Below are 72089 nucleotides of genomic sequence, written 5' to 3' on the forward strand. Positions count from 1 at the left end.
GGTTCTCCGACGTTTCCTTCCAGAGTTATTACAAAAAAACCACAAACATCCCAGAATCCTCTCGATTTGGGGTCAAAATGTTGTAGCTCATTAAATCCCATTAAAGAAACGTCGCATCGAATAAATGTGATTTAATTCTTCCCGTCTTGACGAGCGGGATTGAATGGTGCAACTGATTTTGCTGTGCTGTGTTAAATAAGATATTTGCATGACTGCTTTTGTTTTATTTTGTGAATAGCAAAAAGCATTCAACCCCATAATACATGTTGTTTTATTGGTCGCTCGTCCATTTCATATCCCATAGCTTAACCACTCATATCTTTGGATTCCTCTCGATGAGGCGAGCAGTACGAGTACCACCTTGATGGGTCTGCAACGTTTACTTCCAGAGTTATTACAAAAAAACCACAAACATCCCAGAATCCTCTCGGTTTGGGGTCAAAATGTTGTCGCTCATTAAATCCCATAAGAAACGTCGCATCGAATAAATGTGATTGAATTCTCCCCGTCTGGACGAGGGGGATTGAATGGTGTAACTGATTTTGATGTGCTGTGTTAAAACAGATATTTGCATGACTGCTTTTGTTTTATTTTGTGAATAGCAAAAAGCATTCAACCCCATAATACATGTTGTTTTATTGGTCGCTCGTCCATTTCATATCCCATAGCTTAACCACTCATATCTTTGCATTCCACTCGATGAGGCGAGCAGTACGAGTACCACCTTGATGGGTCTGCTACGTTTGCTTCCAGAATTGTTACCAAAAAACTGCAAACATCCCAGAAGCCTCTCGATTTGGGGTCAAAATGTTGTCGCTCATTAAATCCCATAAGAAACGTCGCATCGAATAAATATGATTGAATTCTCCCCGTCTGGACGAGGGGGATTGAATGGTATAACTGATTTTGCTGTGCTGTGTTAAATAAGATATTTGCATGACTGCTTTTGTTTTATTTTGTGAATAGCAAAAAGCATTCAACCCCATAATACATGTGGTTTTATTGGTCACTCGTCCATTTCATATCCCATAGCTTAACCACTCATATCTTTGGATTCCACTCGATGAGGCGAGCAGTACGAGTACCACCTTGATGGGTCTGCGACGTTTCCTTCCAGAGTTGTTACCAAAAAACCACAAACATCCCAGAATCCTCTCGGTTTGGGGTCAAAATGTTGTCGCTCATTAAATCCCATTAAATAAACGTCGCATCGAATAAATGTGATTGAATTCTCCCCGTCTGGACGAGCGGGATTGAATGGTGCAACTGATTTTGCTGTGCTGTGTTAAATAAGATATTTGCTTTACTGCTTTTGTTTTATTTTGTGAATAGCAAAAAGCATTCAACCCCATAATACATGTTGTTTTATTGGTCGTTCGTCCATTTCATGTCCCATAGCTTAACCACTCATATCTTTGGATTCCACTCGATGAGGCGAGCAGTACGAGTACCACCTTGATGGGTCTGCTACGTTTGCTTCCAGAATTGTTACCAAAAAACCGCAAACATCCCAGAATCCTCTCGGTTTGGGGTCAAAATGTTGTCGCTCATTAAATCCCATTAAAGAAACGTCGCATCGAATAAATGTGATTGAATTCTCCCCGTCTGGACGAGCGGGATTGAATTGTGCAACTGATTTTGCTGTGCTGTGTTAAATAAGATATTTGCTTTACTGCTTTTGTTTTATTTTGTGAATAGCAAAAAGCATTCAACCCCATAATACATGTTGTTTTATTGGTCGCTCGTCCATTTCATGTCCCATAGCTTAACCACTCATATCTTTGGATTCGTCTCGATGAGGCGAGCAGTACGAGTACCAGCTTGATGGGTCTGCGACGTTTCCTTCCAGAGTTATTGCAAAAAAACCACAAACATCCCAGAAGCCTCTCGATTTGGGGTCAAAATGTTGTCGCTCATTAAATCCCATAAGAAACGTCGCATCGAATAAATGTGATTGAATTCTCCCCGTCTGGACGAGCGGGATTGAATGGTGCAACTGATTTTGCTGTGCTGTGTTAAATAAGATATTTGCATGACTGCTTTTGTTTTATTTTGTGAATAGCAAAAAGCATTCAACCCCATAATACATGTTGTTTTATTGGTCGCTCGTCCATTTCATATCCCATATCTTAACCACTCATATCTTTGGATTCCACTCGATGAGGCGAGCAGTACGAGTACCACCTTGATGGGTCTGCGACGTTGCCTTCCAGAGTTATTACAAAAAAAACACAAACATCCCAGAATCCTCTCGGTTTGGGGTCAAAATGTTGTCGCTCATTAAATCCCATAAGATACGTCGCATCGAATAAATATGATTGAATTCTCCCCGTCTGGACGAGGGGGATTGAATGGTATAACTGATTTTGCTGTGCAGTGTTAAAACAGATATTTGCATGACTGCTTTTGTTTTATTTTGTGAATAGCAAAAAGCATTCAACCCCATAATACATGTGGTTTTATTGGTCACTCGTCCATTTCATATCCCATAGCTTAACCACTCATATCTTTGGATTCCACTCGATGAGGCGAGCAGTACGAGTACCACCTTGATGGGTCTGCGACGTTTCCTTCCAGAGTTGTTACCAAAAAACCACAAACATCCCAGAATCCTCTCGGTTTGGGGTCAAAATGTTGTCGCTCATTAAATCCCATTAAATAAACGTCGCATCGAATAAATGTGATTGAATTCTCCCCGTCTGGACGAGCGGGATTGAATGGTGCAACTGATTTTGCTGTGCTGTGTTAAATAAGATATTTGCTTTACTGCTTTTGTTTTATTTTGTGAATAGCAAAAAGCATTCAACCCCATAATACATGTTGTTTTATTGGTCGTTCGTCCATTTCATGTCCCATAGCTTAACCACTCATATCTTTGGATTCGTCTCGATGAGGCGAGCAGTACGAGTACCAGCTTGATGGGTCTGCGACGTTTCCTTCCAGAGTTATTGCAAAAAAACCACAAACATCCCAGAAGCCTCTCGATTTGGGGTCAAAATGTTGTCGCTCATTAAATCCCATAAGAAACGTCGCATCGAATAAATGTGATTGAATTCTCCCCGTCTGGACGAGCGGGATTGAATGGTGCAACTGATTTTGCTGTGCTGTGTTAAATAAGATATTTGCATGACTGCTTTTGTTTTATTTTGTGAATAGCAAAAAGCATTCAACCCCATAATACATGTTGTTTTATTGGTCGCTCGTCCATTTCATATCCCATAGCTTAAACACTCATATCTTTGGATTCCTCTCGATGAGGCGAGCAGTAGGAGTAACACCTTGATGGGTCTGCGACGTTTCCTTCCAGAGTTATTACAAAAAAAAAAACCACAAACATCCCAGAATCCTCTCGGTTTGGGGTCAAAATGTTGTCGCTCATTAAATCCCATAAGAAACGTCGCATCGAATACATGTCATTGAATTCTCCCCGTCTGCACGAGCGGGATTGAATGGTGCAACTGATTTTGCTGTGGTGTGTTAAATAAGATATTTGCATGACTGCTTTTGTTTTATTTTGTGAATAGCAAAAAGCATTCAACCCCATAATACATGTTGTTTAATTGGTTGCCCGTCCATTTCATATCCCATAGCTTAACCACTCATATCTATGGATTCCTCTCGATGAGGCGAGCAGTAAGAGTACCACCTTGATGGTTCTCCGACGTTTCCTTCCAGAGTTATTACAAAAAAACCACAAACATCCCAGAATCCTCTCGATTTGAGGTCAAAATGTTGTAGCTCATTAAATCCCATTAAAGAAACGTCGCATCGAATAAATGTGATTTAATTCTTCCCGTCTTGACGAGCGGGATTGAATGGTGCAACTGATTTTGCTGTGCTGTGTTAAATAAGATATTTGCATGACTGCTTTTGTTTTATTTTGTGAATAGCAAAAAGCATTCAACCCCATAATACATGTTGTTTTATTGGTCGCTCGTCCATTTCATATCCCATAGCTTAACCACTCATATTTTTGGATTCCTCTCGATGAGGCGAGCAGTACGAGTACCACCTTGATGGGTCTGCGACGTTTACTTCCAGAGTTATTACAAAAAAACCACAAACATCCCAGAATCCTCTCGGTTTGGGGTCAAAATGTTGTCGCTCATTAAATCCCATAAGAAACGTCGCATCGAATAAATGTGATTGAATTCTCCCCGTCTGGACGAGGGGGATTGAATGGTGTAACTGATTTTGATGTGCTGTGTTAAAACAGATATTTGCATGACTGCTTTTGTTTTATTTTGTGAATAGAAAAAAGCATTCAACCCCATAATACATGTTGTTTTATTGGTCACTCGTCCATTTCATATCCCATAGCTTAACCACTCATATCTTTGGATTCCACTCGATGAGGCGAGCAGTACGAGTACCACCTTGATGGGTCTGCGACGTTTCCTTCCAGAGTTGTTACCAAAAAACCACAAACATCCCAGAATCCTCTCGGTTTGGGGTCAAAATGTTGTCGCTCATTAAATCCCATTAAAGAAACGTCGCATCGAATAAATGTGATTGAATTCTCCCCGTTTGGACGAGCGGGATTGAATGGTGCAACTGATTTTGCTGTGCTGTGTTAAATAAGATATTTGCTTTACTGCTTTTGTTTTATTTTGTGAATAGCAAAAAGCATTCAACCCCATAATACATGTTGTTTTATTGGTCGCTCGTCCATTTCATATCCCATAGCTTAAACACTCATATCTTTGGATTCCTCTCGATGAGGCGAGCAGTAGGAGTAACATCTTGATGGGTCTGCGACGTTTCCTTCCAGAGTTATTACAAAAAAAAACCACAAACATCCCAGAATCCTCTCGGTTTGGGGTCAAAATGTTGTCGCTCATTAAATCCCATAAGAAACGTCGCATCGAATAAATGTCATTGAATTTTCCCCGTCTGGACGAGCGGGATTGAATGGTGCAACTGATTTTGCTGTGCTGTGTTAAATAAGATATTTGCATGACTGCATTTGTTTTATTTTGTGAATAGCAAAAAAGCATTCAACCCCATAATACATGTTGTTTAATTGGTTGCCCGTCCATTTCATATCCCATAGCTTAACCACTCATATCTATGGATTCCTCTCGATGAGGCGAGCAGTACGAGTACCACCTTGATGGTTCTGCGACGTTTCCTTCCAGAGTTATTACAAAAAAACCACAAACATCCCAGAATCCTCTCGATTTGGGGTCAAAATGTTGTAGCTCATTAAATCCCATTAAAGAAACGTCGCATCGAATAAATGTGATTGAATTATCCCCGTCTTGACGAGCGGGATTGAATGGTGCAACTGATTTTGCTGTGCTGTGTTAAATAAGATATTTGCATGACTGCTTTTGTTTTATTTCGTGAATAGCAAAAAGCATTCAACCCCATAATACATGTTGTTTTATTGGTCGCTCGTCCATTTCATATCCCATAGCTTAACCACTCATATCTTTGGATTCCACTCGATGAGGCGAGCAGTACGAGTACCACCTTGATGGGTCTGCGACGTTTCCTTCCAGAGTTATTACAAAAAAAACACAAACATCCCAGAATCCTCTCGGTTTGGGGTCAAAATGTTGTCGCTCATTAAATCCCATAAGATACGTCGCATCGAATAAATATGATTGAATTCTCCCCGTCTGGACGAGGGGGATTGAATGGTATAACTGATTTTGCTGTGCTGTGTTAAAACAGATATTTGCATGACTGCTTTTGTTTTATTTTGTGAATAGCAAAAAGCATTCAACCCCATAATACATGTTGTTTTATTGGTCACTCGTCCATTTCATATCCTAAAGCTTAACCACTCATATCTTTGGATTCCACTCGATGAGGCGAGCAGTACGAGTACCACCTTGATGGGTCTGCGACGTTTCCTTCCAGAGTTGTTACCAAAAAACCACAAACATCCCAGAATCCTCTCGGTTTGGAGTCAAAATGTTGTCGCTCATTAAATCCCATTAAAGAAACGTCGCATCGAATGAATGTGATTGAATTCTCCCCGTCTGGACGAGCGGGATTGAATGGTGCAACTGATTTTGCTGTGCTGTGTTAAATAAGATATTTGCTTTACTGCTTTTGTTTTATTTTGTGAATAGCAAAAAGCATTCAACCCCATAATACATGTTGTTTTATTGGTCGCTCGTCCATTTCATGTCCCATAGCTTAACCACTCATATCTTTGGATTCGTCTCGATGAGGCGAGCAGTACGAGTACCAGCTTGATGGGTCTGCGACGTTTCCTTCCAGAGTTATTACAAAAAAACAACAAACATCCCAGAAGCCTCTCGATTTGGGATCAAAATGTTGTCGCTCATTAAATCCCATAAGAAACGTCGCATCGAATAAATGTGATTGAATTCTCCCCGTCTGGACGAGCGGGATTGAATGGTGCAACTGATTTTGCTGTGCTGTGTTAAATAAGATATTTGCATGACTGCTTTTGTTTTATTTTGTGAATAGCAAAAAGCATTCAACCCCATAATACATGTTGTTTTATTGGTCGCTCGTCCATTTCATATCCCATAGCTTAAACACTCATATCTTTGGATTCCTCTCGATGAGGCGAGCAGTAGGAGTAACATCTTGATGGGTCTGCGACGTTTCCTTCCAGAGTTATTACAAAAAAAAAACCACAAACATCCCAGAATCCTCTCGATTTGGGGTCAAAATGTTGTAGCTCATTAAATCCCATTAAAGAAACGTCGCATCGAATAAATGTGATTGAATTCTCCCCGTCTTGACGAGCGGGATTGAATGGTGCAACTGATTTTGCTGTGCTGTGTTAAATAAGATATTTGCATGACTGCTTTTGTTTTATTTTGTGAATAGCAAAAAGCATTCAACCCCATAATACATGTTGTTTTATTGGTCGCTCGTCCATTTCATATCCCATAGCTTAACCACTCATATCTTTGGATTCCACTCGATGAGGCGAGCAGTACGAGTACCACCTTGATGGGTCTGCTACGTTTCCTTCCAGAATTGTTACCAAAAAACCGCAAACATCCCAGAATCCTCTCGGTTTGGGGTCAAAATGTTGTCGCTCATTAAATCCCATTAAAGAAACGTCGCATCGAATAAATGTGATTGAATTCTCCCCGTCTGGACGAGCGGGATTGAATGGTGCAACTGATTTTGCTGTGCTGTGTTAAATAAGATATTTGCATGACTGCTTTTGTTTTATTTTGTGAATAGCAAAAAGCATTCAACCCCATAATACATGTTCTTTTATTGGTCGCTCGTCCATTTCACATTCCATAGCTTAACCACTCATATCTTTGGATTTCTATCGATGAGGCGAGCAGTACGAGTACCACCTTGATGGGTCTGCGACGTTTACTTCCAGAGTTATTACAAAAAAACCACAAACATCCCAGAATCCTCTCGGTTTGGGGTCAAAATGTTGTCGCTCATTAAATCCCATAAGAAACGTCGCATCGAATAAATGTCATTGAATTCTCCCCGTCTGGACGAGCGGGATTGAATGGTGCAACTGTTTTTGCTGTGCTGTGTTAAATAAGATATTTGCATGACTGCTTTTGTTTTATTTTGTGAATAGCAAAAAAGCATTCAACCCCATAATACATGTTGTTTAATTGGTTGCCCGTCCATTTCATATCCCATACCTTAACCACTCATATCTTTGGATTCCTCTCGATGAGGCGAGCAGTACGAGTACCAGCTTGATGGGTCTGCGACGTTTCCTTCCAGAGTTATTACAAAAAAACCACAAACATCCCAGAAGCCTCTCGATTTGGGGTCAAAATGTTGTCGCTCATTAAATCCCATAAGAAACGTTGCATCGAATAAATGTGATTGAATTCTCCCCGGCTGGACGAGCGGGATTGAATGGTGCAACTGATTTTGCTGTGCTGTGTTAAATAAGATATTTGCATGACTGCTTTTGTTTTATTTTGTGAATAGCAAAAAGCATTCAACCCCATAATACATGTTGTTTTATTGGTCGCTCGTCCATTTCATATCCCATAGCTTAAACACTCATATCTTTGGATTCCTCTCGATGAGTCGAGCAGTAGGAGTAACATCTTGATGGGTCTGCGACGTTTCCTTCCAGAGTTATTACAAAAAAACCACAAACATCCCAGAAGCCTCTCGATTTGGGGTCAAAATGTTGTCGCTCATTAAATCCCATAAGAAACGTCGCATCGAATAAATGTGATTGAATTCTCCCCGTCTGGACGAGCGGGATTGAATGGTGCAACTGATTTTGCTGTGCTGTGTTAAATAAGATATTTGCATGACTGCTTTTGTTTTATTTTGTGAATAGCAAAAAGCATTCAACCCCATAATACATGTTGTTTTATTGGTCGCTCGTCCATTTCATATCCCATAGGTTAAACACTCATATCTTTGGATTCCTCTCGATGAGGCGAGCAGTAGGAGTAACATCTTGATGGGTCTGCGACGTTTCCTTCCAGAGTTATTACAAAAAAAAAACCCACAAACATCCCAGAATCCTCTCGGTTTGGGGCCAAAATGTTGTAGCTCATTAAATCCCATTAAAGAAACGTCGCATCGAATAAATGTGATTGAATTCTCCCCGTCTTGACGAGCGGGATTGAATGGTGCAACTGATTTTGCTGTGCTGTGTTAAATAAGATATTTGCATGACTGCTTTTGTTTTATTTTGTGAATAGCAAAAAGCATTCAACCCCATAATACATGTTGTTTTATTGGTCGCTCGTCCATTTCACATCCCATAGCTTAACCACTCATATCTTTGGATTTCTCTCGATGAGGCGAGCAGTACGAGTACCACCTTGATGGGTCTGCGACGTTTACTTCCAGAGTTATTACAAAAAAACCACAAACATCCCAGAATCCTCTCGGTTTGGGGTCAAAATGTTGTCGCTCATTAAATCCCATAAGAAACGTCGCATCGAATAGATGTCATTGAATTCTCCCCGTCTGGACGAGCGGGATTGAATGGTGCAACTGATTTTGCTGTGCTGTGTTAAATAAGATATTTGCATGACTGCTTTTTTTTATTTTGTGAATAGCAAAAACGCATTCAACCCCATAATACATGTTGTTTAATTGGTTGCCCGTCCATTTCATATCCCATACCTTAACCACTCATATCTATGGATTCCTCTCGATGAGGCGAGCAGTACGAGTACCAGCTTGATGGGTCTGCGACGTTTCCTTCCAGAGTTATTACAAAAAAACCACAAACATCCCAGAAGCCTCTCGATTTGGGGTCAAAATGTTGTCGCTCATTAAATCCCATAAGAAACGTCGCATCGAATAAATGTGATTGAATTCTCCCCGTCTGGACGAGCGGGATTGAATGGTGCAACTGATTTTGCTGTGCTGTGTTAAATAAGATATTTGCATGACTGCTTTTGTTTTATTTTGTGAATAGCAAAAAGCATTCAACCCCATAATACATGTTGTTTTATTGGTCGCTCGTCCATTTCATATCCCATAGCTTAAACACTCATATCTTTGGATTCCTCTCGATGAGGCGAGCAGTAGGAGTAACATCTTGATGGGTCTGCGACGTTTCCTTCCAGAGTTATTAAAAAAAAAAAACCACAAACATCCCAGAATCCTCTCGGTTTGGGGTCAAAATGTTGTCGCTCATTAAATCCCATAAGAAACGTCGCATCGAATAAATGTCATTGAATTCTCCCCGTCTGGACGAGCGGGATTGAATGGTGCAACTGATTTTGCTGTGCTGTGTTAAATAAGATATTTGCATGACTGCATTTGTTTTATTTTGTGAATAGCAAAAAAGCATTCAACCCCATAATACATGTTGTTTAATTGGTTGCCCGTCCATTTCATATCCCATAGCTTAACCACTCATATCTATGGATTCCTCTCGATGAGGCGAGCAGTACGAGTACCATCTTGATGGTTCTGCGACGTTTCCTTCCAGAGTTATTACAAAAAAACCACAAACATCCCAGAATCCTCTCGATTTGGGGTCAAAATGTTGTAGCTCATTAAATCCCATTAAAGAACCGTCGCATCGAATAAATGTGATTGAATTCTCCCCGTCTGGACGAGCGGGATTGAATGGTGCAACTGATTTTGCTGTGCTGTGTTAAATAAGATATTTGCATGACTGCTTTTGTTTTATTTTGTGAATAGCAAAAAGCATTCAACCCCATAATACATGTTGTTTTATTGGTCGCTCGTCCATTTCATATCCCATAGCTTAAACACTCATATCTTTGGATTCCTCTCGATGAGTCGAGCAGTAGGAGTAACATCTTGATGGGTCTGCGACGTTTCCTTCCAGAGTTATTACAAAAAAACCACAAACATCCCAGAAGCCTCTCGATTTGGGGTCAAAATGTTGTCGCTCATTAAATCCCATAAGAAACGTCGCATAGAATAAATGTGATTGAATTCTCCCCGTCTGGACGAGCGGGATTGAATGGTGCAACTGATTTTGCTGTGCTGTGTTAAATAAGATATTTGCATGACTGCTTTTGTTTTATTTTGTGAATAGCAAAAAGCATTCAACCCCATAATACATGTTGTTTTATTGGTCGCTCGTCCATTTCATATCCCATAGCTTAAACACTCATATCTTTGGATTCCTCTCGATGAGGCGAGCAGTAGGAGTAACATCTTGATGGGTCTGCGACGTTTCCTTCCAGAGTTATTACAAAAAAAAAAACCACAAACATCCCAGAATCCTCTCGGTTTGGGGTCAAAATGTTGTCGCTCATTAAATCCCATAAGAAACGTCGCATCGAATAAATGTCATTGAATTCTCCCCGTCTGGACGAGCGGGATTGAATGGTGCAACTGATTTTGCTGTGCTGTGTTAAATAAGATATTTGCATGACTGCATTTGTTTTATTTTGTGAATAGCAAAAAAGCATTCAACCCCATAATACATGTTGTTTAATTGGTTGCCCGTCCATTTCATATCCCATAGCTTAACCACTCATATCTATGGATTCCTCTCGATGAGGCGAGCAGTACGAGTACCATCTTGATGGTTCTGCGACGTTTCCTTCCAGAGTTATTACAAAAAAACCACAAACATCCCAGAATCCTCTCGATTTGGGGTCAAAATGTTGTAGCTCATTAAATCCCATTAAAGAAACGTCGCATCGAATAAATGTGATTGAATTCTCCCCGTCTTGACGAGCGGGATTGAATGGTGCAACTGATTTTGCTGTGCTGTGTTAAATAAGATATTTGCATGACTGCTTTTGTTTTATTTTGTGAATAGCAAAAAGCATTCAACCCCATAATACATGTTGTTTTATTGGTCGCTCGTCCATTTCATATCCCATAGCTTAACCACTCATATCTTTGGCTTCCACTCGATGAGGCGAGCAGTACGAGTACCACCTTGATGGGTCTGCGACGTTTCCTTCCAGAGTTATTACAAAAAAAACACAAACATCCCAGAATCCTCTCGGTTTGGGGTCAAAATGTTGTCGCTCATTAAATCCCATAAGATACGTCGCATCAAATAAATATGATTGAATTCTCCCCGTCTGGACGAGGGGGATTGAATGGTATAACTGATTTTGCTGTGCTGTGTTAAAACAGATATTTGCATGACTGCTTTTGTTTTATTTTGTGAATAGCAAAAAGCATTCAACCCCATAATACATGTTGTTTTATTGGTCACTCGTCCATTTCATATCCCATAGCTTAACCACTCATATCTTTGGATTCCACTCGATGAGGCGAGCAGTACGAGTACCACCTTGATGGGTCTGCGACGTTTCCTTCCAGAGTTGTTACCAAAAAACCACAAACATCCCAGAATCCTCTCGGTTTGGGGTCAAAATGTTGTCGCTCATTAAATCCCATTAAAGAAACGTCGCATCGAATAAATGTGATTGAATTCTCCCCGTCTGGACGAGCGGGATTGAATGGTGCAACTGATTTTGCTGTGCTGTGTTAAATAAGATATTTGCTTTACTGCTTTTGTTTTATTTTGTGAATAGCAAAAAGCATTCAACCCCATAATACATGTTGTTTTATTGGTCGCTCGTCCATTTCATGTCCCATAGCTTAACCACTCATATCTTTGGATTCGTCTCGATGAGGCGAGCAGTACGAGTACCAGCTTGATGGGTCTGCGACGTTTCCTTCCAGAGTTATTACAAAAAAACCACAAACATCCCAGAAGCCTCTCGATTTGGGGTCAAAATGTTGTCGCTCATTAAATCCCATAAGAAACGTCGCATCGAATAAATGTGATTGAATTCTCCCCGTCTGGACGAGCGGGATTGAATGGTGCAACTGATTTTGCTGTGCTGTGTTAAATAAGATATTTGCATGACTGCTTTTGATTTATTTTGTGAATAGCAAAAAGCATTCAACCCCATAATACATGTTGTTTTATTGGTCGCTCGTCCATTTCATATCCCATAGCTTAAACACTCATATCTTTGGATTCCTCTCGATGAGGCGAGCAGTAGGAGTAACATCTTGATGGGTCTGCGACGTTTCCTTCCAGAGTTATTACAAAAAAAAAACCACAAACATCCCAGAATCCTCTCGGTTTGGGGTCAAAATGTTGTCGCTCATTAAATCCCATAAGAAACGTCGCATCGAATAAATGTCATTGAATTCTCCCCGTCTGGACGAGCGGGATTGAATGGTGCAACTGATTTTGCTGTGCTGTGTTAAATAAGATATTTGCATGACTGCTTTTGTTTTATTTTGTGAATAGCAAAAGCATTCAACCCCATAATACATGTTGCTTTATTGGTCGCTCGTCCATTTAATATCCCATAGCTTAACCACTCATATCTCTGGATTCCACTCGATGAGGCGAGCAGTACGAGTACCACCTTGATGGGTCTGCTACGTTTCCTTCCAGAATTGTTACCAAAAAACCGCAAACATCCCAGAATCCTCTCGGTTTGGGGTCAAAATGTTGTCGCTCATTAAATCCCATTAAAGAAACGTCGCATCGAATAAATGTGATTGAATTCTCCCCGTCTTGACGAGCGGGATTGAATGGTGCAACTGATTTTGCTGTGCTATGTTAAATAAGATATTTGCATGACTGCTTTTGTTTTATTTTGTGAATAGCAAAAAGCATTCAACCCCATAATACATGTTCTTTTATTGGTCGCTCGTCCATTTCATATCCCCTAGCTTAACCACTCATATCTTTGGATTCCTCTCGATGAGGCGAGCAGTACGAGTACCACCTTGATGGGTCTGCGACGTTTACTTCCAGAGTTATTACAAAAAAACCACAAACATCCCAGTATCCTCTCGGTTTGGGGTCAAAATGTTGTCGCTCATTAAATCCCATAAGAAACGTCGCATCGAATAAATGTGATTGAATTCTCCCCGTCTGGACGAGGGGGATTGAATGGTGCAACTTATTTTGCTGTGCTGTGTTAAATAAGATATTTGCATGACTGCTTTTGTTTTATTTTGTGAATAGCAAAAAGCATTCAACCCCATAATACATGTTGTTTTATTGGTCGCTCGTCCATTTAATATCCCATAGCTTAACCACTCATATCTTTGGATTCCACTCGATGAGGCGAGCAGTACGAGTACCACCTTGATGGGTCTGCTACGTTTCCTTCCAGAATTGTTACCAAAAAACCGCAAACATCCCAGAATCCTCTCGGTTTGGGGTCAAAATGTTGTCGCTCATTAAATCCCATTAAAGAAACGTCGCATCGAATAAATGTGATTGAATTCTCCCCGTCTGGACGAGCGGGATTGAATGGTGCAACTGATTTTGCTGTGCTGTGTTAAATAAGATATTTGCATGACTGCTTTTGTTTTATTTTGTGAATAGCAAAAAGCATTCAACCCCATAATACATGTTGTTTTATTGGTCGCTCGTCCATTTCATATCCCATAGCTTAACCACTCACATCTTTGGATTCCTCTCGATGAGGCGAGCAGTACGAGTACCACCTTGATGGGTCTGCGACGTTTCCTTCCAGAGTTATTACCAAAAAAAAAACACAAACATCCCAGAATCCTCTCGATTTGGGGTCAAAATGTTGTCGCTCATTAAATCCCATAAGAAACGTCGCATCGAATAAATGTGATTGAATTCTCCCCGTCTTGACGAGCGGGATTGAATGGTGCAACTGATTTTGCTGTGCTATGTTAAATAAGATATTTGCATGACTGCTTTTGTTTTATTTTGTGAATAGCAAAAAGCATTCAACCCCATAATACATGTTGTTTTATTGGTCGCTCGTCCATTTCATATCCCATAGCTTAACCACTCATATCTTTGGATTCCTCTCGATGAGGCGAGCAGTACGAGTACCACCTTGATGGGTCTGCGACGTTTACTTCCAGAGTTATTACAAAAAAACCACAAACATCCCAGAATCCTCTCGGTTTGGGGTCAAAATGTTGTCGCTCATTAAATCCCATAAGAAACGTCGCATCGAATAAATGTGATTGAATTCTCCCCGTCTGGACGAGGGGGATTGAATGGTGTAACTGATTTTGATGTGCTGTGTTAAAACAGATATTTGCATGACTGCTTTTGTTTTATTTTGTGAATAGCAAAAAGCATTCAACCCCATAATACATGTTGTTTTATTGGTCGCTCGTCCATTTCATATCCCATAGCTTAACCACTCATATCTTTGCATTCCACTCGATGAGGCGAGCAGTACGAGTACCACCTTGATGGGTCTGCTACGTTTGCTTCCAGGATTGTTACCAAAAAACTGCAAACATCCCAGAAGCCTCTCGATTTGGGGTCAAAATGTTGTCGCTCATTAAATCCCATAAGAAACGTCGCATCGAATAAATATGATTGAATTCTCCCCGTCTGGACGAGGGGGATTGAATGGTATAACTGATTTTGCTGTGCTGTGTTAAATAAGATATTTGCATGACTGCTTTTGTTTTATTTTGTGAATAGCAAAAAGCATTCAACCCCATAATACATGTGGTTTTATTGGTCACTCGTCCATTTCATATCCCATAGCTTAACCACTCATATCTTTGGATTCCACTCGATGAGGCGAGCAGTACGAGTACCACCTTGATGGGTCTGCGACGTTTCCTTCCAGAGTTATTACAAAAAAACCACAAACATCCCAGAAGCCTCTCGATTTGGGGTCAAAATGTTGTCGCTCATTAAATCCCATATGAAACGTCGCATCGAATAAATGTGATTGAATTCTCCCCGTCTGGACGAGCGGGATTGAATGGTGCAACTGATTTTGCTGTGCTGTGTTAAATAAGATATTTGCATGACTGCTTTTGTTTTATTTTGTGAATAGCAAAAAGCATTCAACCCCATAATACATGTTGTTTTATTGGTCGCTCGTCCATTTCATATCCCATAGCTTAACCACTCATATCTTTGGATTCCACTCGATGAGGCGAGCAGTACGAGTACCACCTTGATGGGTCTGCGAGGTTTCCTTCCAGAGTTATTACAAAAAAACCACAAACATCCCAGAATCCTCTCGGTTTGGGGTCAAAATGTTGTCGCTCATTAAATCCCATAAGAAACGTCGCATCGAATAGATGTCATTGAATTCTCCCCGTCTGGACGAGCGGGATTGAATGGTGCAACTGATTTTGCTGTGCTGTGTTAAATAAGATATTTGCATGACTGCTTTTTTTTATTTTGTGAATAGCAAAAACGCATTCAACCCCATAATACATGTTGTTTAATTGGTTGCCCGTCCATTTCATATCCCATACCTTAACCACTCATATCTATGGATTCCTCTCGATGAGGCGAGCAGTACGAGTACCAGCTTGATGGGTCTGCGACGTTTCCTTCCAGAGTTATTACAAAAAAACCACAAACATCCCAGAAGCCTCTCGATTTGGGGTCAAAATGTTGTCGCTCATTAAATCCCATAAGAAACGTCGCATCGAATAAATGTGATTGAATTCTCCCCGTCTGGACGAGCGGGATTGAATGGTGCAACTGATTTTGCTGTGCTGTGTTAAATAAGATATTTGCATGACTGCTTTTGTTTTATTTTGTGAATAGCAAAAAGCATTCAACCCCATAATACATGTTGTTTTATTGGTCGCTCGTCCATTTCATATCCCATAGCTTAAACACTCATATCTTTGGATTCCTCTCGATGAGTCGAGCAGTAGGAGTACCAGCTTGATGGGTCTGCGACGTTTCCTTCCAGAGTTATTACAAAAAAACCACAAACATCCCAGAAGTCTCTCGATTTGGGGTCAAAATGTTGTCGCTCATTAAATCCCATAAGAAACGTCGCATCGAATAAATGTGATTGAATTCTCCCCGTCTGGACGAGCGGGATTGAATGGTGCAACTGATTTTGCTGTGCTGTGTTAAATAAGATATTTGCATGACTGCTTTTGTTTTATTTTGTGAATAGCAAAAAGCATTCAACCCCATAATACATGTTGTTTTATTGGTCGCTCGTCCATTTCATATCCCATAGCTTAAACACTCATATCTTTGGATTCCTCTCGATGAGTCGAGCAGTAGGAGTAACATCTTGATGGGTCTGCGACGTTTCCTTCCAGAGTTATTACAAAAAAACCACAAACATCCCAGAAGCCTCTCGATTTGGGGTCAAAATGTTGTCGCTCATTAAATCCCATAAGAAACGTCGCATCGAATAAATGTGATTGAATTCTCCCCGTCTGGACGAGCGGGATTGAATGGTGCAACTGATTTTGCTGTGCTGTGTTAAATAAGATATTTGCATGACTGCTTTTGTTTTATTTTGTGAATAGCAAAAAGCATTCAACCCCATAATACATGTTGTTTTATTGGTCGCTCGTCCATTTCATATCCCATAGCTTAACCACTCATATCTTTGGATTCCACTCGATGAGGCGAGCAGTACGAGTACCACCTTGATGGGTCTGCGAGGTTTCCTTCCAGAGTTATTACAAAAAAACCACAAACATCCCAGAATCCTCTCGGTTTGGGGTCAAAATGTTGTCGCTCATTAAATCCCATAAGAAACGTCGCATCGAATAGATGTCATTGAATTCTCCCCGTCTGGACGAGCGGGATTGAATGGTGCAACTGATTTTGCTGTGCTGTGTTAAATAAGATATTTGCATGACTGCTTTTTTTTATTTTGTGAATAGCAAAAACGCATTCAACCCCATAATACATGTTGTTTAATTGGTTGCCCGTCCATTTCATATCCCATACCTTAACCACTCATATCTATGGATTCCTCTCGATGAGGCGAGCAGTACGAGTACCAGCTTGATGGGTCTGCGACGTTTCCTTCCAGAGTTATTACAAAAAAACCACAAACATCCCAGAAGCCTCTCGATTTGGGGTCAAAATGTTGTCGCTCATTAAATCCCATAAGAAACGTCGCATCGAATAAATGTGATTGAATTCTCCCCGTCTGGACGAGCGGGATTGAATGGTGCAACTGATTTTGCTGTGCTGTGTTAAATAAGATATTTGCATGACTGCTTTTGTTTTATTTTGTGAATAGCAAAAAGCATTCAACCCCATAATACATGTTGTTTTATTGGTCGCTCGTCCATTTCATATCCCATAGCTTAAACACTCATATCTTTGGATTCCTCTCGATGAGTCGAGCAGTAGGAGTAACATCTTGATGGGTCTGCGACGTTTCCTTCCAGAGTTATTACAAAAAAACCACAAACATCCCAGAAGCCTCTCGATTTGGGGTCAAAATGTTGTCGCTCATTAAATCCCATAAGAAACGTCGCATCGAATAAATGTGATTGAATTCTCCCCGTCTGGACGAGCGGGATTGAATGGTGCAACTGATTTTGCTGTGCTGTGTTAAATAAGATATTTGCATGACTGCTTTTGTTTTATTTTGTGAATAGCAAAAAGCATTCAACCCCATAATACATGTTGTTTTATTGGTCGCTCGTCCATTTCATATCCCATAGCTTAAACACTCATATCTTTGGATTCCTCTCGATGAGGCGAGCAGTAGGAGTAACATCTTGATGGGTCTGCGACGTTTCCTTCCAGAGTTATTACAAAAAAAAAACCACAAACATCCCAGAATCCTCTCGGTTTGGGGTCAAAATGTTGTCGCTCATTAAATCCCATAAGAAACGTCGCATCGAATAAATGTCATTGAATTCTCCCCGTCTGGACGAGCGGGATTGAATGGTGCAACTGATTTTGCTGTGCTGTGTTAAATAAGATATTTGCATGACTGCATTTGTTTTATTTTGTGAATAGCAAAAAAGCATTCAACCCCATAATACATGTTGTTTAATTGGTTGCCCGTCCATTTCATATCCCATAGCTTAACCACTCATATCTATGGATTCCTCTCGATGAGGCGAGCAGTACGAGTACCATCTTGATGGTTCTGCGACGTTTCCTTCCAGAGTTATTACAAAAAAACCACAAACATCCCAGAATCCTCTCGATTTGGGGTCAAAATGTTGTAGCTCATTAAATCCCATTAAAGAAACGTCGCATCGAATGAATGTGATTGAATTCTCCCCGTTTTGACGAGCGGGATTGAATGGTGCAACTGATTTTGCTGTGCTGTGTTAAATAAGATATTTGCATGACTGCTTTTGATTTATTTTGTGAATAGCAAAAAGCATTCAACCCCATAATACATGTTGTTTTATTGGTCGCTCGTCCATTTCATATCCCATAGCTTAAACACTCATATCTTTGGATTCCTCTCGATGAGGCGAGCAGTAGGAGTAACATCTTGATGGGTCTGCGACGTTTCCTTCCAGAGTTATTACAAAAAAAAAACCACAAACATCCCAGAATCCTCTCGGTTTGGGGTCAAAATGTTGTCGCTCATTAAATCCCATAAGAAACGTCGCATCGAATAAATGTCATTGAATTCTCCCCGTCTGGACGAGCGGGATTGAATGGTGCAACTGATTTTGCTGTGCTGTGTTAAATAAGATATTTGCATGACTGCTTTTGTTTTATTTTGTGAATAGCAAAAATGCATTCAACCCCATAATACATGTTGTTTAATTGGTTGCCCGTCCATTTCATATCCCATAGCTTAACCACTCATATCTATGGATTCCTCTCGATGAGGCGAGCAGTACGAGTACCACCATGATGGGTCTGCGACGTTTTCTTCCAGAGTTATTACAAAAAAACCACAAACATCCCAGAATCCTCTCGATTTGGGGTCAAAATGTTGTAGCTCATTAAATCCCATTAAAGAAACGTCGCATCGAATAAATGTGATTGAATTCTCCCCGTCTTGACGAGCGGGATTGAATGGTGCAACTGATTTTGCTGTGCTGTGTTAAATAAGATATTTGCATGACTGATTTTGTTTTATTTTGTGAATAGCAAAAAGCATTCAACCCCATAATACATGTTGTTTTATTGGTCGCTCGTCCATTTCATATCCCATAGCTTAACCACTCATATCTTTGGATTCCACTCGATGAGGCGAGCAGTACGAGTACCACCTTGATGGGTCTGCGACGTTTACTTCCAGAGTTATTACAAAAAAAAACCACAAACATCCCAGAATCCTCTTGGTTTGGGGTCAAAATGTTGTCGCTCATTAAATCCCATAAGAAACGTCGCATCGAATAAATGTGATTGAATTCTCCCCGTCTGGACGAGGGGGATTGAATGGTGTAACTGATTTTGATGTGCTGTGTTAAAACAGATATTTGCATGACTGCTTTTGTTTTATTTTGTGAATAGCAAAAAGCATTCAACCCCATAATACATGTTGCTTTATTGGTCGCTCGTCCATTTAATATCCCATAGCTTAACCACTCATATCTCTGGATTCCACTCGATGAGGCGAGCAGTACGAGTACCACCTTGATGGGTCTGCTACGTTTCCTTCCAGAATTGTTACCAAAAAACCGCAAACATCCCAGAATCCTCTCGGTTTGGGGTCAAAATGTTGTCGCTCATTAAATCCCATTAAAGAAACGTCGCATCGAATAAATGTGATTGAATTCTCCCCGTCTTGACGAGCGGGATTGAATGGTGCAACTGATTTTGCTGTGCTATGTTAAATAAGATATTTGCATGACTGCTTTTGTTTTATTTTGTGAATAGCAAAAAGCATTCAACCCCATAATACATGTTCTTTTATTGGTCGCTCGTCCATTTCATATCCCCTAGCTTAACCACTCATATCTTTGGATTCCTCTCGATGAGGCGAGCAGTACGAGTACCACCTTGATGGGTCTGCGACGTTTACTTCCAGAGTTATTACAAAAAAACCACAAACATCCCAGAATCCTCTCGGTTTGGGGTCAAAATGTTGTCGCTCATTAAATCCCATAAGAAACGTCGCATCGAATAAATGTGATTGAATTCTCCCCGTCTGGACGAGGGGGATTGAATGGTGCAACTGATTTTGCTGTGCTGTGTTAAATAAGATATTTGCATGACTGCTTTTGTTTTATTTTGTGAATAGCAAAAAGCATTCAACCCCATAATACATGTTGTTTTATTGGTCGCTCGTCCATTTAATATCCCATAGCTTAACCACTCATATCTTTGGATTCCACTCGATGAGGCGAGCAGTACGAGTACCACCTTGATGGGTCTGCTACGTTTCCTTCCAGAATTGTTACCAAAAAACCGCAAACATCCCAGAATCCTCTCGGTTTGGGGTCAAAATGTTGTCGCTCATTAAATCCCATTAAAGAAACGTCGCATCGAATAAATGTGATTGAATTCTCCCCGTCTGGACGAGCGGGATTGAATGGTGCAACTGATTTTGCTGTGCTGTGTTAAATAAGATATTTGCATGACTGCTTTTGTTTTATTTTGTGAATAGCAAAAAGCATTCAACCCCATAATACATGTTGTTTTATTGGTCGCTCGTCCATTTCATATCCCATAGCTTAACCACTCACATCTTTGGATTCCTCTCGATGAGGCGAGCAGTACGAGTACCACCTTGATGGGTCTGCGACGTTTCCTTCCAGAGTTATTACCAAAAAAAAACCACAAACATCCCAGAATCCTCTCGATTTGGGGTCAAAATGTTGTAGCTCATTAAATCCCATTAAAGAAACGTCGCATCGAATAAATGTGATTGAATTCTCCCCGTCTTGACGAGCGGGATTGAATGGTGCAACTGATTTTGCTGTGCTGTGTTAAATAAGATATTTGCATGACTGCTTTTGTTTTATTTTGTGAATAGCAAAAAGCATTCAACCCCATAATACATGTTGTTTTATTGGTCGCTCGTCCATTTCATATCCCATAGCTTAACCACTCATATCTTTGGATTCCTCTCGATGAGGCGAGCAGTACGAGTACCACCTTGATGGGTCTGCGACGTTTACTTCCAGAGTTATTACAAAAAAACCACAAACATCCCAGAATCCTCTCGGTTTGGGGTCAAAATGTTGTCGCTCATTAAATCCCATAAGAAACGTCGCATCGAATAAATGTGATTGAATTCTCCCCGTCTGGACGAGGGGGATTGAATGGTGCAACTGATTTTGCTGTGCTGTGTTAAATAAGATATTTGCATGAATGCTTTTGTTTTATTTTGTGAATAGCAAAAAGCATTCAACCCCATAATACATGTTGTTTTATTGGTCGCTCGTCCATTTCATATCCCATAGCTTAACCACTCATATCTTTGGATTCCACTCGATGAGGCGAGCAGTACGAGTACCACCTTGATGGGTCTGCGACGTTTCCTTCCAGAGTTATTACAAAAAAACCACAAACATCCCAGAATCCTCTCGATTTGGGGTCAAAATGTTGTCGCTCATTAAATCCCATAAGAAACGTCGCATCGAATAAATGTCATTGAATTCTCCCCGTCTGGACGAGCGGGATTGAATGGTGCAACTGATTTTGCTGTGCTGTGTTAAATAAGATATTTGCATGACTGCTTTTGTTTTATTTTGTGAATAGCAAAAATGCATTCAACCCCATAATACATGTTGTTTAATTGGTTGCCCGTCCATTTCATATCCCATAGCTTAACCACTCATATCTATGGATTCCTCTCGATGAGGCGAGCAGTACGAGTACCACCATGATGGGTCTGCGACGTTTTCTTCCAGAGTTATTACAAAAAAACCACAAACATCCCAGAATCCTCTCGATTTGGGGTCAAAATGTTGTAGCTCATTAAATCCCATTAAAGAAACGTCGCATCGAATAAATGTGATTGAATTCTCCCCGTCTTGACGAGCGGGATTGAATGGTGCAACTGATTTTGCTGTGCTGTGTTAAATAAGATATTTGCATGACTGATTTTGTTTTATTTTGTGAATAGCAAAAAGCATTCAACCCCATAATACATGTTGTTTTATTGGTCGCTCGTCCATTTCATATCCCATAGCTTAACCACTCATATCTTTGGATTCCACTCGATGAGGCGAGCAGTACGAGTACCACCTTGATGGGTCTGCGACGTTTACTTCCAGAGTTATTACAAAAAAAAACCACAAACATCCCAGAATCCTCTTGGTTTGGGGTCAAAATGTTGTCGCTCATTAAATCCCATAAGAAACGTCGCATCGAATAAATGTGATTGAATTCTCCCCGTCTGGACGAGGGGGATTGAATGGTGTAACTGATTTTGATGTGCTGTGTTAAAACAGATATTTGCATGACTGCTTTTGTTTTATTTTGTGAATAGCAAAAAGCATTCAACCCCATAATACATGTTGCTTTATTGGTCGCTCGTCCATTTAATATCCCATAGCTTAACCACTCATATCTCTGGATTCCACTCGATGAGGCGAGCAGTACGAGTACCACCATGATGGGTCTGCGACGTTTTCTTCCAGAGTTATTACAAAAAAACCACAAACATCCCAGAATCCTCTCGATTTGGGGTCAAAATGTTGTAGCTCATTAAATCCCATTAAAGAAACGTCGCATCGAATAAATGTGATTGAATTCTCCCCGTCTTGACGAGCTGGATTGAATGGTGCAACTGATTTTGCTGTGCTGTGTTAAATAAGATATTTGCATGACTGATTTTGTTTTATTTTGTGAATAGCAAAAAGCATTCAACCCCATAATACATGTTGTTTTATTGGTCGCTCGTCCATTTCATATCCCATAGCTTAACCACTCATATCTTTGGATTCCACTCGATGAGGCGAGCAGTACGAGTACCACCTTGATGGGCCTGCGATGTTTACTTCCAGAGTTATTACAAAAAAAAACCACAAACATCCCAGAATCCTCTTGGTTTGGGGTCAAAATGTTGTCGCTCATTAAATCCCATAAGAAACGTCGCATCGAATAAATGTGATTGAATTCTCCCCGTCTGGACGAGGGGGATTGAATGGTGTAACTGATTTTGATGTGCTGTGTTAAAACAGATATTTGCATGACTGCTTTTGTTTTATTTTGTGAATAGCAAAAAGCATTCAACCCCATAATACATGTTGCTTTATTGGTCGCTCGTCCATTTAATATCCCATAGCTTAACCACTCATATCTCTGGATTCCACTCGATGAGGCGAGCAGTACGAGTACCACCTTGATGGGTCTGCTACGTTTCCTTCCAGAATTGTTACCAAAAAACCGCAAACATCCCAGAATCCTCTCGGTTTGGGGTCAAAATGTTGTCGCTCATTAAATCCCATTAAAGAAACGTCGCATCGAATAAATGTGATTGAATTCTCCCCGTCTTGACGAGCGGGATTGAATGGTGCAACTGATTTTGCTGTGCTATGTTAAATAAGATATTTGCATGACTGCTTTTGTTTTATTTTGTGAATAGCAAAAAGCATTCAACCCCATAATACATGTTCTTTTATTGGTCGCTCGTCCATTTCATATCCCCTAGCTTAACCACTCATATCTTTGGATTCCTCTCGATGAGGCGAGCAGTACGAGTACCACCTTGATGGGTCTGCGACGTTTACTTCCAGAGTTATTACAAAAAAACCACAAACATCCCAGAATCCTCTCGGTTTGGGGTCAAAATGTTGTCGCTCATTAAATCCCATAAGAAACGTCGCATCGAATAAATGTGATTGAATTCTCCCCGTCTGGACGAGGGGGATTGAATGGTGCAACTGATTTTGCTGTGCTGTGTTAAATAAGATATTTGCATGACTGCTTTTGTTTTATTTTGTGAATAGCAAAAAGCATTCAACCCCATAATACATGTTGTTTTATTGGTCGCTCGTCCATTTAATATCCCATAGCTTAACCACTCATATCTTTGGATTCCACTCGATGAGGCGAGCAGTACGAGTACCACCTTGATGGGTCTGCTACGTTTCCTTCCAGAATTGTTACCAAAAAACCGCAAACATCCCAGAATCCTCTCGGTTTGGGGTCAAAATGTTGTCGCTCATTAAATCCCATTAAAGAAACGTCGCATCGAATAAATGTGATTGAATTCTCCCCGTCTGGACGAGCGGGATTGAATGGTGCAACTGATTTTGCTGTGCTGTGTTAAATAAGATATTTGCATGACTGCATTTGTTTTATTTTGTGAATAGCAAAAAGCATTCAACCCCATAATACATGTTGTTTTATTGGTCGCTCGTCCATTTCATATCCCATAGCTTAACCACTCACATCTTTGGATTCCTCTCGATGAGGCGAGCAGTACGAGTACCACCTTGATGGGTCTGCGACGTTTCCTTCCAGAGTTATTACCAAAAAAAAACCACAAACATCCCAGAATCCTCTCGATTTGGGGTCAAAATGTTGTAGCTCATTAAATCCCATTAAAGAAACGTCGCATCGAATAAATGTGATTGAATTCTCCCCGTCTTGACGAGCGGGATTGAATGGTGCAACTGATTTTGCTGTGCTGTGTTAAATAAGATATTTGCATGACTGCTTTTGTTTTATTTTGTGAATAGCAAAAAGCATTCAACCCCATAATACATGTTGTTTTATTGGTCGCTCGTCCATTTCATATCCCATAGCTTAACCACTCATATCTTTGGATTCCTCTCGATGAGGCGAGCAGTACGAGTACCACCTTGATGGGTCTGCGACGTTTACTTCCAGAGTTATTACAAAAAAACCACAAACATCCCAGAATCCTCTCGGTTTGGGGTCAAAATGTTGTCGCTCATTAAATCCCATAAGAAACGTCGCATCGAATAAATGTGATTGAATTCTCCCCGTCTGGACGAGGGGGATTGAATGGTGCAACTGATTTTGCTGTGCTGTGTTAAATAAGATATTTGCATGAATGCTTTTGTTTTATTTTGTGAATAGCAAAAAGCATTCAACCCCATAATACATGTTGTTTTATTGGTCGCTCGTCCATTTCATATCCCATAGCTTAACCACTCATATCTTTGGATTCCACTCGATGAGGCGAGCAGTACGAGTACCACCTTGATGGGTCTGCGACGTTTCCTTCCAGAGTTATTACAAAAAAACCACAAACATCCCAGAATCCTCTCGATTTGGGGTCAAAATGTTGTCGCTCATTAAATCCCATAAGAAACGTCGCATCGAATAAATGTGATTGAATTCTCCCCGTCTGGACGAGGGGGATTGAATGGTGTAACTGATTTTGATGTGCTGTGTTAAAACAGATATTTGCATGACTGCTTTTGTTTTATTTTGTGAATAGCAAAAAGCATTCAACCCCATAATACATGTTGTTTTATTGGTCGCTCGTCCATTTCATATCCCATAGCTTAACCACTCATATCTTTGGATTCCACTCGATGAGGCGAGCAGTACGAGTACCACCTTGATGGGTCTGCGAGGTTTCCTTCCAGAGTTATTACAAAAAAAACACAAACATCCCAGAATCCTCTCGGTTTGGGGTCAAAATGTTGTCGGTCATTAAATCCCATAAGAAACGTCGCATCGAATAAATTTGATTGAATTCTCCCCGTCTGGACGAGGGGGATTGAATGGTGTAACTGATTTTGATGTGCTGTGTTAAAACAGATATTTGCATGACTGCTTTTGTTTTATTTTGTGAATAGCAAAAAGCATTCAACCCCATAATACATGTTGTTTTATTGGTCGCTCGTCCATTTCATATCCCATAGCTTAACCACTCATATCTTTGGATTCCACTCGATGAGGCGAGCAGTACGAGTACCACCTTGATGGGTCTGCTACGTTTCCTTCCAGAATTGTTACCAAAAAACCGCAAACATCCCAGAATCCTCTCGGTTTGGGGTCAAAATGTTGTCGCTCATTAAATCCCATTAAAGAAACGTCGCATCGAATAAATGTGATTGAATTCTCCCCGTCTGGACGAGCGGGATTGAATGGTGCAACTGATTTTGCTGTGCTGTGTTAAATAAGATATTTGCATGACTGATTTTGTTTTATTTTGTGAATAGCAAAAAGCATTCAACCCCATAATACATGTTCTTTTATTGGTCGCTCGTCCATTTCATATCCCATAGCTTAACCACTCATATCTTTGGATGCCACTCGATGAGGCGAGCAGTACGAGTACCACCTTGATGGGTCTGCGAGGTTTCCTTCCAGAGTTATTACAAAAAAACCACAAACATCCCAGAATCCTCTCGGTTTGGGGTCAAAATGTTGTCGGTCATTAAATCCCATAAGAAACGTCGCATCGAATAAATTTGATTGAATTCTCCCCGTCTGGACGAGGGGGATTGAATGGTGTAACTGATTTTGATGTGCTGTGTTAAAACAGATATTTGCATGACTGCTTTTGTTTTATTTTGTGAATAGCAAAATGCATTCAACCCCATAATACATGTTGTTTTATTGGTCGCTCGTCCATTTCATATCCCATAGCTTAACCACTCATATATTTGAATTCCACTCGATGAGGCGAGCAGTACGAGTACCACCTTGATGGGTCTGCTACGTTTCCTTCCAGAATTGTTACCAAAAAACCGCAAACATCCCAGAATCCTCTCGGTTTGGGGTCAAAATGTTGTAGCTCATTAAATCCCATTAAAGAAACGTCGCATCGAATAAATGTGATTGAATTCTCCCCGTCTGGACGAGCGGGATTGAATGGTGCAACTGATTTTGCTGTGCTGTGTTAAATAAGATATTTGCATGACTGCTTTTGTTTTATTTTGTGAATAGCAAAAAGCATTCAACCCCATAATACATGTTCTTTTATTGGTCGCTCGTCCATTTCATATCCCATAGCTTAACCACTCATATCTTTGGATTTCTCTCGATGTGGCGAGCAGTACGAGTACCACCTTGATGGGTCTGCGACGTTTCCTTACAGAGTTATTACAAAAAAAAACCACAAACATCCCAGAATCCTCTCGATTTGGGGTCAAAATGTTGTCGCTCAATAAATCCCATAAGAAACGTCGCATCGAATAAATGTGATTGAATTCTCCCCGTCTGGACGAGCGGGATTGAATGGTGCAACTGATTTTGCTGTGCTGTGTTAAATAAGATATTTGCATGACTGCTTTTGTTTTATTTTGTGAATAGCAAAAAGCATTCAACCCCATAATACATGTTGTTTTATTGGTCGCTCGTCCATTTCATATCCCATAGCTTAACCACTCATATCTTTGGATTCCTCTCGATGAGGCGAGCAGTACGAGTACCACCTTGATGGGTCTGCGACGTTTACTTCCAGAGTTATTACAAAAAAAACACAAACATCCCAGAATCCTCTCGGTTTGGGGTCAAAATGTCGTCGCTCATTAAATCCCATAAGAAACGTCGCATCGAATAAATGTGATTGAATTCTCCCCGTCTGGACGAGGGGGATTGAATGGTGTAACTGATTTTGATGTGCTGTGTTAAAACAGATATTTGCATGACTGCTTTTGTTTTATTTTGTGAATAGCAAAAAGCATTCAACCCCATAATACATGTTGTTTTATTGGTCGCTCGTCCATTTCATATCCCATAGCTTAACCACTCATATCTTTGGATTCCACTCGATGAGGCGAGCAGTACGAGTACCACCTTGATGGGTCTGCGAGGTTTCCTTCCAGAGTTATTACAAAAAAAACACAAACATCCCAGAATCCTCTCGGTTTGGGGTCAAAATGTTGTCGGTCATTAAATCCCATAAGAAACGTCGCATCGAATAAATTTGATTGAATTCTCCCCGTCTGGACGAGGGGGATTGAATGGTGTAACTGATTTTGATGTGCTGTGTTAAATAAGATATTTGCTTTACTGCTTTTGTTTTATTTTGTGAATAGCAAAAAGCATTCAACCCCATAATACATGTTCTTTTATTGGTCGCTCGTCCATTTCATATCCCATAGCTTAACCACTCATATCTTTGGATTCCTCTCGATGAGGCGAGCAGTACGAGTACCACCTTGATGGGTCTGCGACGTTTCCTTCCAGAGTTATTACAAAAAAAAACCACAAACATCCCAGAATCCTCTCGATTTGGGGTCAAAATGTTGTAGCTCATTAAATCCCATTAAAGAAACGTCGCATCGAATAAATGTGATTGAATTCTCCCCGTCTTGACGAGCGGGATTGAATGGTGCAACTGATTTTGCTGTGCTGTGTTAAATAAGATATTTGCATGACTGCTTTTGTTTTATTTTGTGAATAGCAAAAAGCATTCAACCCCATAATACATGTTGTTTTATTGGTCGCTCGTCCATTTCATATCCCATAGCTTAACCACTCATATCTTTGGATTCCTCTCGATGAGGCGAGCAGTACGAGTACCACCTTGATGGGTGTGCGACGTTTACTTCCAGAGTTATTACAAAAAAACCACAAACATCCCAGAATCCTCTCAGTTTGGGGTCAAAATGTTGTCGCTCATTAAATCCCATAAGAAACGTCGCATCGAATAAATGTGATTGAATTCTCCCCGTCTGGACGAGGGGGATTGAATGGTGTAACTGATTTTGATGTGCTGTGTTAAAACAGATATTTGCATGACTGCTTTTGTTTTATTTTGTGAATAGCAAAAAGCATTCAACCCCATAATACATGTTGTTTTATTGGTCGCTCGTCCATTTCATATCCCATAGCTTAACCACTCATATATTTGGATTCCACTCGATGAGGCGAGCAGTACGAGTACCACCTTGATGGGTCTGCTACGTTTCCTTCCAGAATTGTTACCAAAAAACCGCAAACATCCCAGAATCCTCTCGGTTTGGGGTCAAAATGTTGTCGCTCATAAAATCCCATTAAAGAAACGTCGCATCGAATAAATGTAATTGAATTCTCCCCGTCTGGACGAGCGGGATTGAATGGTGCAACTGATTTTGCTGTGCTGTGCTAAATAAGATATTTGCTTTACTGCTTTTGTTTTATTTTGTGAATAGCAAAAAGCATTCAACCCCATAATACATGTTGTTTTATTGTTCGCTCGTCCATTTCATATCCCATAGCTTAACCACTCATATCTTTGGATTCCTCTCGATGAGGCGAGCAGTACGAGTACCACCTTGATGGGTCTGCGACGTTTACTTCCAGAGTTATTACAAAAAAAACCACAAACATCCCAGAATCCTCTCGATTTGGGGTCAAAATGTTGTCGCTCAATAAATCCCATAAGAAACGTCGCATCGAATAAATGTGATTGAATTCTCCCCATCTGGACGAGCGGGATTGAATGGTGCAACTGATTTTGCTGTGCTGTGTTAAATAAGATATTTGCATGACTGCTTTTGTTTTATTTTTTGAATAGCAAAAAGCATTCAACCCCATAATACATGTTGTTTTATTGGTCGCTCGTCCATTTCATATCCCATAGCTTAACCACTCATATCTTTGGATTCCTCTCGATGAGGCGAGCAGTACGAGTACCACCTTGATGGTTCATCGACGTTTCCTTCCAGAGTTATTACAAAAAAACCACAAACATCCCAGAATCCTCTCGATTTGGGGTCAAAATGTTGTCGCTCAATAAATCCCATAAGAAACGTCGCATCGAATAAATGTGATTGAATTCTCCCCGTCTGGACGAGCGGGATTGAATGGTGCAACTGATTTTGCTGTGCTGTGTTAAATAAGATATTTGCATGACTGCTTTTGTTTTATTTTGTGAATAGCAAAAAGCATTCAACCCCATAATACATGTTGTTTTATTGGTCGCTCGTCCATTTCATATCCCATAGCTTAACCACTCATATCTTTGGATGCCACTCGATGAGGCGAGCAGTACGAGTACCACCTTGATGGGTCTGCGAGGTTTCCTTCCAGAGTTATTACAAAAAAACCACAAACATCCCAGAATCCTCTCGGTTTGGGGTCAAAATGTTGTCGGTCATTAAATCCCATAAGAAACGTCGCATCGAATAAATTTGATTGAATTCTCCCCGTCTGGACGAGGGGGATTGAATGGTGTAACTGATTTTGATGTGCTGTGTTAAAACAGATATTTGCATGACTGCTTTTGTTTTATTTTGTGAATAGCAAAAAGCATTCAACCCCATAATACATGTTGTTTTATTGGTCGCTCGTCCATTTCATATCCCATAGCTTAACCACTCATATCTTTGGATTCCACTCGATGAGGCGAGCTGTAGGAGTACCACGTTGATGGGTCTGCTACGTTTCCTTCCAGAATTGTTACCAAAAAAACGCAAACATCCCAGAATCCTCTCGGTTTGGGGTCAAAATGTTGTCGCTCATAAAATCCCATTAAAGAAACGTCGCATCGAATAAATGTAATTGAATTCTCCCCGTCTGGACGAGTGGGATTGAATGGTGCAACTGATTTTGCTGTGCTGTGCTAAATAAGATATTTGCTTTACTGCTTTTGTTTTATTTTGTGAATAGCAAAAAGCATTCAACCCCATAATACATGTTGTTTTATTGGTCGCTCGTCCATTTCATATCCCATAGCTTAACCACTCATATCTTTGGATTCCTCTCGATGAGGCGAGCAGTACGAGTACCACCTTGATGGGTCTGCGACGTTTACTTCCAGAGTTATTACAAAAAAACCACAAACATCCCAGAATCCTCTCGATTTGGGGTCAAAATGTTGTCGCTCAATAAATCCCATAAGAAACGTCGCATCGAATAAATGTGATTGAATTCTCCCCATCTGGACGAGCGGGATTGAATGGTGCAACTGATTTTGCTGTGCTGTGTTAAATAAGATATTTGCATGACTGCTTTTGTTTTATTTTTTGAATAGCAAAAAGCATTCAACCCCATAATACATGTTGTTTTATTGGTCGCTCGTCCATTTCATATCCCATAGCTTAACCACTCATATCTTTGGATTCCTCTCGATGAGGCGAGCAGTACGAGTACCACCTTGATGGTTCAGCGACGTTTCCTTCCAGAGTTATTACAAAAAAACCACAAACATCCCAGAATCCTCTCGATTTGGGGTCAAAATGTTGTCGCTCAATAAATCCCATAAGAAACGTCGCATCGAATAAATGTGATTGAATTCTCCCCGTCTGGACGAGCGGGATTGAATGGTGCAACTGATTTTGCTGTGCTGTGTTAAATAAGATATTTGCATGGCTGCTTTTGTTTTATTTTGTGAATAGCAAAAAGCATTCAACCCCATAATACATGTTGTTTTATTGGTCGCTCGTCCATTTCATATCCCATAGCTTAACCACTCATATCTTTGGATGCCACTCGATGAGGCGAGCAGTACGAGTACCACCTTGATGGGTGTGCGACGTTTACTTCCAGAGTTATTACAAAAAAACCACAAACATCCCAGAATCCTCTCGGTTTGGGGTCAAAATGTTGTCGCTCATTAAATCCCATAAGAAACGTCGCATCGAATAAATGTGATTGAATTCTCCCCGTCTGGACGAGGGGGATTGAATGGTGTAACTGATTTTGATGTGCTGTGTTAAAACAGATATTTGCATGACTGCTTTTGTTTTATTTTGTGAATAGCAAAAAGCATTCAACCCCATAATACATGTTGTTTTATTGGTCGCTCGTCCATTTCATATCCCATAGCTTAACCACTCATATATTTGGATTCCACTCGATGAGGCGAGCAGTACGAGTACCACCTTGATGGGTCTGCTACGTTTCCTTCCAGAATTGTTACCAAAAAACCGCAAACATCCCAGAATCCTCTCGGTTTGGGGTCAAAATGTTGTCGCTCATAAAATCCCATTAAAGAAACGTCGCATCGAATAAATGTAATTGAATTCTCCACGTCTGGACGAGCGGGATTGAATGGTGCAACTGATTTTGCTGTGCTGTGCTAAATAAGATATTTGCTTTACTGCTTTTGTTTTATTTTGTGAATAGCAAAAAGCATTCAACCCCATAATACATGTTGTTTTATTGTTCGCTCGTCCATTTCATATCCCATAGCTTAACCACTCATATCTTTGGATTCCTCTCGATGAGGCGAGCAGTACGAGTACCACCTTGATGGTTCATCGACGTTTCCTTCCAGAGTTATTACAAAAAAACCACAAACATCCCAGAATCCTCTCGATTTGGGGTCAAAATGTTGTCGCTCAATAAATCCCATAAGAAACGTCGCATCGAATAAATGTGATTGAATTCTCCCCGTCTGGACGAGCGGGATTGAATGGTGCAACTGATTTTGCTGTGCTGTGTTAAATAAGATATTTGCATGACTGCTTTTGTTTTATTTTGTGAATAGCAAAAAGCATTCAACCCCATAATACATGTTGTTTTATTGGTCGCTCGTCCATTTCATATCCCATAGCTTAACCACTCATATCTTTGGATGCCACTCGATGAGGCGAGCAGTACGAGTACCACCTTGATGGGTCTGCGAGGTTTCCTTCCAGAGTTATTACAAAAAAACCACAAACATCCCAGAATCCTCTCGGTTTGGGGTCAAAATGTTGTCGGTCATTAAATCCCATAAGAAACGTCGCATCGAATAAATTTGATTGAATTCTCCCCGTCTGGACGAGGGGGATTGAATGGTGTAACTGATTTTGATGTGCTGTGTTAAAACAGATATTTGCATGACTGCTTTTGTTTTATTTTGTGAAAAGCAAAAAGCATTCAACCCCATAATACATGTTGTTTTATTGGTCGCTCGTCCATTTCATATCCCATAGCTTAACCACTCATATCTTTGGATTCCACTCGATGAGGCGAGCAGTAGGAGTACCACGTTGATGGGTCTGCTACGTTTCCTTCCAGAATTGTTACCAAAAAAACGCAAACATCCCAGAATCCTCTCGGTTTGGGGTCAAAATGTTGTCGCTCATAAAATCCCATTAAAGAAACGTCGCATCGAATAAATGTAATTGAATTCTCCCCGTCTGGACGAGTGGGATTGAATGGTGCAACTGATTTTGCTGTGCTGTGCTAAATAAGATATTTGCTTTACTGCTTTTGTTTTATTTTGTGAATAGCAAAAAGCATTCAACCCCATAATACATGTTGTTTTATTGGTCGCTCGTCCATTTCATATCCCATAGCTTAACCACTCATATATTTGGATTCCTCTCGATGAGGCGAGCAGTACGAGTACCACCTTGATGGGTCTGCGACGTTTACTTCCAGAGTTATTACAAAAAAACCACAAACATCCCAGAATCCTCTCGATTTGGGGTCAAAATGTTGTCGCTCAATAAATCCCATAAGAAACGTCGCATCGAATAAATGTGATTGAATTCTCCCCATCTGGACGAGCGGGATTGAATGGTGCAACTGATTTTGCTGTGCTGTGTTAAATAAGATATTTGCATGACTGCTTTTGTTTTATTTTTTGAATAGCAAAAAGCATTCAACCCCATAATACATGTTGTTTTATTGGTCGCTCGTCCATTTCATATCCCATAGCTTAACCACTCATATCTTTGGATTCCTCTCGATGAGGCGAGCAGTACGAGTACCACCTTGATGGTTCAGCGACGTTTCCTTCCAGAGTTATTACAAAAAAACCACAAACATCCCAGAATCCTCTCGATTTGGGGTCAAAATGTTGTCGCTCAATAAATCCCATAAGAAACGTCGCATCGAATAAATGTGATTGAATTCTCCCCGTCTGGACGAGCGGGATTGAATGGTGCAACTGATTTTGCTGTGCTGTGTTAAATAAGATATTTGCATGGCTGCTTTTGTTTTATTTTGTGAATAGCAAAAAGCATTCAACCCCATAATACATGTTGTTTTATTGGTCGCTCGTCCATTTCATATCCCATAGCTTAACCACTCATATCTTTGGATGCCACTCGATGAGGCGAGCAGTACGAGTACCACCTTGATGGGTGTGCGACGTTTACTTCCAGAGTTATTACAAAAAAACCACAAACATCCCAGAATCCTCTCGGTTTGGGGTCAAAATGTTGTCGCTCATTAAATCCCATAAGAAACGTCGCATCGAATAAATGTGATTGAATTCTCCCCGTCTGGACGAGGGGGATTGAATGGTGTAACTGATTTTGATGTGCTGTGTTAAAACAGATATTTGCATGACTGCTTTTGTTTTATTTTGTGAATAGCAAAAAGCATTCAACCCCATAATACATGTTGTTTTATTGGTCGCTCGTCCATTTCATATCCCATAGCTTAACCACTCATATATTTGGATTCCACTCGATGAGGCGAGCAGTACGAGTACCACCTTGATGGGTCTGCTACGTTTCCTTCCAGAATTGTTACCAAAAAACCGCAAACATCCCAGAATCCTCTCGGTTTGGGGTCAAAATGTTGTCGCTCATAAAATCCCATTAAAGAAACGTCGCATCGAATAAATGTAATTGAATTCTCCCCGTCTGGACGAGCGGGATTGAATGGTGCAACTGATTTTGCTGTGCTGTGCTAAATAAGATATTTGCTTTACTGCTTTTGTTTTATTTTGTGAATAGCAAAAAGCATTCAACCCCATAATACATGTTGTTTTATTGTTCGCTCGTCCATTTCATATCCCATAGCTTAACCACTCATATCTTTGGATTCCTCTCGATGAGGCGAGCAGTACGAGTACCACCTTGATGGGTCTGCGACGTTTACTTCCAGAGTTATTACAAAAAAAAACACAAACATCCCAGAATCCTCTCGATTTGGGGTCAAAATGTTGTCGCTCAATAAATCCCATAAGAAACGTCGCATCGAATAAATGTGATTGAATTCTCCCCATCTGGACGAGCGGGATTGAATGGTGCAACTGATTTTGCTGTGCTGTGTTAAATAAGATATTTGCATGACTGCTTTTGTTTTATTTTGTGAATAGCAAAAAGCATTCAACCCCATAATACATGTTGTTTTATTGGTCGCTCGTCCATTTCATATCCCATAGCTTAACCACTCATATCTTTGGATTCCTCTCGATGAGGCGAGCAGTACGAGTACCACCTTGATGGGTGTGCGACGTTTACTTCCAGAGTTATTACAAAAAAACCACAAACATCCCAGAATCCTCTCGATTTGGGGTCAAAATGTTGTCGCTCATTAAATCCCATAAGAAACGTCGCATCGAATAAATGTGATTGAATTCTCCCCGTCTGGACGAGGGGGATTGAATGGTGTAACTGATTTTGATGTGCTGTGTTAAAACAGATATTTGCATGACTGCTTTTGTTTTATTTTGTGAATAGCAAAAAGCATTCAACCCCATAATACATGTTCTTTTATTGGTCGCTCGTCCATTTCATATCCCATAGCTTAACCACTCATATCTTTGGATGCCACTCGATGAGGCGAGCAGTACGAGTACCACCTTGATGGGTCTGCGACGTTTACTTCCAGAGTTATTACAAAAAAACCACAAACATCCCAGAATCCTCTCGGTTTGGGGTCAAAATGTCGTCGCTCATTAAATCCCATAAGAAACGTCGCATCGAATAAATGTGATTGAATTCTCCCCGTCTGGACGAGGGGGATTGAATGGTGTAACTGATTTTGATGTGCTGTGTTAAAACAGATATTTGCATGACTGCTTTTGTTTTATTTTGTGAATAGCAAAAAGCATTCAACCCCATAATACATGTTGTTTTATTGGTCGCTCGTCCATTTCATATCCCATAGCTTAACCACTCATATCTTTGGATTCCACTCGATGAGGCGAGCAGTAGGAGTACCACGTTGATGGGTCTGCTACGTTTCCTTCCAGAATTGTTACCAAAAAAACGCAAACATCCCAGAATCCTCTCGGTTTGGGGTCAAAATGTTGTCGCTCATAAAATCCCATTAAAGAAACGTCGCATCGAATAAATGTAATTGAATTCTCCCCGTCTGGACGAGTGGGATTGAATGGTGCAACTGATTTTGCTGTGCTGTGCTAAATAAGATATTTGCTTTACTGCTTTTGTTTTATTTTGTGAATAGCAAAAAGCATTCAACCCCATAATACATGTTGTTTTATTGGTCGCTCGTCCATTTCATATCCCATAGCTTAACCACTCATATATTTGGATTCCTCTCGATGAGGCGAGCAGTACGAGTACCACCTTGATGGGTCTGCGACGTTTACTTCCAGAGTTATTACAAAAAAACCACAAACATCCCAGAATCCTCTCGATTTGGGGTCAAAATGTTGTCGCTCAATAAATCCCATAAGAAACGTCGCATCGAATAAATGTGATTGAATTCTCCCCATCTGGACGAGCGGGATTGAATGGTGCAACTGATTTTGCTGTGCTGTGTTAAATAAGATATTTGCATGACTGCTTTTGTTTTATTTTTTGAATAGCAAAAAGCATTCAACCCCATAATACATGTTGTTTTATTGGTCGCTCGTCCATTTCATATCCCATAGCTTAACCACTCATATCTTTGGATTCCTCTCGATGAGGCGAGCAGTACGAGTACCACCTTGATGGTTCATCGACGTTTCCTTCCAGAGTTATTACAAAAAAACCACAAACATCCCAGAATCCTCTCGATTTGGGGTCAAAATGTTGTCGCTCAATAAATCCCATAATAAACGTCGCATCGAATAAATGTGATTGAATTCTCCCCGTCTGGACGACCGGGATTGAATGGTGCAACTGATTTTGCTGTGCTGTGTTAAATAAGATATTTGCATGACTGCTTTTGTTTTATTTTGTGAATAGCAAAAAGCATTCAACCCCATAATACATGTTGTTTTATTGGTCGCTCGTCCATTTCATATCCCATAGCTTAACCACTCATATCTTTGGATGCCACTCGATGAGGCGAGCAGTACGAGTACCAACTTGATGGGTCTGCGAGGTTTCCTTCCAGAGTTATTACAAAAAAACCACAAACATCCCAGAATCCTCTCGGTTTGGGGTCAAAATGTTGTCGGTCATTAAATCCCATAAGAAACGTCGCATCGAATAAATTTGATTGAATTCTCCCCGTCTGGACGAGGGGGATTGAATGGTGTAACTGATTTTGATGTGCTGTGTTAAAACAGATATTTGCATGACTGCTTTTGTTTTATTTTGTGAATAGCAAAAAGCATTCAACCCCATAATACATGTTGTTTTATTGGTCGCTCGTCCATTTCATATCCCATAGCTTAACCACTCATATCTTTGGATTCCACTCGATGAGGCGAGCAGTAGGAGTACCACGTTGATGGGTCTGCTACGTTTCCTTCCAGAATTGTTACCAAAAAAACGCAAACATCCCAGAATCCTCTCGGTTTGGGGTCAAAATGTTGTCGCTCATAAAATCCCATTAAAGAAACGTCGCATCGAATAAATGTAATTGAATTCTCCCCGTCTGGACGAGTGGGATTGAATGGTGCAACTGATTTTGCTGTGCTGTGCTAAATAAGATATTTGCTTTACTGCTTTTGTTTTATTTTGTGAATAGCAAAAAGCATTCAACCCCATAATACATGTTGTTTTATTGGTCGCTCGTCCATTTCATATCCCATAGCTTAACCACTCATATCTTTGGATTCCTCTCGATGAGGCGAGCAGTACGAGTACCACCTTGATGGGTCTGCGACGTTTACTTCCAGAGTTATTACAAAAAAACCACAAACATCCCAGAATCCTCTCGATTTGGGGTCAAAATGTTGTCGCTCAATAAATCCCATAAGAAACGTCGCATCGAATAAATGTGATTGAATTCTCCCCATCTGGACGAGCGGGATTGAATGGTGCAACTGATTTTGCTGTGCTGTGTTAAATAAGATATTTGCATGACTGCTTTTGTTTTATTTTTTGAATAGCAAAAAGCATTCAACCCCATAATACATGTTGTTTTATTGGTCGCTCGTCCATTTCATATCCCATAGCTTAACCACTCATATCTTTGGATTCCTCTCGATGAGGCGAGCAGTACGAGTACCACCTTGATGGTTCAGCGACGTTTCCTTCCAGAGTTATTACAAAAAAACCACAAACATCCCAGAATCCTCTCGATTTGGGGTCAAAATGTTGTCGCTCAATAAATCCCATAAGAAACGTCGCATCGAATAAATGTGATTGAATTCTCCCCGTCTGGACGAGCGGGATTGAATGGTGCAACTGATTTTGCTGTGCTGTGTTAAATAAGATATTTGCATGGCTGCTTTTGTTTTATTTTGTGAATAGCAAAAAGCATTCAACCCCATAATACATGTTGTTTTATTGGTCGCTCGTCCATTTCATATCCCATAGCTTAACCACTCATATCTTTGGATTCCTCTCGATGAGGCGAGCAGTACGAGTACCACCTTGATGGTTCAGCGACGTTTCCTTCCAGAGTTATTACAAAAAAACCACAAACATCCCAGAATCCTCTCGATTTGGGGTCAAAATGTTGTCGCTCAATAAATCCCATAAGAAACGTCGCATCGAATAAATGTGATTGAATTCTCCCCGTCTGGACGAGCGGGATTGAATGGTGCAACTGATTTTGCTGTGCTGTGTTAAATAAGATATTTGCATGGCTGCTTTTGTTTTATTTTGTGAATAGCAAAAAGCATTCAACCCCATAATACATGTTGTTTTCTTGGTCGCTCGTCCATTTCATATCCCATAGCTTAACCACTCATATCTTTGGATGCCACTCGATGAGGCGAGCAGTACGAGTACCACCTTGATGGGTGTGCGACGTTTACTTCCAGAGTTATTACAAAAAAACCACAAACATCCCAGAATCCTCTCGGTTTGGGGTCAAAATGTTGTCGCTCATTAAATCCCATAAGAAACGTCGCATCGAATAAATGTGATTGAATTCTCCCCGTCTGGACGAGGGGGATTGAATGGTGTAACTGATTTTGATGTGCTGTGTTAAAACAGATATTTGCATGACTGCTTTTGTTTTATTTTGTGAATAGCAAAAAGCATTCAACCCCATAATACATGTTGTTTTATTGTTCGCTCGTCCATGTCATATCCCATAGCTTAACCACTCATATCTTTGGATTCCTCTCGATGAGGCGAGCAGTACGAGTACCACCTTGATGTTTCATCGACGTTTCCTTCCAGAGTTATTACAAAAAAACCACAAACATCCCAGAATCCTCTCGATTTGGGGTCAAAATGTTGTCGCTCAATAAATCCCATAAGAAACGTCGCATCGAATAAATGTGATTGAATTCTCCCCGTCTGGACGAGCGGGATTGAATGGTGCAACTGATTTTGCTGTGCTGTGTTAAATAAGATATTTGCATGACTGCTTTTGTTTTATTTTGTGAATAGCAAAAAGCATTCAACCCCATAATACATGTTGTTTTATTGGTCGCTCGTCCATTTCATATCCCATAGCTTAACCACTCATATCTTTGGATGCCACTCGATGAGGCGAGCAGTACGAGTACCACCTTGATGGGTCTGCGAGGTTTCCTTCCAGAGTTATTACAAAAAAACCACAAACATCCCAGAATCCTCTCGGTTTGGGGTCAAAATGTTGTCGGTCATTAAATCCCATAAGAAACGTCGCATCGAATAAATTTGATTGAATTCTCCCCGTCTGGACGAGGGGGATTGAATGGTGTAACTGATTTTGATGTGCTGTGTTAAAACAGATATTTGCATGACTGCTTTTGTTTTATTTTGTGAATAGCAAAAAGCATTCAACCCCATAATACATGTTGTTTTATTGGTCGCTCGTCCATTTCATATCCCATAGCTTAACCACTCATATCTTTGGATTCCACTCGATGAGGCGAGCAGTAGGAGTACCACGTTGATGGGTCTGCTACGTTTCCTTCCAGAATTGTTACCAAAAAAACGCAAACATCCCAGAATCCTCTCGGTTTGGGGTCAAAATGTTGTCGCTCATAAAATCCCATTAAAGAAACGTCGCATCGAATAAATGTAATTGAATTCTCCCCGTCTGGACGAGTGGGATTGAATGGTGCAACTGATTTTGCTGTGCTGTGCTAAATAAGATATTTGCTTTACTGCTTTTGTTTTATTTTGTGAATAGCAAAAAGCATTCAACCCCATAATACATGTTGTTTTATTGGTCGCTCGTCCATTTCATATCCCATAGCTTAACCACTCATATCTTTGGATTCCTCTCGATGAGGCGAGCAGTACGAGTACCACCTTGATGGGTCTGCGACGTTTACTTCCAGAGTTATTACAAAAAAACCACAAACATCCCAGAATCCTCTCGATTTGGGGTCAAAATGTTGTCGCTCAATAAATCCCATAAGAAACGTCGCATCGAATAAATGTGATTGAATTCTCCCCATCTGGACGAGCGGGATTGAATGGTGCAACTGATTTTGCTGTGCTGTGTTAAATAAGATATTTGCATGACTGCTTTTGTTTTATTTTTTGAATAGCAAAAAGCATTCAACCCCATAATACATGTTGTTTTATTGGTCGCTCGTCCATTTCATATCCCATAGCTTAACCACTCATATCTTTGGATTCCTCTCGATGAGGCGAGCAGTACGAGTACCACCTTGATGGTTCAGCGACGTTTCCTTCCAGAGTTATTACAAAAAAACCACAAACATCCCAGAATTCTCTCGATTTGGGGTCAAAATGTTGTCGCTCAATAAATCCCATAAGAAACGTCGCATCGAATAAATGTGATTGAATTCTCCCCGTCTGGACGAGCGGGATTGAATGGTGCAACTGATTTTGCTGTGCTGTGTTAAATAAGATATTTGCATGGCTGCTTTTGTTTTATTTTGTGAATAGCAAAAAGCATTCAACCCCATAATACATGTTGTTTTATTGGTCGCTCGTCCATTTCATATCCCATAGCTTAACCACTCATATCTTTGGATGCCACTCGATGAGGCGAGCAGTACGAGTACCACCTTGATGGGTGTGCGACGTTTACTTCCAGAGTTATTACAAAAAAACCACAAACATCCCAGAATCCTCTCGGTTTGGGGTCAAAATGTTGTCGCTCATTAAATCCCATAAGAAACGTCGCATCGAATAAATGTGATTGAATTCTCCCCGTCTGGACGAGGGGGATTGAATGGTGTAACTGATTTTGATGTGCTGTGTTAAAACAGATATTTGCATGACTGCTTTTGTTTTATTTTGTGAATAGCAAAAAGCATTCAACCCCATAATACATGTTGTTTTATTGGTCGCTCGTCCATTTCATATCCCATAGCTTAACCACTCATATATTTGGATTCCACTCGATGAGGCGAGCAGTACGAGTACCACCTTGATGGGTCTGCTACGTTTCCTTCCAGAATTGTTACCAAAAAACCGCAAACATCCCAGAATCCTCTCGGTTTGGGGTCAAAATGTTGTCGCTCATAAAATCCCATTAAAGAAACGTCGCATCGAATAAATGTAATTGAATTCTCCCCGTCTGGACGAGCGGGATTGAATGGTGCAACTGATTTTGCTGTGCTGTGCTAAATAAGATATTTGCTTTACTGCTTTTGTTTTATTTTGTGAATAGCAAAAAGCATTCAACCCCATAATACATGTTGTTTTATTGTTCGCTCGTCCATTTCATATCCCATAGCTTAACCACTCATATCTTTGGATTCCTCTCGATGAGGCGAGCAGTACGAGTACCACCTTGATGGTTCAGCGACGTTTCCTTCCAGAGTTATTACAAAAAAACCACAAACATCCCAGAATCCTCTCGATTTGGGGTCAAAATGTTGTCGCTCAATAAATCCCATAAGAAACGTCGCATCGAATAAATGTGATTGAATTCTCCCCGTCTGGACGAGCGGGAATGAATGGTGCAACTGATTTTGCTGTGCTGTGTTAAATAAGATATTTGCATGACTGCTTTTGTTTTATTTTGTGAATAGCAAAAAGCATTCAACCCCATAATACATGTTGTTTTATTGGTCGCTCGTCCATTTCATATCCCATAGCTTAACCACTCATATCTTTGGATGCCACTCGATGAGGCGAGCAGTACGAGTACCACCTTGATGGGTCTGCGAGGTTTCCTTCCAGAGTTATTACAAAAAAACCACAAACATCCCAGAATCCTCTCGGTTTGGGGTCAAAATGTTGTCGGTCATTAAATCCCATAAGAAACGTCGCATCGAATAAATTTGATTGAATTCTCCCCGTCTGGACGAGGGGGATTGAATGGTGTAACTGATTTTGATGTGCTGTGTTAAAACAGATATTTGCATGACTGCTTTTGTTTTATTTTGTGAATAGCAAAAAGCATTCAACCCCATAATACATGTTGTTTTATTGGTCGCTCGTCCATTTCATATCCCATAGCTTAACCACTCATATCTTTGGATTCCACTCGATGAGGCGAGCAGTAGGAGTACCACGTTGATGGGTCTGCTACGTTTCCTTCCAGAATTGTTACCAAAAAAACGCAAACATCCCAGAATCCTCTCGGTTTGGGGTCAAAATGTTGTCGCTCATAAAATCCCATTAAAGAAACGTCGCATCGAATAAATGTAATTGAATTCTCCCCGTCTGGACGAGTGGGATTGAATGGTGCAACTGATTTTGCTGTGCTGTGCTAAATAAGATATTTGCTTTACTGCTTTTGTTTTATTTTGTGAATAGCAAAAAGCATTCAACCCCATAATACATGTTGTTTTATTGGTCGCTCGTCCATTTCATATCCCATAGCTTAAACACTCATATCTTTGGATTCCTCTCGATGAGGCGAGCAGTACGAGTACCACCTTGATGGGTCTGCGACGTTTACTTCCAGAGTTATTACAAAAAAACCACAAACATCCCAGAATCCTCTCGATTTGGGGTCAAAATGTTGTCGCTCAATAAATCCCATAAGAAACGTCGCATCGAATAAATGTGATTGAATTCTCCCCATCTGGACGAGCGGGATTGAATGGTGCAACTGATTTTGCTGTGCTGTGTTAAATAAGATATTTGCATGACTGCTTTTGTTTTATTTTTTGAATAGCAAAAAGCATTCAACCCCATAATACATGTTGTTTTATTGGTCGCTCGTCCATTTCATATCCCATAGCTTAACCACTCATATCTTTGGATTCCTCTCGATGAGGCGAGCAGTACGAGTACCACCTTGATGGTTCAGCGACGTTTCCTTCCAGAGTTATTACAAAAAAACCACAAACATCCCAGAATCCTCTCGATTTGGGGTCAAAATGTTGTCGCTCAATAAATCCCATAAGAAACGTCGCATCGAATAAATGTGATTGAATTCTCCCCGTCTGGACGAGCGGGATTGAATGGTGCAACTGATTTTGCTGTGCTGTGTTAAATAAGATATTTGCATGGCTGCTTTTGTTTTATTTTGTGAATAGCAAAAAGCATTCAACCCCATAATACATGTTGTTTTATTGGTCGCTCGTCCATTTCATATCCCATAGCTTAACCACTCATATCTTTGGATGCCACTCGATGAGGCGAGCAGTACGAGTACCACCTTGATGGGTGTGCGACGTTTACTTCCAGAGTTATTACAAAAAAACCACAAACATCCCAGAATCCTCTCGGTTTGGGGTCAAAATGTTGTCGCTCATTAAATCCCATAAGAAACGTCGCATCGAATAAATGTGATTGAATTCTCCCCGTCTGGACGAGGGGGATTGAATGGTGTAACTGATTTTGATGTGCTGTGTTAAAACAGATATTTGCATGACTGCTTTTGTTTTATTTTGTGAATAGCAAAAAGCATTCAACCCCATAATACATGTTGTTTTATTGGTCGCTCGTCCATTTCATATCCCATAGCTTAACCACTCATATATTTGGATTCCACTCGATGAGGCGAGCAGTACGAGTACCACCTTGATGGGTCTGCTACGTTTCCTTCCAGAATTGTTACCAAAAAACCGCAAACATCCCAGAATCCTCTCGGTTTGGGGTCAAAATGTTGTCACTCATAAAATCCCATTAAAGAAACGTCGCATCGAATAAATGTAATTGAATTCTCCCCGTCTGGACGAGCGGGATTGAATGGTGCAACTGATTTTGCTGTGCTGTGCTAAATAAGATATTTGCTTTACTGCTTTTGTTTTATTTTGTGAATAGCAAAAAGCATTCAACCCCATAATACATGTTGTTTTATTGTTCGCTCGTCCATTTCATATCCCATAGCTTAACCACTCATATCTTTGGATTCCTCTCGATGAGGCGAGCAGTACGAGTACCACCTTGATGGTTCAGCGACGTTTCCTTCCAGAGTTATTACAAAAAAACCACAAACATCCCAGAATCCTCTCGATTTGGGGTCAAAATGTTGTCGCTCAATAAATCCCATAAGAAACGTCGCATCGAATAAATGTGATTGAATTCTCCCCGTCTGGACGAGCGGGAATGAATGGTGCAACTGATTTTGCTGTGCTGTGTTAAATAAGATATTTGCATGACTGCTTTTGTTTTATTTTGTGAATAGCAAAAAGCATTCAACCCCATAATACATGTTGTTTTATTGGTCGCTCGTCCATTTCATATCCCATAGCTTAACCACTCATATCTTTGGATGCCACTCGATGAGGCGAGCAGTACGAGTACCACCTTGATGGGTCTGCTACGTTTCCTTCCAGAATTGTTACCAAAAAACCGCAAACATCCCAGAATCCTCTCGGTTTGGGGTCAAAATGTTGTCGCTCATAAAATCCCATTAAAGAAACGTCGCATCGAATAAATGTAATTGAATTCTCCCCGTCTGGACGAGCGGGATTGAATGGTGCAACTGATTTTGCTGTGCTGTGCTAAATAAGATATTTGCTTTACTGCTTTTGTTTTATTTTGTGAATAGCAAAAAGCATTCAACCCCATAATACATGTTGTTTTATTGTTCGCTCGTCCATTTCATATCCCATAGCTTAACCACTCATATCTTTGGATTCCTCTCGATGAGGCGAGCAGTACGAGTACCACCTTGATGGGTCTGCGACGTTTACTTCCAGAGTTATTACAAAAAAAACCACAAACATCCCAGAATCCTCTCGATTTGGGGTCAAAATGTTGTCGCTCAATAAATCCCATAAGAAACGTCGCATCGAATAAATGTGATTGAATTCTCCCCATCTGGACGAGCGGGATTGAATGGTGCAACTGATTTTGCTGTGCTGTGTTAAATAAGATATTTGCATGACTGCTTTTGTTTTATTTTTTGAATAGCAAAAAGCATTCAACCCCATAATACATGTTGTTTTATTGGTCGCTCGTCCATTTCATATCCCATAGCTTAACCACTCATATCTTTGGATTCCTCTCGATGAGGCGAGCAGTACGAGTACCACCTTGATGGTTCAGCGACGTTTCCTTCCAGAGTTATTACAAAAAAACCACAAACATCCCAGAATCCTCTCGATTTGGGGTCAAAATGTTGTCGCTCAATAAATCCCATAAGAAACGTCGCATCGAATAAATGTGATTGAATTCTCCCCGTCTGGACGAGCGGGATTGAATGGTGCAACTGATTTTGCTGTGCTGTGTTAAATAAGATATTTGCATGACTGCTTTTGTTTTATTTTGTGAATAGCAAAAAGCATTCAACCCCATAATACATGTTCTTTTATTGGTCGCTCGTCCATTTCATATCCCATAGCTTAACCACTCATATCTTTGGATGCCACTCGATGAGGCGAGCAGTACGAGTACCACCTTGATGGGTCTGCGAGGTTTCCTTCCAGAGTTATTACAAAAAAACCACAAACATCCCAGAATCCTCTCGGTTTGGGGTCAAAATGTTGTCGGTCATTAAATCCCATAAGAAACGTCGCATCGAATAAATTTGATTGAATTCTCCCCGTCTGGACGAGGGGGATTGAATGGTGTAACTGATTTTGATGTGCTGTGTTAAAACAGATATTTGCATGACTGCTTTTGTTTTATTTTGTGAATAGCAAAAAGCATTCAACCCCATAATACATGTTGTTTTATTGGTCGCTCGTCCATTTCATATCCCATAGCTTAACCACTCATATCTTTGGATTCCACTCGATGAGGCGAGCAGTAGGAGTACCACGTTGATGGGTCTGCTACGTTTCCTTCCAGAATTGTTACCAAAAAAACGCAAACATCCCAGAATCCTCTCGGTTTGGGGTCAAAATGTTGTCGCTCATAAAATCCCATTAAAGAAACGTCGCATCGAATAAATGTGATTGAATTCTCCCCGTCTGGACGAGCGGGAATGAATGGTGCAACTGATTTTGCTGTGCTGTGTTAAATAAGATATTTGCATGACTGCTTTTGTTTTATTTTGTGAATAGCAAAAAGCATTCAACCCCATAATACATGTTGTTTTATTGGTCGCTCGTCCATTTCATATTCCATAGCTTAACCACTCATATCTTTGGATGCCACTCGATGAGGCGAGCAGTACGAGTACCACCTTGATGGGTCTGCGAGGTTTCCTTCCAGAGTTATTACAAAAAAACCACAAACATCCCAGAATCCTCTCGGTTTGGGGTCAAAATGTTGTCGGTCATTAAATCCCATAAGAAACGTCGCATCGAATAAATTTGATTGAATTCTCCCCGTCTGGACGAGGGGGATTGAATGGTGTAACTGATTTTGATGTGCTGTGTTAAAACAGATATTTGCATGACTGCTTTTGTTTTATTTTGTGAATAGCAAAAAGCATTCAACCCCATAATACATGTTGTTTTATTGGTCGCTCGTCCATTTCATATCCCATAGCTTAACCACTCATATATTTGGATTCCACTCGATGAGGCGAGCAGTACGAGTACCACCTTGATGGGTCTGCTACGTTTCCTTCCAGAATTGTTACCAAAAAACCGCAAACATCCCAGAATCCTCTCGGTTTGGGGTCAAAATGTTGTCGCTCATAAAATCCCATTAAAGAAACGTCGCATCGAATAAATGTAATTGAATTCTCCCCGTCTGGACGAGCGGGATTGAATGGTGCAACTGATTTTGCTGTGCTGTGCTAAATAAGATATTTGCTTTACTGCTTTTGTTTTATTTTGTGAATAGCAAAAAGCATTCAACCCCATAATACATGTTGTTTTATTGTTCGCTCGTCCATTTCATATCCCATAGCTTAACCACTCATATCTTTGGATTCCTCTCGATGAGGCGAGCAGTACGAGTACCACCTTGATGGGTCTGCGACGTTTACTTCCAGAGTTATTACAAAAAAAACCACAAACATCCCAGAATCCTCTCGATTTGGGGTCAAAATGTTGTCGCTCAATAAATCCCATAAGAAACGTCGCATCGAATAAATGTGATTGAATTCTCCCCATCTGGACGAGCGGGATTGAATGGTGCAACTGATTTTGCTGTGCTGTGTTAAATAAGATATTTGCATGACTGCTTTTGTTTTATTTTTTGAATAGCAAAAAGCATTCAACCCCATAATACATGTTGTTTTATTGGTCGCTCGTCCATTTCATATCCCATAGCTTAACCACTCATATCTTTGGATTCCTCTCGATGAGGCGAGCAGTACGAGTACCACCTTGATGGTTCAGCGACGTTTCCTTCCAGAGTTATTACAAAAAAACCACAAACATCCCAGAATCCTCTCGATTTGGGGTCAAAATGTTGTCGCTCAATAAATCCCATAAGAAACGTCGCATCGAATAAATGTGATTGAATTCTCCCCGTCTGGACGAGCGGGATTGAATGGTGCAACTGATTTTGCTGTGCTGTGTTAAATAAGATATTTGCATGACTGCTTTTGTTTTATTTTGTGAATAGCAAAAAGCATTCAACCCCATAATACATGTTCTTTATTGGTCGCTCGTCCATTTCATATCCCATAGCTTAACCACTCATATCTTTGGATGCCACTCGATGAGGCGAGCAGTACGAGTACCACCTTGATGGGTCTGCGAGGTTTCCTTCCAGAGTTATTACAAAAAAACCACAAACATCCCAGAATCCTCTCGGTTTGGGGTCAAAATGTTGTCGGTCATTAAATCCCATAAGAAACGTCGCATCGAATAAATTTGATTGAATTCTCCCCGTCTGGACGAGGGGGATTGAATGGTGTAACTGATTTTGATGTGCTGTGTTAAAACAGATATTTGCATGACTGCTTTTGTTTTATTTTGTGAATAGCAAAAAGCATTCAACCCCATAATACATGTTGTTTTATTGGTCGCTCGTCCATTTCATATCCCATAGCTTAACCACTCATATCTTTGGATTCCACTCGATGAGGCGAGCAGTAGGAGTACCACGTTGATGGGTCTGCTACGTTTCCTTCCAGAATTGTTACCAAAAAAACGCAAACATCCCAGAATCCTCTCGGTTTGGGGTCAAAATGTTGTCGCTCATAAAATCCCATTAAAGAAACGTCGCATCGAATAAATGTAATTGAATTCTCCCCGTCTGGACGAGCGGGATTGAATGGTGCAACTGATTTTGCTGTGCTGTGCTAAATAAGATATTTGCTTTACTGCTTTTGTTTTATTTTGTGAATAGCAAAAAGCATTCAACCCCATAATACATGTTGTTTTATTGGTCGCTCGTCCATTTCATATCCCATAGCTTAACCACTCATATCTTTGGATTCCTCTCGATGAGGCGAGCAGTACGAGTACCACCTTGATGGGTCTGCGACGTTTACTTCCAGAGTTATTACAAAAAAACCACAAAGATCCCAGAATCCTCTCGATTTGGGGTCAAAATGTTGTCGCTCAATAAATCCCATAAGAAACGTCGCATCGAATAAATGTGATTGAATTCTCCCCATCTGGACGAGCGGGATTGAATGGTGCAACTGATTTTGCTCTGCTGTGTTAAATAAGATATTTGCATGACTGCTTTTGTTTTATTTTTTGAATAGCAAAAAGCATTCAACCCCATAATACATGTTGTTTTATTGGTCGCTCGTCCATTTCATATCCCATAGCTTAACCACTCATATCTTTGGATTCCTCTCGATGAGGCGAGCAGTACGAGTACCACCTTGATGGGTCTGCGAGGTTTCCTTCCAGAGTTATTACAAAAAAACCACAAACATCCCAGAATCCTCTCGGTTTGGGGTCAAAATGTTGTCGCTCATTAAATCCCATTAAAGAAACGTCGCATCGAATAAATGTGATTGAATTCTCCCCGTCTGGACGATCGGGATTGAATGGTGCAACTGATTTTGCTGTGCTGTGTTAAATAAGATATTTGCTTTACTGCTTTTGTTTTATTTTGTGAATAGCAAAAAGCATTCAACCCCATAATACATGTTGTTTTATTGGTCGCTCGTCCATTTAATATCCCATAGCTTAACCACTCATATCTCTGGATTCCACTCGATGAGGCGAGCAGTACGAGTACCACCTTGATGGGTCTGCGAGGTTTCCTTCCAGAGTTATTACAAAAAAACCACAAACATCCCAGAATCCTCTCGGTTTGGGGTCAAAATGTTGTCGGTCATTAAATCCCATAAGAAACGTCGCATCGAATAAATTTGATTGAATTCTCCCCGTCTGGACGAGGGGGATTGAATGGTGTAACTGATTTTGATGTGCTGTGTTAAAACAGATATTTGCATGACTGCTTTTGTTTTATTTTGTGAATAGCAAAAAGCATTCAACCCCATAATACATGTTGTTTTATTGGTCGCTCGTCCATTTCATATCCCATAGCTTAACCACTCATATCTTTGGATTCCACTCGATGAGGCGAGCAGTAGGAGTACCACGTTGATGGGTCTGCTACGTTTCCTTCCAGAATTGTTACCAAAAAAACGCAAACATCCCAGAATCCTCTCGGTTTGGGGTCAAAATGTTGTCGCTCATAAAATCCCATTAAAGAAACGTCGCATCGAATAAATGTAATTGAATTCTCCCCGTCTGGACGAGCGGGATTGAATGGTGCAACTGATTTTGCTGTGCTGTGCTAAATAAGATATTTGCTTTACTGCTTTTGTTTTATTTTGTGAATAGCAAAAAGCATTCAACCCCATAATACATGTTGTTTTATTGGTCGCTCGTCCATTTCATATCCCATAGCTTAACCACTCATATCTTTGGATTCCTCTCGATGAGGCGAGCAGTACGAGTACCACCTTGATGGGTCTGCGACGTTTACTTCCAGAGTTATTACAAAAAAACCACAAAGATCCCAGAATCCTCTCGATTTGGGGTCAAAATGTTGTCGCTCAATAAATCCCATAAGAAACGTCGCATCGAATAAATGTGATTGAATTCTCCCCATCTGGACGAGCGGGATTGAATGGTGCAACTGATTTTGCTCTGCTGTGTTAAATAAGATATTTGCATGACTGCTTTTGTTTTATTTTTTGAATAGCAAAAAGCATTCAACCCCATAATACATGTTGTTTTATTGGTCGCTCGTCCATTTCATATCCCATAGCTTAACCACTCATATCTTTGGATTCCTCTCGATGAGGCGAGCAGTACGAGTACCACCTTGATGGTTCAGCGACGTTTCCTTCCAGAGTTATTACAAAAAAACCACAAACATCCCAGAATCCTTTCGATTTGGGGTCAAAATGTTGTCGCTCAATAAATCCCATAAGAAACGTCGCATCGAATAAATGTGATTGAATTCTCCCCGTCTGGACGAGCGGGATTGAATGGTGCAACTGATTTTGCTGTGCTGTGTTAAATAAGATATTTGCATGACTGCTTTTGTTTTATTTTGTGAATAGCAAAAAGCATTCAACCCCATAATACATGTTGTTTTATTGGTCGCTCGTCCATTTCATATCCCATAGCTTAACCACTCATATCTTTGGATGCCACTCGATGAGGCGAGCAGTACGAGTACCACCTTGATGGGTCTGCGAGGTTTCCTTCCAGAGTTATTACAAAAAAACCACAAACATCCCAGAATCCTCTCGGTTTGGGGTCAAAATGTTGTCGCTCATTAAATCCCATTAAAGAAACGTCGCATCGAATAAATGTGATTGAATTCTCCCCGTCTGGACGATCGGGATTGAATGGTGCAACTGATTTTGCTGTGCTGTGTTAAATAAGATATTTGCTTAACTGCTTTTGTTTTATTTTGTGAATAGCAAAAAGCATTCAACCCCATAATACATGTTGTTTTATTGGTCGCTCGTCCATTTCATATCCCATAGCTTAACCACTCATATCTTTGGATTCCTCTCGATGAGGCGAGCAGTACGAGTCCCACCTTGATGGGTCTGCGAGGTTTCCTTCCAGAGTTATTACAAAAAAAACCACAAACATCCCAGAATCCTCTCGGTTTGTGGTCAAAATGTTGTCGCTCATTAAATCCCATAAGAAACGTCGCATCGAATAAATGTGATTGAATTCTCCCCGTCTGGACGAGGGGGATTGAATGGTGTAACTGATTTTGCTGTGCTGTGTTAAAACAGATATTTGCATGACTGCTTTTGTTTTATTTTGTGAATAGCAAAAAGCATTCAACCCCATAATACATGTTGTTTTATTGGTCGCTCGTCCATTTCATATCCCATAGCTTAACTACTCATATCTTTGGATTCCACTCGATGAGGCGAGCAGTACGAGTACCACCTTGATGGGTCTGCTACGTTTCCTTCCAGAATTGTTACCAAAAAACCGCAAACATCCCAGAATTCTCTCGGTTTGGGGTCAAAATGTTGTCGCTCATAAAATCCCATTAAAGAAACGTCGCATCGAATAAATGTGATTGAATTCTCCCCGTCTGGACGAGCGGGATTGAATGGTGCAACTGATTTTGCTGTGCTGTGTTAAATAAGATATTTGCTTTACTGCTTTTGTTTTATTTTGTGAATAGCAAAAAGCATTCAACCCCATAATACATGTTGTTTTATTGGTCGCTCGTCCATTTCATATACCATAGCTTAACCACTCATATCTTTGGATTCCTCTCGATAAGGCGAGCAGTACGAGTACCACCTTGATGGTTCAGCGACGTTTCCTTCCAGAGTTATTACAAAAAAACCACAAACATCCCAGAATCCTCTCGATTTGGGGTCAAAATGTTGTCGCTAAATAAATCCCATAAGAAACGTCGCATCGAATAAATGTGATTGAATTCTCCCCGTCTGGACGAGCGGGATTGAATGGTGTAACTGATTTTGCTGTGCTGTGTTAAATAAGATATTTGCATGACTGCTTTTGTTTTATTTTGTGAATAGCAAAAAGCATTCAACCCCATAATACATGTTGTTTTATTGGTCGCTCGTCCATTTCATATCCCATAGCTTAACCACTCATATCTTTGGATTCCTCTCGATGAGGCGAGCAGTACGAGTACCACCTTGATGGTTCAGCGACGTTTCCTTCCAGAGTTATTACAAAAAACCCACAAACATCCCAGAATCCTCTCGATTTGGGGTCAAAATGTTGTCGCTCAATAAATCCCATAAGAAACGTCGCATCGAATAAATGTGATTGAATTCTCCCCGTCTGGACGAGCGGGATTGAATGGTGCAACTGATTTTGCTGTGCTGTGTTAAATACGATATTTGCATGACTGCTTTTGTTTACTTTTGTGAATAGCAAAAAGCATTCAACCCCATAATACATGTTGTTTTATTGGTCGCTCGTCCATTTCATATCCCATAGCTTAACCACTCATATCTTTGGATTCCACTCGATGAGGCGAGCAGTACGAGTACCACCTTGATGGGTCTGCTACGTTTCCTTCCAGAATTGTTACCAAAAAACAGCAAACATCCCAGAATCCTCTCGGTTTGGGGTCAAAATGTTGTCGCTCATTAAATCCCATTAAAGAAACGTCGCATCGAATAAATGTGATTGAATTCTCCCCGTCTGGACGAGCGGGATTGAATGGTGCAACTGATTTTGCTGTGCTGTGTTAAATAAGATATTTGCTTTACTGCTTTTGTTTTATTTTGTGAATAGCAAAAAGCATTCAACCCCATAATACATGTTGTTTTATTGGTCGCTCGTCCATTTCATATCCCATAGCTTAACCACTCATATCTTTGGATTCCTCTCGATGAGGCGAGCAGTACGAGTACCACCTTGATGGGTCTGCGACGTTTACTTCCAGAGTTATTACAAAAAAAACCACAAACATCCCAGATTCCTCTCGATTTGGGGTCAAAATGTTGTCGCTCAATAAATCCCATAAGAAACGTCGCATCGAATAAATGTGATTGAATTCTCCGCATCTGGACGAGCAGGATTGAATGGTGCAACTGATTTTGCTGTGCTGTGTTAAATAAGATATTTGCATGACTGCTTTTGTTTTATTTTGTGAATAGCAAAAAGCATTCAACCCCATAATACATGTTGTTTTATTGGTCGCTCGTCCATTTCATATCCCATAGCTTAACCACTCATATCTTTGGATTCCACTCGATGAGGCGAGCAGTAGGAGTACCACCTTGATGGGTCTGCTACGTTTCCTTCCAGAATTGTTACCAAAAAACCGCAAACATCCCAGAATTCTCTCGGTTTGGGGTCAAAATGTTGTCGCTCATAAAATCCCATTAAAGAAACGTCGCATCGAATAAATGTGATTGAATTCTCCCCGTCTGGACGAGCGGGATTGAATGGTGCAACTGATTTTGCTGTGCTGTGTTAAATAAGATATTTGCTTTACTGCTTTTGTTTTATTTTGTGAATAGCAAAAATCATTCAACCCCATAATACATGTTGTTTTATTGGTCGCTCGTCCATTTCATATCCCATAGCTTAACCACTCATATCTTTGGATTCCTCTCGATGAGGCGAGCAGTACGAGTACCACCTTGATGGTTCAGCGACGTTTCCTTCCAGAGTTATTACAAAAAACCCACAAACATCCCAGAATCCTCTCGATTTGGGGTCAAAATGTTGTCGCTCAAGAAATCCCATAAGAAACGTCGCATCGAATAAATGTGATTGAATTCTCCCCGTCTGGACGAGCGGGATTGAATGGTGCAACTGATTTTGCTGTGCTGTGTTAAATAAGATATTTGCATGACTGCTTTTGTTTTATTTTGTGAATAGCAAAAAGCATTCAACCCCATAATACATGTTGTTTTATTGGTCGCTCGTCCATTTCATATCCCATAGCTTAACCACTCATATCTTTGGATGCCACTCGATGAGGCGAGCAGTACGAGTACCACCTTGATGGGTCTGCGAGGTTTCCTTCCAGAGTTATTACAAAAAAAACACAAACATCCCAGAATCCTCTCGGTTTGGGGTCAAAATGTTGTCGCTCATTAAATCCCATAAGAAACGTCGCATTGAATAAATGTGATTGAATTCTCCCCGTCTGGACGAGGGGGATTGAATGGTGTAACTGATTTTGCTGTGCTGTGTTAAAACAGATATTTGCATGACTGCTTTTGTTTACTTTTGTGAATAGCAAAAAGCATTCAACCCCATAATACATGTTGTTTTATTGGTCGCTCGTCCATTTCATATCCCATAGCTTAACCACTCATATCTTTGGATTCCACTCGATGAGGCGAGCAGTACGAGTACCACCTTGATGGGTCTGCTACGTTTCCTTCCAGAATTGTTACCAAAAAACCGCAAACATCCCAGAATCCTCTCGGTTTGGGGTCAAAATGTTGTCGCTCATTAAATCCCATTAAAGAAACGTCGCATCGAATAAATGTGATTGAATTCTCCCCGTCTGGACGAGCGGGATTGAATGGTGCAACTGATTTTGCTGTGCTGTGTTAAATAAGATATTTGCTTTACTGCTTTTGTTTTATTTTGTGAATAGCAAAAAGCATTCAACCCCATAATACATGTTGTTTTATTGGTCGCTCGTCCATTTCATATCCCATAGCTTAACCACTCATATCTTTGGATTCCTCTCGATGAGGCGAGCAGTACGAGTACCACCTTGATGGGTCTGGGACGTTTCCTTCCAGAGTTATTACAAAAAAAACACAAACATCCCAGAATCCTCTCGATTTGGGGTCAAAATGTTGTCGCTCAATAAATCCCATAAGAAACGTCGCATCGAATAAATGTGATTGAATTCTCCCCGTCTGGACGAGCGGGAATGAATGGTGCAACTGATTTTGCTGTGCTGTGTTAAATAAGATATTTGCATGACTGCTTTTGTTTTATTTTGTGAATAGCAAAAAGCATTCAACCCCATAATACATGTTGTTTTATTGGTCGCTCGTCCATTTCATATCCCATAGCTTAACCACTCATATCTTTGGATTCCACTCGATGAGGCGAGCAGTAGGAGTACCACCTTGATGGGTCTGCTACGTTTCCTTCCAGAATTGTTACCAAAAAACCGCAAACATCCCAGAATCCTCTCGGTTTGGGGTCAAAATGTTGTCGCTCAATAAATCCCATAAGAAACGTCGCATCGAATAAATGTGATTGAATTCTCCCCGTCTGGACGAGCGGGATTGAATGGTGCAACTGATTTTGCTGTGCTGTGTTAAATAAGATATTTGCATGACTGCTTTTGTTTTATTTTGTGAATAGCAAAAAGCATTCAACCCCATAATACATGTTGTTTTATTGGTCGCTCGTCCATTTCATATCCCATAGCTTAACCACTCATATCTTTGGATTCCACTCGATGAGGCGAGCAGTAGGAGTACCACCTTGATGGGTCTGCTACGTTTCATTCCAGAATTGTTACCAAAAAACCGCAAACATCCCAGAATTCTCTCGGTTTGGGGTCAAAATGTTGTCGCTCATAAAATCCCATTAAAGAAACGTCGCATCGAATAAATGTGATTGAATTCTCCCCGTCTGGAAGAGCGGGATTGAATGGTGCAACTGATTTTGCTGTGCTGTGTTAAATAAGATATTTGCTTTACTGCTTTTGTTTTATTTTGTGAATAGCAAAAATCATTCAACCCCATAATACATGTTGTTTTATTGGTCGCTCGTCCATTTCATATCCCATAGCTTAACCACTCATATCTTTGGATTCCTCTCGATGAGGCGAGCAGTACGAGTACCACCGTGATGGTTCAGCGACGTTTCCTTCCAGAGTTATTACAAAAAACCCACAAACATCCCAGAATCCTCTCGATTTGGGGTCAAAATGTTGTCGCTCAATAAATCCCATAAGAAACGTCGCATCGAATAAATGTGATTGAATTCTCCCCGTCTGGACGAGCGGGATTGAATGGTGCAACTGATTTTGCTGTGCTGTGTTAAATAAGATATTTGCATGACTGCTTTTGTTTTATTTTGTGAATAGCAAAAAGCATTCAACCCCATAATACATGTTGTTTTATTGGTCGCTCGTCCATTTCATATCCCATAGCTTAACCACTCATATCTTTGAATGCCACTCGATGAGGCGAGCAGTACGAGTACCACCTTGATGGGTCTGCGAGGTTTCCTTCCAGAGTTATTACAAAAAAAACACAAACATCCCAGAATCCTCTCGGTTTGGGGTCAAAATGTTGTCGCTCATTAAATCCCATAAGAAACGTCGCATTGAATAAATGTGATTGAATTCTCCCCGTCTGGACGAGGGGGATTGAATGGTGTAACTGATTTTGCTGTGCTGTGTTAAAACAGATATTTGCATGACTGCTTTTGTTTACTTTTGTGAATAGCAAAAAGCATTCAACCCCATAATACATGTTGTTTTATTGGTCGCTCGTCCATTTCATATCCCATAGCTTAACCACTCATATCTTTGGATTCCTCTCGATGAGGCGAGCAGTACGAGTACCACCGTGATGGTTCAGCGACGTTTCCTTCCAGAGTTATTACAAAAAACCCACAAACATCCCAGAATCCTCTCGATTTGGGGTCAAAATGTTGTCGCTCAATAAATCCCATAAGAAACGTCGCATCGAATAAATGTGATTGAATTCTCCCCGTCTGGACGAGCGGGATTGAATGGTGCAACTGATTTTGCTGTGCTGTGTTAAATAAGATATTTGCATGACTGCTTTTGTTTTATTTTGTGAATAGCAAAAAGCATTCAACCCCATAATACATGTTGTTTTATTGGTCGCTCGTCCATTTCATATCCCATAGCTTAACCACTCATATCTTTGAATGCCACTCGATGAGGCGAGCAGTACGAGTACCACCTTGATGGGTCTGCGAGGTTTCCTTCCAGAGTTATTACAAAAAAAACACAAACATCCCAGAATCCTCTCGGTTTGGGGTCAAAATGTTGTCGCTCATTAAATCCCATAAGAAACGTCGCATTGAATAAATGTGATTGAATTCTCCCCGTCTGGACGAGGGGGATTGAATGGTGTAACTGATTTTGCTGTGCTGTGTTAAAACAGATATTTGCATGACTGCTTTTGTTTACTTTTGTGAATAGCAAAAAGCATTCAACCCCATAATACATGTTGTTTTATTGGTCGCTCGTCCATTTCATATCCCATAGCTTAACCACTCATATCTTTGGATTCCACTCGATGAGGCGAGCAGTACGAGTACCACCTTGATGGGTCTGCTACGTTTCCTTCCAGAATTGTTACCAAAAAACCGCAAACATCCCAGAATCCTCTCGGTTTGGGGTCAAAATGTTGTCGCTCATTAAATCCCATTAAAGAAACGTCGCATCGAATAAATGTGATTGAATTCTCCCCGTCTGGACGAGCGGGATTGAATGGTGCAACTGATTTTGCTGTGCTGTGTTAAATAAGATATTTGCTTTACTGCTTTTGTTTTATTTTGTGAATAGCAAAAAGCATTCAACCCCATAATACATGTTGTTTTATTGGTCGCTCGTCCATTTCATATCCCATAGCTTAACCACTCATATCTTTGGATTCCTCTCGATGAGGCGAGCAGTACGAGTACCACCTTGATGGGTCTGGGACGTTTCCTTCCAGAGTTATTACAAAAAAAACACAAACATCCCAGAATCCTCTCGATTTGGGGTCAAAATGTTGTCGCTCAATAAATCCCATAAGAAACGTCGCATCGAATAAATGTGATTGAATTCTCCCCGTCTGGACGAGCGGGAATGAATGGTGCAACTGATTTTGCTGTGCTGTGTTAAATAAGATATTTGCATGACTGCTTTTGTTTTATTTTGTGAATAGCAAAAAGCATTCAACCCCATAATACATGTTGTTTTATTGGTCGCTCGTCCATTTCATATCCCATAGCTTAACCACTCATATCTTTGGATTCCACTCGATGAGGCGAGCAGTAGGAGTACCACCTTGATGGGTCTGCTACGTTTCCTTCCAGAATTGTTACCAAAAAACCGCAAACATCCCAGAATCCTCTCGGTTTGGGGTCAAAATGTTGTCGCTCAATAAATCCCATAAGAAACGTCGCATCGAATAAATGTGATTGAATTCTCCCCGTCTGGACGAGCGGGATTGAATGGTGCAACTGATTTTGCTGTGCTGTGTTAAATAAGATATTTGCATGACTGCTTTTGTTTTATTTTGTGAATAGCAAAAAGCATTCAACCCCATAATACATGTTGTTTTATTGGTCGCTCGTCCATTTCATATCCCATAGCTTAACCACTCATATCTTTGGATTCCACTCGATGAGGCGAGCAGTAGGAGTACCACCTTGATGGGTCTGCTACGTTTCATTCCAGAATTGTTACCAAAAAACCGCAAACATCCCAGAATTCTCTCGGTTTGGGGTCAAAATGTTGTCGCTCATAAAATCCCATTAAAGAAACGTCGCATCGAATAAATGTGATTGAATTCTCCCCGTCTGGAAGAGCGGGATTGAATGGTGCAACTGATTTTGCTGTGCTGTGTTAAATAAGATATTTGCTTTACTGCTTTTGTTTTATTTTGTGAATAGCAAAAATCATTCAACCCCATAATACATGTTGTTTTATTGGTCGCTCGTCCATTTCATATCCCATAGCTTAACCACTCATATCTTTGGATTCCTCTCGATGAGGCGAGCAGTACGAGTACCACCGTGATGGTTCAGCGACGTTTCCTTCCAGAGTTATTACAAAAAACCCACAAACATCCCAGAATCCTCTCGATTTGGGGTCAAAATGTTGTCGCTCAATAAATCCCATAAGAAACGTCGCATCGAATAAATGTGATTGAATTCTCCCCGTCTGGACGAGCGGGATTGAATGGTGCAACTGATTTTGCTGTGCTGTGTTAAATAAGATATTTGCATGACTGCTTTTGTTTTATTTTGTGAATAGCAAAAAGCATTCAACCCCATAATACATGTTGTTTTATTGGTCGCTCGTCCATTTCATATCCCATAGCTTAACCACTCATATCTTTGAATGCCACTCGATGAGGCGAGCAGTACGAGTACCACCTTGATGGGTCTGCGAGGTTTCCTTCCAGAGTTATTACAAAAAAAACACAAACATCCCAGAATCCTCTCGGTTTGGGGTCAAAATGTTGTCGCTCATTAAATCCCATAAGAAACGTCGCATTGAATAAATGTGATTGAATTCTCCCCGTCTGGACGAGGGGGATTGAATGGTGTAACTGATTTTGCTGTGCTGTGTTAAAACAGATATTTGCATGACTGCTTTTGTTTACTTTTGTGAATAGCAAAAAGCATTCAACCCCATAATACATGTTGTTTTATTGGTCGCTCGTCCATTTCATATCCCATAGCTTAACCACTCATATCTTTGGATTCCTCTCGATGAGGCGAGCAGTACGAGTACCACCTTGATGGGTCTGGGACGTTTCCTTCCAGAGTTATTACAAAAAAACCACAAACATCCCAGAATCCTCTCGATTTGGGGTCAAAATGTTGTCGCTCAATAAATCCCATAAGAAACGTCGCATCGAATAAATGTGATTGAATTCTCCCCGTCTGGACGAGCGGGATTGAATGGTGCAACTGATTTTGCTGTGCTGTGTTAAATAAGATATTTGCATGACTGCTTTTGTTTTATTTTGTGAATAGCAAAAAGCATTCAACCCCATAATACATGTTGTTTTATTGGTCGCTCGTCCATTTCATATCCCATAGCTTAACCACTCATATCTTTGGATTCCACTCGATGAGGCGAGCAGTAGGAGTACCACCTTGATGGGTCTGCTACGTTTCCTTCCAGAATTGTTACCAAAAAACCGCAAACATCCCAGAATTCTCTCGGTTTGGGGTCAAAATGTTGTCGCTCATAAAATCCCATTAAAGAAACGTCGCATCGAATAAATGTGATTGAATTCTCCCCGTCTGGACGAGCGGGATTGAATGGTGCAACTAATTTTGCTGTGCTGTGTTAAATAAGATATTTGCTTTACTGCTTTTGTTTTATTTTGTGAATAGCAAAAATCATTCAACCCCATAATACATGTTGTTTTATTGGTCGCTCGTCCATTTCATATCCCATAGCTTAACCACTCATATCTTTGGATTCCTCTCGATGAGGCGAGCAGTACGAGTACCACCGTGATGGTTCAGCGACGTTTCCTTCCAGAGTTATTACAAAAAACCCACAAACATCCCAGAATCCTCTCGATTTGGGGTCAAAATGTTGTCGCTCAATAAATCCCATAAGAAACGTCGCATCGAATAAATGTGATTGAATTCTCCCCGTCTGGACGAGCGGGATTGAATGGTGCAACTGATTTTGCTGTGCTGTGTTAAATAAGATATTTGCATGACTGCTTTTGTTTTATTTTGTGAATAGCAAAAAGCATTCAACCCCATAATACATGTTGTTTTATTGGTCGCTCGTCCATTTCATATCCCATAGCTTAACCACTCATATCTTTGGATGCCACTCGATGAGGCGAGCAGTACGAGTACCACCTTGATGGGTCTGCGAGGTTTCCTTCCAGAGTTATTACAAAAAAAACACAAACATCCCAGAATCCTCTCGGTTTGGGGTCAAAATGTTGTCGCTCATTAAATCCCATAAGAAACGTCGCATTGAATAAATGTGATTGAATTCTCCCCGTCTGGACGAGGGGGATTGAATGGTGTAACTGATTTTGCTGTGCTGTGTTAAAACAGATATTTGCATGACTGCTTTTGTTTACTTTTGTGAATAGCAAAAAGCATTCAACCCCATAATACATGTTGTTTTATTGGTCGCTCGTCCATTTCATATCCCATAGCTTAACCACTCATATCTTTGGATTCCTCTCGATGAGGCGAGCAGTACGAGTACCACCTTGATGGGTCTGGGACGTTTCCTTCCAGAGTTATTACAAAAAAACCACAAACATCCCAGAATCCTCTCGATTTGGGGTCAAAATGTTGTCGCTCAATAAATCCCATAAGAAACGTCGCATCGAATAAATGTGATTGAATTCTCCCCGTCTGGACGAGCGGGATTGAATGGTGCAACTGATTTTGCTGTGCTGTGTTAAATAAGATATTTGCATGACTGCTTTTGTTTTATTTTGTGAATAGCAAAAAGCATTCAACCCCATAATACATGTTGTTTTATTGGTCGCTCGTCCATTTCATATCCCATAGCTTAACCACTCATATCTTTGGATTCCACTCGATGAGGCGAGCAGTAGGAGTACCACCTTGATGGGTCTGCTACGTTTCCTTCCAGAATTGTTACCAAAAAACCGCAAACATCCCAGAATTCTCTCGGTTTGGGGTCAAAATGTTGTCGCTCATAAAATCCCATTAAAGAAACGTCGCATCGAATAAATGTGATTGAATTCTCCCCGTCTGGACGAGCGGGATTGAATGGTGCAACTAATTTTGCTGTGCTGTGTTAAATAAGATATTTGCTTTACTGCTTTTGTTTTATTTTGTGAATAGCAAAAATCATTCAACCCCATAATACATGTTGTTTTATTGGTCGCTCGTCCATTTCATATCCCATAGCTTAACCACTCATATCTTTGGATTCCTCTCGATGAGGCGAGCAGTACGAGTACCACCTTGATGGTTCAGCGACGTTTCCTTCCAGAGTTATTACAAAAAACCCACAAACATCCCAGAATCCTCTCGATTTGGGGTCAAAATGTTGTCGCTCAATAAATCCCATAAGAAACGTCGCATCGAATAAATGTGATTGAATTCTCCCCGTCTGGACGAGCGGGATTGAATGGTGCAACTGATTTTGCTGTGCTGTGTTAAATAAGATATTTGCATGACTGCTTTTGTTTTATTTTGTGAATAGCAAAAAGCATTCAACCCCATAATACATGTTGTTTTATTGGTCGCTCGTCCATTTCATATCCCATAGCTTAACCACTCATATCTTTGGATGCCACTCGATGAGGCGAGCAGTACGAGTACCACCTTGATGGGTCTGCGAGGTTTCCTTCCAGAGTTATTAAAAAAAAAACACAAACATCCCAGAATCCTCTCGGTTTGGGGTCAAAATGTTGTCGCTCATTAAATCCCATAAGAAACGTCGCATCGAATAAATGTGATTGAATTCTCCCCGTCTGGGCGAGGGGGATTGAATGGTGTAACTGATTTTGCTGTGCTGTGTTAAAACAGATATTTGCATGACTGCTTTTGTTTACTTTTGTGAATAGCAAAAAGCATTCAACCCCATAATACATGTTGTTTTATTGGTCGCTCGTCCATTTCATATCCCATAGCTTAACCACTCATATCTTTGGATTCCACTCGATGAGGCGAGCAGTACGAGTACCACCTTGATGGGTCTGCTACGTTTCCTTCCAGAATTGTTACCAAAAAACCGCAAACATCCCAGAATCCTCTCGGTTTGGGGTCAAAATGTTGTCGCTCATTAAATCCCATTAAAGAAACGTCGCATCGAATAAATGTGATTGAATTCTCCCCGTCTGGACGAGCGGGATTGAATGGTGCAACTGATTTTGCTGTGCTGTGTTAAATAAGATATTTGCTTTACTGCTTTTGTTTTATTTTGTGAATAGCAAAAAGCATTCAACCCCATAATACATGTTGTTTTATTGGTCGCTCGTCCATTTCATATCCCATAGCTTAACCACTCATATCTTTGGATTCCTCTCGATGAGGCGAGCAGTACGAGTACCACCTTGATGGGTCTGCGACGTTTACTTCCAGAGTTATTACAAAAAAAAACCACAAACATCCCAGATTCCTCTCGATTTGGGGTCAAAATGTTGTCGCTCAATAAATCCCATAAGAAACGTCGCATCTAATAAATGTGATTGAATTCTCCGCATCTGGACGAGCGGGATTGAATGGTGCAACTGATTTTGCTGTGCTGTGTTAAATAAGATATTTGCATGACTGCTTTTGTTTTATTTTGTGAATAGCAAAAAGCATTCAACCCCATAATACATGTTGTTTTATTGGTCGCTCGTCCATTTCATATCCCATAGCTTAACCACTCATATCTTTGGATTCCTCTCGATGAGGCGAGCAGTACGAGTACCACCTTGATGGGTCTGCGACGTTTACTTCCAGAGTTATTACAAAAAAAAACCACAAACATCCCAGATTCCTCTCGATTTGGGGTCAAAATGTTGTCGCTCAATAAATCCCATAAGAAACGTCGCATCTAATAAATGTGATTGAATTCTCCGCATCTGGACGAGCGGGATTGAATGGTGCAACTGATTTTGCTGTGCTGTGTTAAATAAGATATTTGCATGACTGCTTTTGTTTTATTTTGTGAATAGCAAAAAGCATTCAACCCCATAATACATGTTGTTTTATTGGTCGCTCGTCCATTTCATATCCCATAGCTTAACCACTCATATCTTTGGATGCCACTCGATGAGGCGAGCAGTAGGAGTACCACCTTGATGGGTCTGCTACGTTTCCTTCCAGAATTGTGACCAAAAAACCGCAAACATCCCAGAATCCTCTCGGTTTGGGGTCAAAATGTTGTCGCTCATTAAATCCCATTAAAGAAACGTCGCATCAAATAAATGTGATTGAATTCTCCCCGTCTGGACGAGCGGGATTGAATGGTGCAACTGATTTTGCTGTGCTGTGTTAAATCAGATATTTGCATGACTGCTTTTGTTCTAGTTTGTGAATAGCAAAAAGCATTCAACCCCATAATACATGTTGTTTTATTGGTCGCTCTTCCATTTCATATCCCATAGCTTAACCACTCATATCTTTGGATTCCTCTCGATGAGGCGAGCAGTACGAGTACCACCTTGATGGGTCTGCGACGTTTCCTTCCAGAGTTATCACAAAAAAACCACAAACATCCCAGAATCCTCTCGATTTGGGGTCAAAATGTTTTCGCTCAATAAATCCCATAAGAAACGTCCCATTGAATAAATGTGATTGACTTCTCCCCGTCTGGACGAGCGGGATTGAATGGTGCAACTGATTTTGCTGTGCTGTGTTAAATACGATATTTGCTTTACTGCTTTTGTTTTATTTTGTGAATAGCAAAAAGCATTCAACCCCATAATACATGTTGTTTTATTGGTCGAGCGTCCATTTTATATCCCATAGCTTAACCCCTCATATCTTTGCATTCCTCTCGATGAGGCGAGCAGTACGAGTACCACCTTGATGGGTCTGGGACGTTTCCTTCCAGAGTTATTACAAAAAAACCACAAACATCCCAGAATCCTCTCGATTTGGGGTCAAAATGTTGTCGCTCAATAAATCCCATAAGAAACGTCGCATCGAATAAATGTGATTGAATTCTCCCCGTCTGGACGAGCGGGATTGAATGGTGCAACTGATTTTGCTGTGCTGTGTTAAATAAGACATTTGCATGACTGCTTTTGTTTTATTTTGTGAATAGCAAAAAGCATTCAACCCCATAATACATGTTGTTTTATTGGTCGCTCGTCCATTTCATATCCCATAGCTTAACCACTCATATCTTTGGATTCCACTCGATGAGGCGAGCAGTAGGAGTACCACCTTGATGGGTCTGCTACGTTTCCTTCCAGAATTGTTACCAAAAAACCGCAAACATCCCAGAATTCTCTCGGTTTGGGGTCAAAATGTTGTCGCTCATAAAATCCCATTAAAGAAACGTCGCATCGAATAAATGTGATTTAATTCTCCCCGTCTGGACGAGCGGGATTGAATGGTGCAACTGATTTTGCTGTGCTGTGTTAAATCAGATATTTGCATGACTGCTTTTGTTCTAGTTTGTGAATAGCAAAAAGCATTCAACCCCATAATACATGTTGTTTTATTGGTCGCTCTTCCATTTCATATCCCATAGCTTAACCACTCATATCTTTGGATTCCTCTCGATGAGGCGAGCAGTACGAGTACCACCTTGATGGGTCTGCGACGTTTCCTTCCAGAGTTATCACAAAAAAACCACAAACATCCCAGAATCCTCTCGATTTGGGGTCAAAATGTTTTCGCTCAATAAATCCCATAAGAAACGTCCCATTGAATAAATGTGATTGACTTCTCCCCGTCTGGACGAGCGGGATTGAATGGTGCAACTGATTTTGCTGTGCTGTGTTAAATACGATATTTGCTTTACTGCTTTTGTTTTATTTTGTGAATAGCAAAAAGCATTCAACCCCATAATACATGTTGTTTTATTGGTCGAGCGTCCATTTTATATCCCATAGCTTAACCCCTCATATCTTTGCATTCCTCTCGATGAGGCGAGCAGTACGAGTACCACCTTGATGGGTCTGGGACGTTTCCTTCCAGAGTTATTACAAAAAAACCACAAACATCCCAGAATCCTCTCGATTTGGGGTCAAAATGTTGTCGCTCAATAAATCCCATAAGAAACGTCGCATCGAATAAATGTGATTGAATTCTCCCCGTCTGGACGAGCGGGATTGAATGGTGCAACTGATTTTGCTGTGCTGTGTTAAATAAGACATTTGCATGACTGCTTTTGTTTTATTTTGTGAATAGCAAAAAGCATTCAACCCCATAATACATGTTGTTTTATTGGTCGCTCGTCCATTTCATATCCCATAGCTTAACCACTCATATCTTTGGATTCCACTCGATGAGGCGAGCAGTAGGAGTACCACCTTGATGGGTCTGCTACGTTTCCTTCCAGAATTGTTACCAAAAAACCGCAAACATCCCAGAATTCTCTCGGTTTGGGGTCAAAATGTTGTCGCTCATAAAATCCCATTAAAGAAACGTCGCATCGAATAAATGTGATTTAATTCTCCCCGTCTGGACGAGCGGGATTGAATGGTGCAACTGATTTTGCTGTGCTGTGTTAAATAAGATATTTGCTTTACTGCTTTTGTTTTATTTTGTGAATAGCAAAAATCATTCAACCCCATAATACATGTTGTTTTATTGGTCGCTCGTCCATTTCATATCCCATAGCTTAACCACTCATATCTTTGGATGCCACTCGATGAGGCGAGCAGTAGGAGTACCACCTTGATGGGTCTGCGAGGTTTCCTTCCAGAGTTATTACAAAAAAAACACAAACATCCCAGAATCCTCTCGGTTTGGGGTCAAAATGTTGTCGCTCATTAAATCCCATAAGAAACGTCGCATCGAATAAATGTGATTGAATTCTCCCCGTCTGGACGAGGGAGATTGAATGGTGTAACTGATTTTGCTGTGCTGTGTTAAAACAGATATTTGCATGACTGCTTTTGTTTACTTTTGTGAATAGCAAAAAGCATTCAACCCCATAATACATGTTGTTTTATTGGTCGCTCGTCCATTTCATATCCCATAGCTTAACCACTCATATCTTTGGATTCCACTCGATGAGGCGAGCAGTACGAGTACCACCTTGATGGGTCTGCTACGTTTCCTTCCAGAATGGTTACCAAAAAACCGCAAACATCCCAGAATCCTCTCGGTTTGGGGTCAAAATGTTGTCGCTCATTAAATCCCATTAAAGAAACGTCGCATCGAATAAATGTGATTGAATTCTCCCCGTCTGGACGAGCGGGATTGAATGGTGCAACTGATTTTGCTGTGCTGTGTTAAATAAGATATTTGCTTTACTGCTTTTGTTTTATTTTGTGAATAGCAAAAAGCATTCAACCCCATAATACATGTTGTTTTATTGGTCGCTCGTCCATTTCATATCCCATAGCTTAACCACTCATATCTTTGGATGCCACTCGATGAGGCGAGCAGTACGAGTACCACCTTGATGGGTCTGCTACGTTTCCTTCCAGAATTGTTACCAAAAAACCGCAAACATCCCAGAATCCTCTCGGTTTGGGGTCAAAATGTTGTCGCTCATTAAATCCCATTAAAGAAACGTCGCATCAAATAAATGTGATTGAATTCTCCCCATCTGGACGAGCGGGATTGAATGGTGCAACTGATTTTGCTGTGCTGTGTTAAATCAGATATTTGCGAGACTGCTTTTGTTCTAGTTTGTGAATAGCAAAAAGCATTCAACCCCATAATACATGTTGTTTTATTGGTCGCTCTTCCATTTCATATCCCATAGCTTAACCACTCATATCTTTGGATTCCTCTCGATGAGGCGAGCAGTACTAGTACCACCTTGATGGGTCTGCGACGTTTCCTTCCAGAGTTATCACAAAAAAAACACAAACATCCCAGAATCCTCTCTATTTGGGGTCAAAATGTTTTCGCTCAATAAATCCCATAAGAAACGTCGCATTAAATAAATGTGATTGACTTCTCCCCGTCTGGACGAGCGGGATTGAATGGTGCAACTGATTTTGCTGTGCTGTGTTAAATACGATATTTGCTTTACTGCTTTTGTTTTATTTTGTGAATAGCAAAAAGCATTCAACCCCATAATACATGTTGTTTTATTGGTCGAGCGTCCATTTTATATCCCATAGCTTAACCCCTCATATCTTTGCATTCCTCTCGATGAGGCGAGCAGTACGAGTACCACCTTGATGGGTCTGGGACGTTTCCTTCCAGAGTTATTACAAAAAAACCACAAACATCCCAGAATCCTCTCGATTTGGGGTCAAAATGTTGTCGCTCAATAAATCCCATAAGAAACGTCGCATCGAATAAATGTGATTGAATTCTCCCCGTCTGGACGAGCGGGATTGAATGGTGCAACTGATTTTGCTGTGCTGTGTTAAATAAGATATTTGCATGACTGCTTTTGTTTTATTTTGTGAATAGCAAAAAGCATTCAACCCCATAATACATGTTGTTTTATTGGTCGCTCGTCCATTTCGTATCCCATAGCTTAACCACTCATATCTTTCGATTCCTCTCGATGAGGCGAGCAGTAGGAGTACCACTTTGATGGGTCTGCGACGTTTCCTTCCAGAGTTATTACGAAAAAAACCACAAACATCCCAGAATCCTCTCGGTTTGGGGTCAAAATGTTGTCGCTCATTAAATCCCATAAGAAACGCCTCATCTAATAAATGTGATTGAATTCTCCCTGTCTGGACGAGCGGGATTGAATGGTGCAACTGATTTTGCTGTGCTGTGTTAAATAAGATATTTGCATGACTGCTTTTGTTTTATTTTGTGAATAGCAAAAAGCATTCAACCCAATAATACATGTTGTTTTATTGGTCGCTCGTCCATTTCATATCCCATAGCTTAAACACTCATATCTTTGGATTCCTCTCGATGAGGCGAGCAGTACGAGTACCACCTTGATGGGTCTGCGACGTTTCCTTCCAGAGTTATCACAAAAAAACCACAAACATCCCAGAATCCTCTCGATTTGGGGTCAAAATGTTGTCGCTCAATAAATCCCATAAGAAACGTCGCATAGAATAAATGTGATTGAATTCTCCCCGTCTGGACGAGAGGAATTGAATGGTGCAACTGATTTTGCTGTGCTGTGTTAAATACGATATTTGCTTTACTGCTTTTGTTTTATTTTGTGAATAGCAAAAAGCATTCAACCCAATAATACATGTTGTTTAATTGGTCGAGCGTCCATTTTATATCCAATAGCTTAACCCCTCATATCTTTGCATTCCTCTCGATGAGGCGAGCAGTACGAGCACCACCTTGATGGGTCTGCGACGTTTCCTTCCAGAGTTATTACAAAAAAACCACAAACATCCCAGAATCCTCTCGATTTGGGGTCAAAATGTTTTCGCTCAATAAATCCCATAAGAAACGTCGCATTGAATAAATGTGATTGACTTCTCCCCGTCTGGACGAGCGGGATTGAATGGTGCCACTGATTTTGCTGTGCTGTGTTAAATAAGATATTTGCATGACTGCTTTTGTTTTATTTTGTGAATAGCAAAAAGCATTCAACCCCATAATACATGTTGTTTTATTGGTCGCTCGTCCATTTCATATCCCATAGCTTAACCACTCATATCTTTGGATTCCTCTCGATGAGGGGAGCAGCAGGAGTACCACCTTGATTGGTCTGCGACGTTACCTTCCAGAGTTATTACAAAAAAACCACAAATATCCCAGAATCCTCTCGGTTTGGGGTCAAAATGTTGTCGCTCATTAAATCCCATAAGAAACGTCGCATCGAATAAATGTGATTGAATTCTCCCCGTCTGGACGAGCGGGATTGAATGGTGCAACTGATTTTGCTGTGCTGTGTTAAATACGATATTTGCTTTACTGCTTTTGTTTTATTTTGTGAATAGCAAAAAGCATTCAACCCCATAATACATGTTGTTTTATTGGTCGAGCGTCCATTTTATATCCCATAGCTTAACCCCTCATATCTTTGCATTCCTCTCGATGAGGCGAGCAGTACGAGTACCACCTTGATGGGTCTGGGACGTTTCCTTCCAGAGTTATTACAAAAAAACCACAAACATCCCAGAATCCTCTCGATTTGGGGTCAAAATGTTGTCGCTCAATAAATCCCATAAGAAACGTCGCATCGAATAAATGTGATTGAATTCTCCCCGTCTGGACGAGCGGGATTGAATGGTGCAACTGATTTTGCTGTGCTGTGTTAAATAAGATATTTGCATGACTGCTTTTGTTTTATTTTGTGAATAGCAAAAAGCATTCAACCCCATAATACATGTTGTTTTATTGGTCGCTCGTCCATTTCATATCCCATAGCTTAACCACTCATATCTTTCGATTCCTCTCGATGAGGCGAGCAGTAGGAGTACCACTTTGATGGGTCTGCGACGTTTCCTTCCAGAGTTATTACAAAAAAACCCACAAACATCCCAGAATCCTCTCGGTTTGGGGTCAAAATGTTGTCGCTCAATAAATCCCATAAGAAACGTCGCATAGAATAAATGTGATTGAATTCTCCCCGTCTGGACGAGAGGAATTGAATGGTGCAACTGATTTTGCTGTGCTGTGTTAAATACGATATTTGCTTTACTGCTTTTGTTTTATTTTGTGAATAGCAAAAAGCATTCAACCCCATAATACATGTTGTTTAATTGGTCGAGCGTCCATTTTATATCCAATAGCTTAACCCCTCATATCTTTGCATTCCTCTCGATGAGGCGAGCAGTACGAGTACCACCTTGATGGGTCTGCGACGTTTCCTTCCAGAGTTATTACAAAAAAACCACAAACATCCCAGAATCCTCTCGATTTGGGGTCAAAATGTTTTCGCTCAATAAATCCCATAAGAAACGTCGCATTGAATAAATGTGATTGACTTCTCCCCGTCTGGACGAGCGGGATTGAATGGTGCCACTGATTTTGCTGTGCTGTGTTAAATAAGATATTTGCATGACTGCTTTTGTTTTATTTTGTGAATAGCAAAAAGCATTCAACCCCATAATACATGTTGTTTTATTGGTCGCTCGTCCATTTCATATCCCATAGCTTAACCACTCATATCTTTGGATTCCACTCGATGAGGCGAGCAGTACGAGTACCACCTTGATGGGTCTGCGACGTTTCCTTCCAGAATTGTTACCAAAAAACCGCAAACATCCCAGAATCCTCTCGGTTTGGGGTCAAAATGTTGTCGCTCATTAAATCCCATTAAAGAAACGTCGCATCAAATAAATGTGATTGAATTCTCCCCGTCTGGACGAGCGGGATTGAATGGTGCAACTGATTTTGCTGTGCTGTGTTAAATCAGATATTTGCATGACTGCTTTTGTTCTAGTTTGTGAATAGCAAAAAGCATTCAACCCCATAATACATGTTGTTTTATTGGTCGCTCGTCCATTTCATATCCCATAGCTTAACCACTCATATCTTTGGATTCCTCTCGATGAGGCGAGCAGTACGAGTACCACCTTGATGGGTCTGCGACGTTTCCTTCCAGAGTTATCACAAAAAAACCACAAACATCCCAGAATCCTCTCGATTTGGGGTCAAAATGTTTTCGCTCAATAAATCCCATAAGAAACGTCGCATTGAATAAATGTGATTGACTTCTCCCCGTCTGGACGAGCGGGATTGAATGGTGCAACTGATTTTGCTGTGCTGTGTTAAATACGATATTTGCTTTACTGCTTTTTTTATTTTATGAATAGCAAAAAGCATTCAACCCCATAATACATGTTGTTTTATTGGTCGAGCGTCCATTTTATATCCCATAACTTAACCCCTCATATCTTTGCATTCCTCTCGATGAGGCGAGCAGTACGAGTACCACCTTGATGGGTCTGGGACGTTTCCTTCCAGAGTTATTACGAAAAAAACCACAAACATCCCAGAATCCTCTCGGTTTGGGGTCAAAATGTTGTCGCTCATTAAATCCCATAAGAAACGCCTCATCTAATAAATGTGATTGAATTCTCCCCGTCTGGACGAGCGGGATTGAATGGTGCAACTGATTTTGCTGTGCTGTGTTAAATAAGATATTTGCATGACTGCTTTTGTTTTATTTTGTGAATAGCAAAAAGCATTCAACCCAATAATACATGTTGTTTTATTGGTCGCTCGTCCATTTCATATCCCATAGCTTAAACACTCATATCTTTGGATTCCTCTCGATGAGGCGAGCAGTACGAGTACCACCTTGATGGGTCTGCGACGTTTCCTTCCAGAGTTATCACAAAAAAACCACAAACATCCCAGAATCCTCTCGATTTGGGGTCAAAATGTTGTCGCTCAATAAATCCCATAAGAAACGTCGCATAGAATAAATGTGATTGAATTCTCCCCGTCTGGACGAGAGGAATTGAATGGTGCAACTGATTTTGCTGTGCTGTGTTAAATACGATATTTGCTTTACTGCTTTTGTTTTATTTTGTGAATAGCAAAAAGCATTCAACCCCATAATACATGTTGTTTAATTGGTCGAGCGTCCATTTTATATCCAATAGCTTAACCCCTCATATCTTTGCATTCCTCTCGATGAGGCGAGCAGTACGAGTACCACCTTGATGGGTCTGCGACGTTTCCTTCCAGAGTTATTACAAAAAAACCACAAACATCCCAGAATCCTCTCGATTTGGGGTCAAAATGTTTTCGCTCAATAAATCCCATAAGAAACGTCGCATTGAATAAATGTGATTGACTTCTCCCCGTCTGGACGAGCGGGATTGAATGGTGCCACTGATTTTGCTGTGCTGTGTT

This window comes from Petromyzon marinus, chromosome 23 (genome assembly GCF_048934315.1).
Source record: "Petromyzon marinus isolate PM22_M1 ecotype Great Lakes invasive population chromosome 23, UKy_Petmar_22M1.pri1.0, whole genome shotgun sequence".
Lineage (NCBI taxonomy): Eukaryota > Metazoa > Chordata > Hyperoartia > Petromyzontiformes > Petromyzontidae > Petromyzon > Petromyzon marinus.